General features: G+C 43.6%; 5 protein-coding genes and 3 long non-coding RNA genes across 10 annotated transcripts in view; 7 read left to right on the top strand and 1 right to left on the bottom strand.

Annotated features, from left to right (window-relative positions):
• The window catches only part of LOC130370999 (poly [ADP-ribose] polymerase tankyrase-2-like), a 23,776-nt gene extending 12,935 nt beyond the window's left edge, over positions 1-10,841 (top strand). Inside the window, exons 18-29 of the mRNA XM_056576589.1 lie at positions 1-220; positions 385-494; positions 2,473-2,661; positions 2,919-3,342; positions 4,981-5,051; positions 5,329-5,449; positions 5,563-5,660; positions 6,057-6,131; positions 6,307-6,412; positions 6,804-6,990; positions 7,100-7,256; positions 8,701-10,841. Coding sequence (XP_056432564.1) covers positions 1-220; positions 385-494; positions 2,473-2,661; positions 2,919-3,342; positions 4,981-5,051; positions 5,329-5,449; positions 5,563-5,660; positions 6,057-6,131; positions 6,307-6,412; positions 6,804-6,990; positions 7,100-7,256; positions 8,701-8,763 — 1,821 coding nt within the window. The 3' untranslated portion in view covers positions 8,764-10,841. The remainder of the gene's footprint in view (positions 221-384; positions 495-2,472; positions 2,662-2,918; positions 3,343-4,980; positions 5,052-5,328; positions 5,450-5,562; positions 5,661-6,056; positions 6,132-6,306; positions 6,413-6,803; positions 6,991-7,099; positions 7,257-8,700) is intronic.
• A 3,326-nt stretch (positions 10,842-14,167) lies between these two features.
• LOC130371948 (uncharacterized) lies at positions 14,168-15,431 on the top strand. The gene is made up of 4 exons (XR_008893251.1): positions 14,168-14,276; positions 14,369-14,430; positions 14,624-15,115; positions 15,186-15,431. It is a non-coding gene; the product is annotated as an uncharacterized LOC130371948 (long non-coding RNA).
• Positions 15,432-16,319: 888 nt separating this feature from the next.
• Positions 16,320-17,523, top strand: LOC130371947 (uncharacterized). Its single transcript, XR_008893250.1, has 4 exons — positions 16,320-16,513; positions 16,606-16,667; positions 16,861-17,343; positions 17,414-17,523. It is a non-coding gene; the product is annotated as an uncharacterized LOC130371947 (long non-coding RNA).
• A 1,098-nt stretch (positions 17,524-18,621) lies between these two features.
• LOC130371946 (uncharacterized) lies at positions 18,622-19,733 on the top strand. Its single transcript, XR_008893249.1, has 4 exons — positions 18,622-18,733; positions 18,826-18,887; positions 19,081-19,572; positions 19,643-19,733. It is a non-coding gene; the product is annotated as an uncharacterized LOC130371946 (long non-coding RNA).
• Positions 19,734-21,275: 1,542 nt separating this feature from the next.
• LOC130371509 (uncharacterized) lies at positions 21,276-23,316 on the top strand. 2 transcript variants are annotated; one of them, XM_056577307.1, is made up of 5 exons: positions 21,283-21,389; positions 21,486-21,547; positions 21,663-21,768; positions 21,875-23,136; positions 23,207-23,316. In XM_056577307.1, exon 4 carries the CDS (start codon positions 22,009-22,011, stop codon positions 23,125-23,127), a length of 1,119 nt encoding a protein of 372 aa, XP_056433282.1. In that variant the 5' UTR covers positions 21,283-21,389; positions 21,486-21,547; positions 21,663-21,768; positions 21,875-22,008; the 3' UTR covers positions 23,128-23,136; positions 23,207-23,316. The 2 variants fall into 2 exon arrangements, with proteins under 2 accessions (XP_056433281.1, XP_056433282.1); XM_056577306.1 differs by lacking the exon at positions 21,663-21,768 and having other exon boundaries at positions 21,276-21,389.
• A 4,922-nt stretch (positions 23,317-28,238) lies between these two features.
• On the bottom strand, positions 28,239-29,552 carry drd6b (dopamine receptor D6b). Its single transcript, XM_056577483.1, has one exon. The coding sequence runs from the start codon at positions 29,346-29,348 to the stop codon at positions 28,239-28,241; it is 1,110 nt and encodes a 369-aa protein (XP_056433458.1). The 5' UTR covers positions 29,349-29,552.
• Positions 29,553-30,583: 1,031 nt separating this feature from the next.
• Positions 30,584-47,030, top strand: tbc1d12b (TBC1 domain family, member 12b). 2 transcript variants are annotated; one of them, XM_056576824.1, is made up of 15 exons: positions 30,584-32,318; positions 34,531-34,645; positions 37,226-37,282; positions 38,713-38,843; positions 39,528-39,610; positions 40,008-40,125; positions 40,512-40,618; positions 40,790-40,870; positions 41,148-41,239; positions 41,502-41,573; positions 41,843-41,971; positions 42,181-42,290; positions 42,899-43,056; positions 43,381-43,484; positions 44,791-47,030. In XM_056576824.1, the coding sequence occupies exons 1-15, from the start codon at positions 30,859-30,861 to the stop codon at positions 44,857-44,859; spliced, it is 2,886 nt and encodes a 961-aa protein (XP_056432799.1). In that variant the 5' UTR covers positions 30,584-30,858; the 3' UTR covers positions 44,860-47,030. The 2 variants fall into 2 exon arrangements, with proteins under 2 accessions (XP_056432799.1, XP_056432800.1); XM_056576825.1 differs by lacking the exon at positions 37,226-37,282.
• A 29-nt stretch (positions 47,031-47,059) lies between these two features.
• Positions 47,060-55,267, top strand: noc3l (NOC3-like DNA replication regulator). The gene is made up of 21 exons (XM_056576826.1): positions 47,060-47,247; positions 47,539-47,743; positions 47,839-47,971; positions 48,262-48,419; positions 48,859-48,918; positions 49,116-49,246; positions 49,425-49,586; positions 49,730-49,823; positions 50,171-50,346; positions 50,561-50,689; positions 51,324-51,455; positions 51,598-51,678; positions 52,163-52,263; positions 52,425-52,497; positions 52,591-52,654; positions 52,942-53,013; positions 53,131-53,312; positions 53,719-53,847; positions 54,085-54,182; positions 54,441-54,525; positions 54,879-55,267. The coding sequence occupies exons 1-21, from the start codon at positions 47,239-47,241 to the stop codon at positions 55,011-55,013; spliced, it is 2,409 nt and encodes an 802-aa protein (XP_056432801.1). The 5' UTR covers positions 47,060-47,238; the 3' UTR covers positions 55,014-55,267.
• The last annotated feature ends 15,024 nt before the right edge of the window (positions 55,268-70,291 follow it).

Genomic DNA, 70,291 nt, shown 5'->3' with positions numbered 1-70,291 from the left:
CACGGAGCGGACCCCAGCAGGAAGAACCGCGACGGGAACAGCCCCCTGGACCTGGTGCGGGAGGGGGACACGGACATCCAGGACCTGCTGCGGGGGGACGCAGCGCTGCTGGACGCCGCCAAGAAGGGCTGTCTTGGGAGGGTCCGCCGGATCTGCAGCCCCGCCAACGTCAACTGTAGGGACGCCCAGGGGAGGCACTCCACCCCGCTGCACCTCGCTGGTAGGACACACACACACACACACACACACACACACACACACACACACACACACACACACACACACACACACACACACACACACACACACACACACACACACACACACACACACTGTTCGAAGGGACAAATGCAGTAGTCTATAAACATTGTGTGTTTGTTCCAGCTGGCTACAACAACATGGAGGTGGCGGAGTTTCTGCTGCAGCAGGGGGCAGAGGTGAACGCTCAGGACCGAGGGGGGCTCATCCCCCTGCACAACGCTGCCTCCTATGGGGTGGGTACCCTCTGCTGCTCGCTCACTCGTCCATTCACTAACTCATCCCCCTCACAAAGTGGGTCCTCGACTAAGAATTTGAATGGTAGAATCTGATTCGTCTGGCCCGACCTGACCTCGACTGGCTGTTGAATCATATAATCACTCATTATTTATTGTTTATTTCTACCACTTATTTGTTACGTTTCTTCCGGATATTCTGTTGCGGTCGAGGTGCTCTACATATATATATATTTTTTAAAGATTGCATACTGCCTCTTCCATAAGAAAAAGTGGTTATCAAACAAGCAATAAGGACATTTATTTTGAAGCAAAACATAACGCAGCAATTTGCACTCAGAGGACTGAGTCAACCCCCCTCGACCACACAAAGACAACATTGTATAAGGTTGTGGTGTCCTTCGGTATCACTCGTTTGCCAACCCATACCCCCAATGGTGTGACACACACAACACTGCAAGGCCATTTAACTATTAAAGACCACGCCGACTAAATGTCTTTCTATCGAACATTCAAATCGTCTAGGATTCAATGTAAACCAGGATGTAACCATAATTATAATTGTAGCCTATATTAGCAATTCTATATTGGTATTATTATCATCATATCTTATTAAATTATTATTATGTTGTTATTTCTATTGCATGTTTATATCATTTATAATACTATACTTTTATTGTGTTTATTTAGCCTATTTTAACAGATTCAACAAAGAATATGTGTAATAATAATGCACATATAACACATATTGACACACGCACTCAGACTCCCATTGTGATTTGCATGCAAATGGATGTCCCTCAAAACTTTTGACCAATTCCTGTTATTACTTGCTGAAGGGGATCTGATGGCCGTACACACACACACACACACACACACACACACACACACACACACACACACACACACACACACACACACACACACACACACACACACACACACACACACACACACACGTGCTAGAGGAGTTGATTGAGGAGAACTGAAGGGTGTATTATGCTGTATCGGTCTTCGCTTGAAGACACACACAGTAAGAGGAGGAAAAAACACACACACACACTATACCTCACACACATATTATCTACACAGGAAAAAACCCAACTATAAGCATTCAGTGTGTATTTGTGAGGGTGTGTGTGTGCGTGTGTTCATTTGTGAGTGTCTGTTTGATAATGATGAGGTCCACTCTTCAGGACTCAAGTCCTGACCGTTTACAGATGGAAGGTACTGACGAGGACCCTCTGTAATCATCTGCCTTCTTCTCCCTCTTCCGTGTCTCTCTCTCTATCTGTCGGTCTGTCTGTTGGTCTGTCTGTCTGTTTGTCTGTCTGTCTCTCTCACTCACTCGCTCTCTTTCACTTTCACACCTCTATATGTGTCTCATCTCTCTGCAGAACAAATCTTTTGTCCTCTCCCTCTCCATCCATGGCTTCTTAATGCTCACTTTTTGTTCCACGTTCTATCGCCTCTCTTTTTCTCCCATTTGCTTTATATCCATCCATCTTCTCCCCTCTAATTGCTCCTTTTATGGGTCAAACAGCGCAGCGAGACAGAAAGGTGGCTTATGAAAGAGGGAGGGAACGACCCTTTGACATTGTACTATCAGACCAGAGGAGTGAACCCTGTAGCCTGGTACTATCAGACCAGAGGGGTGAACCCTGTAGCCTGGTACTATCAGACTAGAGGAGTGAACCCTGTAGCCTGGTACTATCAGGCCAGAGGATTGAACCCTGTAGCCTGGTACTATCAGGCCAGAGGGGTGAACCCTGTAACCTGGTAATATCAGACCAGAGGGGTGAACCCTGTAGCCTGGTACTATCAGACCAGAGGGAGGGTGAACCCCGGTGTGCTAAGGCGCGACCGTGAACCGTGAACCCACGACCTACCCGGTCGGCGTGCTAGCAGTTTGAGGCCCAGTTGTCGAGCGTTTCTTTAACGTGTCTTTTGGCCCCCCTGTCATTCCCCCCCCCTCCAGCACGTGGACGTGGCGGCGCTGCTGATCAAGTACGACGCCTGCGTCAACGCCACGGACAGGTGGTGCTTCACGCCGCTGCACGAGGCTGCCCAGAAGGGGCGCACGCAGCTCTGCGCCCTCCTATTGGTCCACGGCGCAGACCCCGCCCTCCGCAACCAGGAAGGTCACTCCCCGTTGGACCTCGTCCAGGTAGCCAGAGGGACTATGTCGTTTTGTTTTTGTTTTAACCAGTTCTTAGATTGAGTGGTTTTGAGCTTGTGAGATGTTTGAGTGAGATTGTTATTAGAATCTGAGTTTTGACACGTCTTGAGATTTCCTCACTCCCATCTACGTCCCTTTCTCCTTCTCTCTCTCTGTCTCTGTCTCTGTCTCTGTCTCTGTCTCTGTCTCTGTCTCTGTCTCTGTCTCTGTCTCTGTCTCTCGCTCTCGCTCTCGCTCTCTCTCAGGTGGATGATGTGCGGGCTCTGCTCACTGCAGCCATGCCCCCCTCCTCGGCCCCGGGGGGCTTCAAACACGAGCTCATCAGCCTCCCCGCCCCCATGCCTTCCCCAACCGCCACCCCCGCCCCGGTTGGACCTCCTGTCGCCGTGGTTCCCTCTCTCCCCTCCTCCATCACCACCACCATCACCACCCCCGGCATCGCCTCCGCCTCCATCTCCTGCCCCACTCCTCTGCTTCCCCTACCGTCCACCTCCTCCTCCGACACCCCAGGGGGCGCACACGGGCCAGATGCTCCCATGGCCGCCAGCGTTGTCACGGCAACGGCCTCGCCGGCGGCCGGGTCAGTGGCCTCCTCGTTCCCAGAGATGACGTCGCTGCTGCTGGGGGAGGAGGGGGGCGCGCTGGGCCCTGAGAAGAGAGAGGCAGGAGGTAGCGCTTCTTTATTTCTACAAGGTATCAGTAGGTTGGTTCTTAGGTTGGGGGTGCTCCTCGCTCACACTATATCTGAAGTCATTTCCTTTTCTCTGTGACCTAAGAGTCAAATTTGATTTCTAAACGAATTAAATAAATCAAAGGGGCACCATGTTTGGCACCTGACACACCTGCACTTCGAAACTCGATAAACCTGTTATTAACACCAGATACACCTGTTATTAACACCAGATACACCTGTTATTAACACCAGATACACCTGTTATTAACACCAGATACATCTGTTATTAACACCAGATACACCTGTTATTAACACCAGATACACCTGTTATTAACACCAGATACACCTGTTATTAACACCAGATACACCTGTTATTAACACCAGATACACCTGTTATTAACACCAGATACACCTGTTATTAACACCAGATACACCTGTTATTAACACCAGATACACCTGTTATTAACACCAGATACACCTGTTATTAACAGACACCTGCTAGTAACACACACACACACACACACACACACACACACACACACACACACACACACACACACACACACACACACACACAGTGTAGCAGTGCTGTATGACAGTCTTCAGGGGTATCTGAGGAGGGTTGATAATAGACAGGTTTTAATGTTGGCGGACGGTAAGTTCATCAGCAGTAACAGGTTGACTCAAGCGGAGCGGCCTCTATGGGATCCTGTGACAGAGAAAGGTGGGCGCAGGCTGATAACAAAAGGAAATGGAGATAAAAAAGGAATTAGGTCTGAATTTAATTAGACACTTCATGCAATCATACATTAAACACCTTTTCAGGCTTAGAGATAAGAGTGATTGAAAAGGTTTTCTGGATAACGGAGAAAGACAGAAAGGAGCAGATGAAGCAATTTTAATTGTCTTCTTCTATTAAAAGTCACTCTCAGCCTTGCTAGAAAGTGCTGCGTTGAAATCAAAAACGTTTATTTTCCTTTTATTAGCGCAGGCGATGGCACAGTTTCTGGAGCCTTTGTTAATATGGATGATTGGATCGACTTTTGGTTCAAGGCAATCAATTATTATTTAATGAATAAGGGGGGGGGTTGTGTAAGTCATCCTTTATCACATCAACACTTTATCACACTAAATGTAACTATCTGTTCACTCACTCAGTACTTTAAAAGGGAGTGCAAAGCAGCTTTCACTTTTACACTTTTATTTTTTAAGTCTCCACATAAACAAACACCAGATGTGAACGGTAATGAAATATTTTGATCCGGTTAATTGAAAGATTTGATCCCATTAAAGTTGTTTTATGATTCGATTATGCGACCGTTTGATGCGTGTCACGAAGCAGCATGTGGCTGACACATTACCGGGGGGTAAGCGGGAAGGGATCACACACATACACGATACATTCACCGCTGATGAGGTTTCAATTGATTGGTGAGGCGGATGATGAGTGAGTACTTTTCATCTGTGATCTGGTGATTTAGGGGTGGATGAAAGGCAGTATTTTAGTTGTTTTATAATTAATCTGTGTGTGTGTGTGTGTGTGTGTGTGTGTGTGTGTGTGTGTGTGTGTGTGTGTGTGTGTGTGTGTGTGTGTGTGTGTGTGTGTGTGTGTGTGTGTGTGTGTGTGTGTGTAGACATCAGTATCGGTCAGTTCCTCCACAACCTTGGTCTGGAGCACTTGCTGGACATCTTTGACAGAGAGCAGGTAAGAAGATTTTTGCATTTGGTGCATTGACATACAGAATCAAAATGAAGTTAAATATCAAAACAGCCTTCCAAAATGTTCGTCTAAAATTCTTGGCTTCACACAAGAGGCGTGGGTATGAAGTCAATAATATTACTTCAAATTGATAATTGAAAAACTAAACACTAGAATTGAAAAGCTTTTTGGATTTGAGAAAGAGGAGCCTTTGATCAAATGTGCGTTTGCGTTGAAAGAAGCAATCTTGCCACTGTTTGTGTATGTTTGTGTGTGTGTGCAGATCAGCGTGGACGTGCTGGTGGAGATGGGTCACAGGGAGCTGAAAGAGATCGGGATCAACGCCTACGGACACAGACACAAGATCATCAAAGGAGTGGAGAGGATCGTGAGCGGCCCACAGAGTGAGCACATTCACACGCACACACCAGATACACACGCATACCCACATACGAAAAACCATGCAAATTGACATGCATTCATACTGTGTGTGTGTGTGTGTGTGTGTGTGCGGCAGGTCTTAACCCCTACCTGACGCTGAACACGGCCAACAGCGGGACAGTCCTGATCGATCTGGCATCAGATGACGAGGAGTTCCAGTCTGTGGAGGCGGAGGTAGCTGCCCGCCCACTGCACCGCTCTCATTCTGATTGGCTTTCTGTGATACAGTGTTCATGCTATAGGACAGGATATATGGCAATTCTTGTCATTGGCTTAGCCTTAATTCACAATGTTTTAATGAGCCTTCCCAGTAAGTAGCAACTGGGAGTCAACTGTGAATTTTTTTATTTATTTGTAGATTATTAAAGTTATTGGACGGTATTTGATTGATGACATTATTAAAATAACTATCGATCAGCTTTGACTACAGATGTCCAGTTTAAGAGCTTGTTGAATTGTAAATAATGTTAATGATGCATAATTAATTAAACACGTTGTTCTCCTCTGCGTGTGTGTGTGTGTGTGTGTGTGTGTGTGTGTGTGTGTGTGTGTGTGTGTGTGTGTGTGTAGATGCAGAGCACAGTCAGGGAGCACAGAGACGGAGGACATGCTGGAGGGCTCTTCCAGAGATACACCATCGTCAAAGTAAATGTTAATTATTCTACAGTATTCTGGAGATATAACATCGGCAAAGTAAACGCTTATTCCTCTGCGGTATTTTAAAGATATAACATGGTTTAAAGGTAAAAATCTATCCTGATCAGTGGAACTACAATGCTACATTTTTATTGATGAAATGTTAACAAACGCACGTTTTTAGATCCAGAAGGTTTGCAACAAGAAGCTGTGGGAGCGATTCACCCACCGCAGGAAGGAGGTGTCGGAGGAAAACCACAACCACTCCAACGAACGCATGCTCTTCCACGGTCAGTAGGCCAACCACCCTTCAGTCTACTGGAGACGCTAACATAGATGCTACTGTAGATGCTACTGTAAATGCTACTGAAGACGCTACCTTAGATGCTACCATACATGCTATTGTTTACGCTAAGGAAACGGTGCCATGCCTTTGGTGCACTTATGTTAATTTGTTTACAATGTTGCACTCAAGTGTATATGATTTTACTTAAAGGTACATTAAGTAACAAATGTACTGTACTAAATCATTAAATGAGCGTGATATTACACCATGGTGATGGAAACATGCAAAGTCCAAAGACTGGCTTCTCCGACAACCATACTGCAGCCAGGATGGTGTCCTTGGAAATGACCTCCCCGGGTCGGACTCATAACCCCTTGCGGTTCCCCGATCCACAGGTTCTCCGTTTGTCAACGCCATCATCCACAAGGGCTTTGACGAGCGCCACGCCTACATCGGGGGCATGTTCGGCGCCGGGATCTACTTCGCAGAGAACTCGTCCAAGAGCAACCAGTATGTGTACGGTATTGGAGGCGGAACGGGCTGCCCCCTGCATAAAGACAGGTCCTGCTACATCTGCCAAAGGTGACTAAAATCCCCCTGTGTGTCTCTTGCTCTTGGTGCGTTCTCGGTCATCCACTTACAAAAGTGTGCCTGACGCAAGTTATTTTCTTCTTGTTCCTGTGGCTCCCAGGCATCTGTTGTTCTGCAGGGTGACTCTGGGAAAGTCCTTCCTCCAGTTCAGTGCCATGAAAATGGCCCACTCTCCGCCAGGACATCATTCTGTTACGGGGCGTCCCAGCGTAAACGGCCTGGCTTTGGCGGAGTACGTCATCTACAGAGGCGAGCAGGTAATCAATGTAGTTTGTAATCTAATTATAGGCACGGGACGGGGAGCTGGAGGAAGGTGGCCTCATGGCTGAATTATATTTCCACCCTTAGAAAATATCAACGGGACTTAGCATTGAGCCCTGAGGAATGCCGGTCTTTATTTTGTCTATTATTTTTTGAGTCGGTAGAAACTGCAAATTCTATATGTTGGATATTTCAGCGGATCTGATACATGGAGGGATGGGTATTTTAAAACCACTTGAAATAAGTGGTTTCAATTATGAAAAAATGATTCATATTAATAATAAATGAGTAGCTTACTCTATTACAAACAAATTAAGCTCTGGGATTTCAGTTTTTGGGTAGTTTTCCTGGACTTTATTTAAGGAATTGAGCATATTTACACATGATGTTTTTCTTGATTGTTGAGCATCACAAAAGTCTTCCATTCCCCCCTACATGAGCTATTTAAACCTTGAAGGTAGAAAATGTTGTGAAATGAACTAAACAGAATATACAATAATGCATTATCACACTTCCTTTGTAAACCGTTGTTTATTGTTTTTTCCCGTAACACCTGATCCCTGTCAGAGAATAATGGCATGTCTTCTCATCCGTTTCAAGCCCTAGTCATGCACCCGGGTTGTTCATGCGGTACATAAACACCTGTCATCACTCACTGAAGGCTGATTGTAATGACTCCGAATGATGATTTTAACATCATATTTTCTCCTCGGGCAAGGCTGAATAATTCCTGCAGAGATAATCTCTCAATGTATGTTGCGTCCTAAAAAACAGAACTAAACCCACTGAAAAAATAATTTGTCACTCGATGTGATGGCTGATGAACAACCCTGCGTTTCGCAGAACGGATAATGTCTTGAGTCCCACGCCAAGCCCTTGAGAGCGCTCGGACGAGTGGATGTCCACTCCAGTAATCAATGGCGTTGCCATGGTGCGGTCCACCGTGCCGGCTTGGCGCGGCCTAGTCTCCTCTCCGTCTGCTTCAGGGTTGATTGCCGAGGGCGGCCGGCCAAAGCATCACCCTGAGACCCTTTTAAACCCACGGCTCGCGGAGACACCAGCAGCGTGCTGCGTGGTTCATTACCGTCTGACACAAATCAGACTTGCCTTTCAGAAGCAAGCAAGATTTCTGACACGCCACGTGTAGCTTGGCGTCGGAATATATGTTTGGTGTAAATGGGATACAGATTAAACAGACAGCAAAACCGGTTTCACATTGATTGACCTTAATGGCAATCAGGTTAGATGTGCGTTCATTCCATTTTTATTTGTTTTATTGTTTATAAGTGACACTGATACAGTCGCTTATAAACAACAGGCTACACTGAGGGTGTAGCGTTCTCGTGTGCATATCTCTCAATTAATACTATACTAAGTAACGAAGGCTGTAATGCTTTAAAGTATCTCCTCCCTCCCTCCCTCCCTCCCTCCCTCCCGCAGGCCTACCCCGAGTACCTGATCACATATCAGATCACGAAACCCGACACACCTGCAGACGGATGACGGACGAGACCAAACAGGAAGTAGGAAGAGAACGGGAGGCGGGAGGACAGGAAAGGGAAGTAAAGAAGAACAACGCGGAACCGCGGCTTCACTAACTGCATGCGTACAAACATGAAACCTTTATTTATACAATGTATAAAACATTTGAGGTTTGTTACCAATGGGCGATGTGAAATCCGTATCTTTATAATGTCTACTTGTTTCTATCTACTTATTTATATTTATATTTATTTATCGCGTGAGTGGCTAATGGGTGTTTAATGGATGCTCACAGCAGGCTGGGTTATTTTCAGCAGCTCCACGGGTTGACTTGTGCTGAGACACAAAAAGGGCTGTGTTGTGAAAGCACTGTGCTACTGCTGTCCTGTGTGGTTTACTTAATCAAGTGTACATAGTTATTGTACGTAACTCGTGAACGCAAGACATTCCAACGACGTGTTTTGATTTGACGTTATCGCGTTGTTTCTGTTGTGGTTTCTATCACGTGTATTTTTTTTTATAACGATAAATACTTGGGGGGGGAAAAAGGACAAATTCTCTTTAAGAGGACTAGTTGCTCAGTTTGACCAACGATTGCATAAAAATAATGGTTTCTAGAGAATTCTCGGCTTTTGTTCCTTATTTATTGAACTATCCTTTCTTTGTACTTGCATGGTGCTCTCTCAGTATTTGTAAGGAGAATGTGTCCATCAGATAATTGTTTTTGTACAACGTTGGTGACTTGGTAAAGCCGATGGCTGTTTACATGATTTGCCTGAGCAAGACATTATTAGTAATAGGATGCCGCTCCGATAGCCTCTTGACGTAGCAGGATAGCCTACGCCTATTAATATAATTGATAAGCGTATTACTTATATGCTCTGCCTCCAGCCTCAGTTTGCTCTCTGCCCAACATTAAGGTCCAATTAAAATCCTTGCTGGTGAAGCACCCATATTTATTTGCCGGTAAGATGTTTTTAAATGAGTGCTGTATGTATCTATCTATCTACATGTATATAGATATACAATGCAAAATGAAAAGGAATGTAGCATCATTAAACTACTCTGATTGGGTTTGAGACGGGTCTGGTGCTGTGGTGTGTCGGTTGAAATGACTACTCCAATGCATGGTACAGTGTGTGTTTGGTTTGCAGTGCATTGTGGTATATTGTGTTGTTTCAGTGGCGCCTAAAGGGGCCTGGAAGGGTCTAAAGGTGGTCTAACTTTGTTTTGATATGATCAATACGGTGTCAAAGACGGGGTTGCCAGATCTAACAAGAAAGCTATGCCACACCTCAAAATATGCTCAAACTACAGGTCATGTGTGTGCCTTATTCTGTGTCCTGATTTAAATGTTCGAGAATAAGCAGTTTCTGTAAACGTAACTAATTCAAACTAAATGAAGTCTAATATGAGTTAATGGGAAAGGACCATACTGTCAGGTTCTAAGATCGAGCACTAACCCTTAAGGATAATGCTTGATTTTGTTTTTCGAGAGATGTGTATTCTGTTTCTTGTCAAATCTGGCAACACTACCTTTAGTGAAGGCAAACTACGAATCAGAATATGGCTGGAGTCCAACCCTTGTTGAACCTCTGCTGTGCAGATCAGCAGGAAACTCTTGGTTGGATTAACTTGAGGTATATTCAATGTTAATAATTTAACTATGTTACAAAACGGAAAGTTACATGGAAGGGATTGTATTTATGTGTAATTGAATAAGATCAACATATTTGAGATATTTTCTTTTATTATTTCATATTTCATAACCTATTCCCTCAGACTTCAGGTCAGAAGACAATCCCAGGACTACGAAGGTAGCCCATGTGTAATTTAAAGCAGAGTGTATGCACATGTACCACTTCTATTCAGCTAACAACATACCCATTATATTTGGTGATGCACCAGAGTTTAAAGGACCAAATCTATGAATGAATATAAATGCAATGTACCTGAATTGTACAGGGCTGTTGTCATTTGAAATAAACACATGTCTCTGTATCTCCTACAGATGGTTGTTTTCCGACTCTTGTTCTTGCGTTTTCCGAGTCTGCTCGGATAACGATGGTTATCGATGCTGGTTATACTTCAGCATCCACATGTCCAACATGTCATCCCCTCCATCCTGCATACACCGCTGGCCATTTTGGGGAAAGAAAATTAATAAGCATTCGTTTATTTGACCTTAAATCAATACGGCAACATCAGGAACTGACCTTGTATAATGGTAATGAAGTTGTGGTCATTCATTCAGCGGTTTGCATTCATACCAAAAATATTGTATTTGGTCAACTGCTCCAAACCATGTAGGAAAAAGGGGAGATAGTATGGCGATTATTTAACCCATTAATAAAAAACAATGATGACACCTTTATATATGGGAGCGGGCATAAGGTAGCTGGGTCCTGGGTTTCATCACCAATGTCCAACCCTACCTGCTAATTAATAAAAATAATATGAATTCACTGAAGTCTCTTTGAATAGAAGCATCTGCCAAATAAGTAAATTATATTAAAGCTACAATGTGTGAAATTTCAACTATCTCATAGCTTAAATGTGCCTTGACATAGCTGTGGTCAATGCTGCTCCATAGTGAATTCAATAAAGCTATCAATAAAATCACATCCTAGGACATGATATGATATGATATATTATAAAAATAAGAAATGCCGACCAGCCCGCATCTCTCTCTTTGTTAACAGCTACGCTAGCTACGCTTCTCACAGTTGCACAGCCAGTTAGAGGTGACTGAAAACAGTTTTTGAGATTTCTCTCTGAAAGTCCAGTTTACTTATTTGGAGGGGCTCAATCTTACAAAATGCAACTTCAGTTCACAGATTATGAAAGGGTGCAATGGATGTTATTTAAAGATATTTTAGCGTAGAGATAAATGCTAAATGGACTGCATTTCTATAGCACTTTTCTAACCACTTTTCTAGCCACTCAAAGCGCTTTAAAATATTGCCTTACATTCAACTATTCATGTATTCACACACCGACAGCGGTGTCAGCCATGCAAGGCGACAGCCAGCTCTTTGGGAGCAGTTAGGGTAAGGTTTCTTGCTCAGGGACACCTTGACACTGCCAACCCGCTCTACTCCTGAGCTACATGCCGAGATCAACATCCAGGCCTTTTCTTCATGCATACGTTTTTTTGAGACCAGAAGGATGGCAAAATGTTGTTACCATTCCTCTCAAAAGAAAAGGAGCTTGAACCTACATGGTGTTTTCTACTGCATCACATCGCGTCTGTCAATATAAGGGTTGAGAAGGTTTTTTTCTTTTTTTTCCACGTCTAAACCTTTTAAATAAGCCACGGTGTGGGTTGAATCTGCGTCTGATATGCTTGACTGTTCTACCGGGAGGCACTATGGTGGGATTGGTTTTGTGCTAAACCACTTCATGCTCAAACCTTTTTGTGTCTTGAGTGGATGCAATTATGGAGCAATTAGACCTCTTTACCAGGGAACGGTCAGAAATCGCTCCGTGTATGACCCCTCTAAATCGAAGCCTCGTTTTTAACATAATTGACATACAGGTTAAACCAGTTAACCCATATCTTTTACATTTTATGATTAAGGTTTAGTCAATGACAGCACATAGGTGCCTACATAACTTCATTCACATACGTTTATAGATGTTCAAGTGTGCTCGGCCCATTGAGGATAAAAGGAAGGGAATGTTGTCAAGGGAATCAGAAAATCGTTTGCATGACAAGGGCCCCACAAAGCTTTTAGCTGCAGTGAGTGTGTCTCTTTTTCCTCTCTGCCCTCTCCTCTTTTTTCTATCCCCTCCCATTGTCTCTCAGTATTCTCTTCCTATAGGCCACTTTCCATTTTTCTGGAAACCCTTTCAAAATGCTCATTATGTTTCACTCGTCCCCCTTTAACCCTTTAAGATATTTTTGGTAACGTTTTTGGGTCTGCTTTGTGATCCACCATTCCATTCCCTTCTCTAGTCCTCCTACCTTGTCTATCCTGGCCACCCAATCACCCATTATCTCTCCCTCTGCTGTTACTTGTACACATAGGGAATGCTGTAAAATGCTGCAAAAATATTACTAGATTATATAATAATCAGGCTACTTAAAATGACTCCAGTGCAGGCTTATATATTCAACTTCATAGTCGCACTCTGTATCGTGAGACCGTCTGCTCTGCGAGGTTGGTTCCTCCAGAGGCAGGCAGCAGGTAAGCGCCGTCAGCAGGTAGACTTCAGGAAGTGCTTGTGGTATACAAGTCTGGTACCAGACCATCAAGTCTCTCCCCACTGAGACCAGCTTTGCCTCTGGTTTCTGAGCAGGGACATGAAGGATTGTCAGAGGGCCCCTCCCCTCGCCAGGGGTCCATCAGGCTTTTAAAAGGAGAAACACTGAATCTGCGTTACACTGTCAAAAGAGACTGTCGTATGTAGGCTTAAGCTTTGCATATGTATTGCATAGGCCTATATAGGTCATTTGGTATGTGGTAGGGTTACTGTTGATTTTGCAGTTAACATTGGCCCACTTTTGTACCACTTTCTTTCTTTCTTTCTCCGATTTTAGATTTTAATGTTTGTGCAACATGCTGAGGCTGAGACAAACACTGAGAGTCTCACAAACACACAGATGAAGAGGAAGAGAGGGCGTTTGCGTCTCTATGAGTGACTATAAGCGAGAGAAAGGGGAAGATAGACGAGAGAAGCTAATGGAAATAGGTGGGACAGAATATTCACTAAAAGGTTATCTGTGTCATTATAACCACGTCTGAAGTCTCAACTTCCTGACTACTGCCGGAAAGGAGAGAAATGCAAACGAGTAAATCACATTGTCGTATCAATTCCCACAGCTACTGCTCTCGTTTGATTTGTGCTACTGGGGTTTACCTGCTTTTTCAACATTGTCCCCATTACGATCATAACCATCAAACAAACAACCAAACAATGCATCCCTCGGTTGAGGCAGTGTCATCCGATCACAGTAGGGCTCCCGTGGCTGGGTTGTGAATGGCTTCTAAGGACCTTGACGGGCAAGGGATCACAAAGTGTCACATGGCTGTAGATCCATAAGAAACAGATGATCAATACTGATGGGATAGAAAAAAAAAGATAGGAAAAGATAGTGAAGTGGTCAGGGAACTGGGTTCGATCCCCAACATCCGCAGCATAACCTCTTGGTGCTCTTGAGAATGTTGAAATGTATCTGATTTCAATGATTCAAGTTGCTTGAATTTGAAAGATAACCTATTTATCAAACTTTATAATGAATATCTTTAAAATGACAGCTGATGTCGATATTTTTTCAGTGTCTACATATTTAAATGCAAAACATCTTGGGAATTCCTGTCAAGCCCTCATTGGTGGAAGGTGTTTTTTGATTGTGCAGATACCAGCTGTCCTCCATAAGCATTAATGAGGTGTTTTTCCAATATAAAGACAATCTAGCAAAGCAAGCATAGTACCAGGTCTCTCCTGTCTGTAAGCTGGTCGGGCATAGTTACATCTTGTGTTAAGCTGTTGTAAATATCGTCTACCATGGCAGTTGTCTCCTCTTTAAGGTATGTTTAAGCATAGTTGATAATTGGTATGATATTAGGAAGTGTCTTTTTGTTTTTGAAAAGTTTTGACAAAAACCCTGTGTCTGTTACAGTGTTTACTTGATTAGCATCTTCTTGATTAGCAGTGGGATGGGGGTTCCACTTGCAAGATATGGTATGTATTTCACTGAACCTTTTTTTAAAACCCCGGAACCCGGTAGCGGCTACATTTTCTTTTTATGGTACTAGGTGATGAGTAGTTTGATTCTTGTACGGGTACCTGGATGACTCAAACTTGCATGGTTTATGCTACTGAGAACTCAAAATTGCCTCTTTCCACAAGTCCCAACAGTCTCTTGGCTCCACAGGCTATCCATCATCTGGTGACGATGCTCTGGACCAATACTGGTCCAACCTTGGATACCTCATTGAGCCAAGGGCAAACAAGATGTCTGCTCTCGCCCAAGCTTCCTACTCGGCCTCCCTGTCCCAACAGGGATCCAGTGAGGCAGATGCACCACAAGGAAAGGGAGTATCTAAAGTTGGAGATTGGTCTTTTGCTTCAAGCGGAGGAAACACTCAATCTCAGGACCAGACCGGCTGGAACATGGGAGGAGAGTCTGAGATGGCAGCTGTTTACCAGCAGGCTGACGGGTCTGAAGGCTCTGACATGCGACTTCCACAAGAAGTTAGTGAGCCTTATTCACCAAGTTTCATTGTCCAGACCAGCAGTGGATACAAACGGTCCAGACTGAGTGGCACCGCAGACGAATACTCCCTCATCAAAGGTTTTCAGGAATATGGTATTAATCCTAAACACTTCTAGATGTCAAGCTCTACCAAGGATCAGATTTTGAAATGTAAGTTGTACGATCCAAAGATTCAACTTTTTGACCCTTCATTGCTTAATCATTTCTCAATCTCTTCTAGGTGGGCGGAAAACCTTTCCCTATGCAACATCCTGCAAAAATGTCTTGCCTGTTTTCAATATTATTCAACACATAAAGTGAGATGTAACTCATCCATGAAGTACTCATTATTGTGCACTTGCAGTCACTACACCCTTCTATCAACCTTAAGGAATACCTGTAGTCATCTTATGTTCTGATTGCTACTGTTAACTCTGACAATCATCTTGCATGAGTGACATCATTTAATAATCGTAGGATATTTAAGCCTGTATTGGTGCCTCAATTTGTAGTACGAACACCAGTTCTGACAGGTTATGCTTAAAAAGAGTGGACAAGACGACGCCATATAAAGTTGTATGCTTCTGAGATATATTGGACCCTAAAGGCGTGGCATCATCACGCTGCAGACTCAAGGACGTGGGTGATTCGGACCCTTCAATCGTGGCTAATTTACAATTCTGCCCAGATGGTTTAATTTGACTTGGCTTCAAGGTATGCTGCTTGAACCACCTCCATGCCAATTTTTTTTTTTTTGATCATGATGACTTGCTTAGAATTCTAGGATGGAGACTCTGCAGTTAATCCATGTAGGCCGAAATCCTCAAAGGTTTTCTGAACCCCATTTCCTTTTCATTTGTTTGCTACATTCTCAAGAGCCGTTAATGCTGTGTAGTCTTTTGAATTGTGTTGAGGTCCAATACTTAGCTGGTAAAAGTCATCTGTCCTGGAAAAAAGTACTTTCTCGGTTGAGGCAGTGTCATCCGATCACCATAGGGCTCCCGTGGCTGGGTTGTGAATGGCTTCTAAGGACCTTGACGGGCAAGGGATCACAAAGTGTCACATGGCTGTAGATCCATAAGAAACAGATGATCAATACTGATGGGATAGAAAAAAAATAGGAAAAGATAGTGAAGTGGTCAGGGAACTGGGTTCGATCCCCAACATCCGCAGCATAACCTCTTGGTGCTCTTGAGAATGTTAATGTATCTGATTTCAATGATTCAAGTTGCTTGAATTTGAAAGATAACCTATTTATCAAGCTTTATAATGAATATCTTTAAAATGACAGCTGATGTCGATATTTTTTCAGTGTCTACATATTTAAATGCAAAACATCTTGGGACTTCCTGTCAAGCCCTCATTGGTGGAAGGTGTTTTTTGATTGTGCAGATACCAGCTGTCCTCCATAAGCATTAATGAGGTGTTTTTCAAAACCAATATAAAGACAATCTAGCAAAGCAAGCATAGTACCAGGTCTCTCCTGTCTGTAAGCTGGTCGGTCATAGTTACAGCTTGTGTTAAGCTGTTGTAAATATCGTCTACCATGGCAGTTGTCTCCTCTTTAAGGTATGTTTAAGAATAGTTGATAATTGGTATGATAATAGGAAGTGTCTTTTTGTTTTTGAAAAGTTTTGACAAAAACCCTGTGTCTGTTACAGTGTTTACTTGATTAGCATCTTCTTGATTAGCAGTGGGATGGGGGTTCCACTTGCAAGATATGGTATGTATTTCACTGAACCTTTTTTTAAAACCCCGGAACCCGGAAGCGGCTACATTTTCTTTTTATGGTACTAGGTGATGAGTAGTTTGATTCTTGTACGGGTACCTGGATGACTCAAACTTGCATGGTTTATGCTACTGAGAACTCAAAATTGCCTCTTTCCACAAGTCCCAACAGTCTCTTGGCTCCACAGGCTATCCATCATCTGGTGACGATGCTCTGGACCAATACTGGTCCAACCTTGGATACCTCATTGAGCCAAGGGCAAACAAGATGTCTGCTCTCGCCCAAGCTTCCTCCTCGGCCTCCATGTCCCAACAGGGATCCAGTGAGGCAGATGCACCACAAGGAAAGGGAGTATCTAAAGTTGGAGATTGGTCTTTTGCTTCAAGCGGAGGAAACACTCAATCTCAGGACCAGACCGGCTGGAACATGGGAGGAGAGTCTGAGATGGCAGCTGTTTACCAGCAGGCTGAAGGCTCTGACATGCGACTTCCACAAGAAGTTAGTGAGCCTTATTCACCAAGTTTCATTGTCCAGACCAGCAGTGGATACAAACGGTCCAGACTGAGTGGCACCGCAGACGAATACTCCCTCATCAAAGGTTTTCAGGAATATGGTATTAATCCTGAACACTTCTAGATGTCAAGCTCTACCAAGGATCAGATTTTGAAATGTAAGTTGTACGATCCAAAGATTCAACTTTTTGACCCTTCATTGCTTAATCATTTCTCAATCTCTTCTAGGTGGGCGGAAAACCTTTCCCTATGCAACGTCCTGCAAAAATGTCTTGCCTGTTTTCAATATTGTTCAACACATAAAGTGAGATGTAACTCATCCATGAAGTACTCATTATTGTGCACTTGCAGTCACTACACCCTTCTATCAACCTTAAGGAATACCTGTAGTCATCTTATGTTCTGATTGCTACTGTTAACTCTGACACTCATCTTTCATGAGTGACATTTAATAATCGTAGGATATTTAAGCCTTTATTGGTGCCTCAATTTGTAGTACGAACACCGGTTCTGACAGGTTATGCTTAAAAAGAGTGGACAAGACGACGCCATATAAAGTTGTATGCTTCTGAGATATATTGGACCCTAAAGGCGTGGCATCATCACGCTGCAGACTCAAGGACGTGGGTGATTCGGACCCTTCAATCGTGGCTAATTTACAATTCTGCCCAGATGGTTTAATTTGACTTGGCTTCAAGGTATGCTGCTTGAACCACCTCCATGCCAATTTTTTTTTTTTGATCATGATGACTTGCTTAGAATTCTAGGATGGAGACTCTGCAGTTAATCCATGTAGGCCGAAATCCTCAAAGGTTTTCTGAACCCCATTTCCTTTTCATTTGTTTGCTACATTCTCAAGAGCCGTTAATTCTGTAGTCTTTTGAATTGTGTTGAGGTCCAATACTTGGCTGGTAAAAGTCATCTGTCCTGGAAAAAAGTACTTTCTCGGTTGAGGCAGTGTCATCTGATCACAGTAGGGCTCCCGTGGCTGGGTTGTGAATGGCTTCTAAGGACCTTGACGGGCAAGGGATCACAAAGTGTCACATGGCTGTAGATCCATAAGAAACATGATCAATACTGATGGGATAGAAAAAAAATAGGAAAAGATAGTGAAGTGGTCAGGGAACTGGGTTCGATCCCCAACATCCGCAGCATAACCTCTTGGTGCTCTTGAGAATGTTAATGTATCTGATTTCAATGATTCAAGTTGCTTGAATTTAAAAGATAACCTATTTATCAAGCTTTATAATGAATATCTTTAAAATGACAGCTGATGTCGATATTTTTTCAGTGTCTACATATTTAAATGCAAAACATCTTGGGACTTCCTGTCAAGCCCTCATTGGTGGAAGGTGTTTTTTGATTGTGCAGATACCAGCTGTCCGCCATAAGCATTAATGAGGTGTTTTTCAAAACCAATATAAAGACAATCTAGCAAAGCAAGCATAGTACCAGGTCTCTCCTGTCTGTAAGCTGGTCGGTCATAGTTACAGCTTGTGTTAAGCTGTTGTAAATATCGTCTACCATGGCAGTTGTCTCCTCTTTAAGGTATGTTTAAGAATAGTTGATAATTGGTATGATAATAGGAAGTGTCTTTTTGTTTTTGGAAAGTTTTGACAAAAACCCTGTGTCTGTTACAGTGTTTACTTGATTAGCATCTTCTTGATTAGCAGTGGGATGGGGGTTCCACTTGCAAGATATGGTATGTATTTCACTGAACCTTTTTTTAAAACCCCGGAACCCGGTAGAGGCTACATTTTCTTTTTATGGTACTAGGTGATGAGTAGTTTGATTCTTGTACGGGTACCTGGATGACTCAAACTTGCATGGTTTATGCTACTGAGAACACAAAATTGCCTCTTTCTACAAGTCCCAACAGTCTCTTGGCTCCACAGGCTATCCATCATCTGGTGACGATGCTCTGGACCAATACTGGTCCAACCTTGGATACCTCATTGAGCCAAGGGCAAACAAGATGTCTGCTCTCGCCCAAGCTTCCTCCTCGGCCTCCATGTCCCAACAGTCATCCAGTGAGGCAGATGCACCACAAGGAAAGGGAGTATCTAAAGTTGGAGATTGGTCTTTTGCTTCAAGCGGAGGAAACACTCAATCTCAGGACCAGACCGGCTGGAACATGGGAGGAGAGTCTGAGATGGCAGCTGTTTACCAGCAGGCTGACGGGTCTGAAGGCTCTGACATGCGACTTCCACAAGAAGTTAGTGAGCCTTATTCACCAAGTTTCATTGTCCAGACCAGCAGTGAATACAAACGGTCCAGACTGAGTGGCACCGCAGACGAATACTCCCTCATCAAAGGTTTTCAGGAATATGGTATTAATCCTGAACACTTCTAGATGTCAAGCTCTACCGAGGATCAGATTTTGAAATGTAAGTTGTACAATCCAAAGATTCAACTTTTTGACCCTTCATTGCTTAATAATTTCTCAATCTCTTCTAGGTGGGCGGAAAACCTTTCCCTCTGCAACGTGCTGCAAAAATGTCTTGCCCGTTTTCAATATTGTTCAACACATAAAGTGAGATGTAACTCATCCATGCAGTACTCATTATTGTGCACTTGCAGTCACTACACCCTTCTATCAACCTTAAGGAATACCTGTAGTCATCTTATGTTCTGATTGCTACTGTTAACTCTGACACTCATCTTTCATGAGTGACATTTAATAATCGTAGGATATTTAAGCCTTTATTGGTGCCTCAATTTGTAGTACGAACACCGGTTCTGACAGGTTATGCTTAAAAAGAGTGGACAAGACGACGCCATATAAAGTTGTATGCTTCTGAGATATATTGGACCCTAAAGGCGTGGCATCACGCTGCAGACTCAAGGATGTGGGTGATTCGGACCCTTCAATCGTGGCTAATTTACAATTCTGCCCAGATGGTTTAATTTGACTTGGCTTCAAGGAATGCTGCTTGAACCACCTCCATGCCAATTAAGACTTGCTTAGAATTCTAGGATGGAGACTCTGCAGTTAATCCATGTAGGCTGAAATCCTCAAAGGTTTTCTGAACCCCATTTCCTTTTCATTTGTTTGCTACATTCTCAAGAGCTGTTAATGTGTAGTCTTTTGAATTGTGTCCAATACTTAGCTGGTAAAAGTCATCTGACCTGGAAAAAAGTAAAGCCCATTTGAGCCTACATGATCATGGCAAAAACTAAAGGATGGTGCTTTCAGCCCCATTCAGCAATGCAGGTACACTTCATCAGTAGGGGTTTATGAAGATGAAATAACAAATGTATATATTTTTGCAGAGCTTCAATGTTTTTTCCAAGCTAATTTTCTAGGCTGACTGCCTGGCGTAGCAACCCCATAGTGACATATAGCTATCTTTCATTTAGCTACATCATAATTGATATCCCTATTCACAAACCGGCCCCGCTCAGAGTTCACTGTTCGTAATTGTTTTTGTAATTTGATATATTTTTAGGGTTGTGGTTCAGCAACTCAGACAGAGTACTTGATTTTCATCCATTCGGTCATCTTGCTCTGTCACATACAGCTGATATCTCATTGTGTGCAAAAATAGTTACATTTGGAATAATTTGAATTTTGGGCGCAAAAGAAGCTCTGTGCTAGCATACATCTCTGCCAATTTTGCATGGTGCACTACGCCAAAGGTAGTGCACCGCATAGTTGGCCAAGAGCTCTGCCCAAAAGAAAACAATGGACGCGCTAACGCAGAGCCTTCCTTGCCCCATTCATGTAAATGAGGCTCAACAATGGCCACCTAGTCTGCTCTTCTGGGCTCCTCCATCATGATTAAGTTTTAAACCACTTTATTGTAGAATTCGTAGGACAATGCTACATGACACTGGTGTGCCATGCAGGGGATCACCCTTGCGGCCAGGTGAGGCTGCCTAAACCAGCCATCATCCAACCACAACCGGCATAACCTAATTTGGCATCTTAAAATTAAATCTTAGATAAATTTCAGTGTCTGCCTATTTGGATGCAAAACATATATTGAGTTCATGTAAGACTCTAATTCGAGGGAGGGCCCTTTCTGGTTGTTCATATACCAGCTGTCCTCAATAAGCATTAACGAGGTGTTTTTTTTAAAAACAATATAAGGACAATCTAGAGTAGGACTAGCACTCCACTGTCTAGCTGGGGGTTTGTATTTAGTACTTGTGTTATTCTGCTGCAATCTTTTTTTGCCATGGCCCTTGTCAGCCTTTTAAGGTGTGTCTAATCCCTGTTTATGCTGTCAATGAGATTTTTAAATGTTGTTAGTATCTGTTGAAGCCATAACTGGATATGTTTGAATTTCTGTTTCAGGGTTTTTTGGATTTGCCTTTTCCTGTTTAGCAGTGGGACTTCTGCTCCATTAACTATAATTGGTATGGAATTCACTGTTGAATCTGTGTTGAAACATGTGGGTGGTTCTTGACCCAAGATCTGTTTAATGCAGCATCAAATTGCACTTAGTTTTTACTAAATGTTTTGTCTTGGCAGGTTCAATTCTTGGACAATGACAGCTATTTCTCCTCCTGCGACACCCATTACGCTGCCATTGAACTGTTTCTATTAAGATCAAACATTTCATTTTCTAATTAAAATGGCTAGTAGGAACAATAGTTTTTTTCCAAGTTTTTATTTATGGTAGCATTTCAGTTACAACTTCAAAGTCATCTTAACAAATTCGCACCTGTCCCTCGGATTCACAGGCTCATCATCCAGGGAAGATGAACTGAACCAAGACTCGTCTAGCCTTGACTATCTGGAAGAGCCCAGGGCGCCGGGAGCATCAAGCAGGAAATCTGGTTCTCTTGACCAAGCTTTGTCCCTTTGGGCCTCTGGCATGTACAAGCAGGGCTCCATACCTTCATATTATCTTACGCTCCAGGACCCTGATAAACCCCTTGAATATTTCACCAAACCTCAGGAACTGTCCATGACCGGGTTGGTGGACCAGAGAGCTTCTTCTGGTGGTCCCAGCGAAGATGTGCCAGAAAACGAGGGACATCTCATTGAGCCCAGGGCCCTCAAGACGTCTCCCGCCAAAGCCTCCCCCTCGGTCTCGATGTCCAAAGAAGGCTCCATACTGCCATTAAATCCCTTGCAACAGGGCTCCGGTGGAGCAGGTGCGCCCAACCAAGAGGCACCACAGGGAAAGGGAGTGTCTGCAGTTGTAGCCGGTGCTCATCAACTGAGCTCAGGGACCTCTCAAGAACTCTCCGACTGGACCAGACAAGCCTATTCACCGAGCAATGAAGTTGACTCTGAGGTGTCCGCCTTCTACCAGCAGGGTGACGGCTTTGAAGCTCTTCTGCCTCAGTTTGAAGTCTCTGACCTGCAGGAGCCTCAACAAGGCGTCAGTGAGCCCAGGGAACAGAAGAGGTGCCATGCTCTTAGCCAAGCTTCCTCCTCTTCCTCCATGTCCAAACAGGGCTCTGGTGGAGCAGGTGTTTGGGAGGTTCCTGAGCTTGAGGCAAAAGACCAATCGAACTACCTGACCGCCTGGAACATGGAAGGCTATTCACCGAGCAATGAATATGACTCTGCGATGGCAGCCTTCTACCAGCAGGGTGACGGGTCTGAAGTCTCTGACATGCAGGAGCTTCAACAAGGAGTCATTGAGCCTTTGGGTGATGGTTCTGAAGTCTTTGACATGCAGGAGCTTCAACAAGGAGTCATTGAGCCTTTGGCTGACGGTTCTGAAGGCTCTGACATGCAGGAGCTTCAACAAGGAGTCATTGAGCCTTTGGGGGACGGTTCTGAACACTCTGACATGCAGGAGCTTCCATCAGGCGTCAGTGAGCCTTATTCACCCAGCTTCATTATCCAGATCGGGAGTGGCTACCAACGGTCCAGACTGAGTGCCACCTCAGACCAATACTCCCTCAACCAAGGTCCTGAGCCATATGGGGTTTATCCTGAAGACTGGGACAACTACCAGATGCCAAGCTCTATCAAGTGATCATGTAATGTAAGTAGTTCAATCAAAAGATTCAACATGTTGACCCTTCAATGCTTAAACTTTTCTTCATCGCTTCTAGGTGAACTCTGAACATTTCCCTTGGAAACGTCCTACAAACATTTCTTGCCGGGTTTTCAATAAAGTCATTCAACACAAAGTTTGAGGTCGTAACTCTACCATGCAGGACTCGTCATTGTGCCCTTATGGTCACTAGTATATACTTTGTAGTTCCCTGCTATATCTCGGTATATGTGATATATACCGTATATCACAGGTATTCCTTTAAGGAATACCTGTGGTAATCTTTTGTTCTGTTTGCTACTGTTCGAGGACCCCCCGCCCCCCATGTGGTTCACCATGGTTTTACGTTCGCTGATGGTCAATGTATGACAAAGTGTTGCTAGCAAATATCGGTTGGAAAGTAGGGAGGGTTCCACAAATTTAGTTGTCTGGGCACATTACCCTATGGCTATCATTGACCTTTTATGAAATTCTGCCTCTTTTTCAAGACTGGCATTAATGTAGTGTTCCAGTAGTTTGGGTTGAGGTCTAAAACGTTTTGTTGGTTGAGCTGTACCTATCAAACTATAATTAAAATGTTAATTGATGCACGCCACCTGTGGCTTTTCTGGGCACCTCCCTATACTAGATGTAAACTGGTTAATTGTATGATTACAATGAGCCGGAGTTGACTTGTATTTTTCATAGAATTTAAATTATGAAATAAGGTCTGGTTCCGAACATACTCTTGGGACCATAACTCTGTTCTCTGATCAAATGACCAGGAAGGTCGGTCAGGAGATCAGAAAGTGACACATGGCTGTGGATCCATAAATAGAGACGAGTTAAACGGATCATTCTATAGGGGGTAAAATGAATTTGTCAGGGAACTGCATTCGAGGTCTGCAGCATAACCTCTTGGCATTTTCAGAAAGACATTCGATTTCACTGAATCACGTTGGGTGAAAATCTAACCCTATAGGTGTGGCATCTTCACCATTCCGGCCATGCCAATAAAATACTTTTTACCTCAAGAGATTCTTCCTAATCTACCTCCAGTTGTCACAACGTTTTTTATGATTGCTGATGGTCTACATTTGTGAAGACTGTCTAATAAATATAGGCTGGAAGATATTGATCAATATAATCCATGGAGGTATTGAATTCAATTTGGCTGGTTTAAAACTAGACCGTATGGCTACAACAGTCTATTTCGTCAATCTCAAGACTCGGTAATGTCATATTGCAGTCTTTGAGTTGTATTGAGGTCCAAAACTTGACTAGGAAAAGATGGCATATGTTAACAATGGTCACTGCTAAACCTCACCCGTCTTTTCTGGGCTCCTCTATGACTTGGACACAGGATGTTGGGAACCGCTTTACAAGCGTTTCTTATACATGTTACAGGTTTGCCATGCAGGAGATCTCCTTGAGGGCTAGGCGATACTGCCTATACCAGCCATCTTCGAACCCACAGTAAGCCTAACCTAATTAGGCATCTTGAATTCAATAGATTTCAGTCTCTGCCTAATTGGATGCAAAACATAGTTAATGTGAGTTTCCAGCAGAACTGGGCTGGGGGGAAATCCCAACCATTATCTAATATGTGGCAGATTTTAAATAATGATTGCAGAGAGGAGTGTCCTTTGGGAGTGCTGTTGAGGCATTTTATCATAGTATTGCAATATTTATTCAGTGATCACTACATTGCACACCTGAGTGAATATATATATTCATATTTTGGTTTGGATGAAGTATTGATTCTGGATCTGATGGTTACATTGCTAAGCTTAGGGAATGTGTATTGGTATTGATGAAGTATTGATTCTGGATCCAACCTCTCCATTGCCAAGCTAAATGATTAGAATTCTTTTTTTGGTAGAGATAAGGTATTGATCTGAATATGGGGAGTGGGTGTAAAGATAAAGCATGCTTATGTGACATTACATGTCTAGTCTCGTAAGTTACTTATTCTACTCTACTACAGTGCGACAACCCCTTTGTCGCACTGTATACTCCTGGACCAGTTTATCATAGATTAAATAAATGGGGTACATCTTTGTGCGTACTCATGACCTATATGCATTGTTTAATTCACCTCAATTCACATCCGTGGGCTACTGGTGAAGGAGATGAACTGGTAACCGGAGGGTGGCCAGTTCGAATGACCGTTACACTAAATTGTCGATGTAGGGTAGTAGTTGTGCACTACGTCTTTGTCCGTGGATGTAGTGTCCTCCAGAAAAGGCACCTGTAACCCCCTCCTGCTCCCCGGGCGCTGCACTGCAGCTGCCCACTGTGAGTGCAGGACCAAATGGTCTCGAAGTGATGATGAATTAGGCCCTACACTTTGGATCTTGATATGATTTCCTTGTCAGTAGAATGCTTTCAAAGTGGAGGTCCTACGTAGATTAACTAGACTGCCCACTAGCTTTCAACACCTATGATGGGTAGCTTTGGCACCCCATTGAACGTTATATTTGCTGCACAATATTTGCTGCACATTTGGTGTTGGTGGCTGAATCCACTAATAGTAATGTGCAGCAAACATTGAACAGTTTCTTTGCCACACATTACTGTTGTTGATGGATTCAGAGCCCTTGGCTCGGTCTGGATGACTAAGACTAGAAGCTGAAGCAACACAAATACTATCAATAATTCAATAATTATCATGAATACAGAAAGGTGTATGTGTGTGCGCATGTGTGTGTGTCAATATCTGAAGCTACACAAGCCACGTCTACCTATCTCTATTGACGCAACTCTGTCTTTCTATGGCTTATTTCTGACCTCCATGCCATACTGCCGCCAGGAAACCTTCCTCAGTGTTCAAACAACAGGCGGAGGCTACTGATATGCTCAGCTGGCCCCTTAACAGCCAGCATGTATGACTGCAGCCTATTGTCTGCTCCAGCACTGCTTGGTAACCTGGGTCGGTATCAAAGCAAGTAAAAAAGAGCAGGTCTCACAGCTGCTTGGCCATGCCTGATGTAGCTACTGCAAGTGCACATGTGTGACTTTCACAGTATTATGGATTCATGTTCAGTGAGTGAAGAGCTGTGTTTGTTTGCTTGCCACACACACACACACACACACACGCACGCACGCACGCACGCACGACGTACACACACACACACACACACACACACACACATACACACACACACACACACACACACACACACACACACACACACACACACACACACACACACACACACACACACACTTGTTTATGTGAAAGTAAATGTCTTTCCGTATGCATGATCTTGCCTGCTTGTGGGGTGGCTGTGTGAATAAACCCGTTGACAATGAAAGAATAGAGGATACGCAACACTTTTTACTACAGCAGTCATCGGCCGGCGTGTTCTGACGCAGCTGGCATTTGACAAAGGGCTCAACCTCAAGAAGAAGGAGCTGAATTATGTGTGGCCGAGGGGTGGCAGATGGTTTCATTAGGAATGGTGTCAGTCCTTCAACCTTGATGTGCATGCTAAAGTGTGCGCATAAGCGCTATGAGAGATGAGGGCTATCACCTCCCGCTCTGTTAAATCCAACTGATGAGTCTGTATCCGGAGGCCAGATTAACCGTTTCTGTTCCCTTTCCTTTCTTTCTTTCATTGTGTCTTCTGGTTTGTTTTCGTCCTTTTGCTTCAGCACCAATATCTCCGGCATTGTGGGGCGGGTCCTGAGCCTGTCTCGGTGGGCCGGTTGTCTGGCAACCGGTTGCATTTCAAAGGGTGCCTCTGCTCTCCGGGGGGACCCCCACCACCTGGACCCTGGTCAATGAACCGGACCCTGGGCGGCGGTGTCTGCCGGTGGAGGGGTAGGGGGAGTCGTCGCCGGTGGCAGTGGGGCCATTTCATGTGGCTGACACACTCACTTGCTCACACGCAGTCGCGCACGCACACACTCGCTCATGCACGCACGCATGCACACACTCGCTCGCACACACTCGCTCACTCACACACACACACACGCTCTCACACATTCGCTCACACACACACGCTCGCGCACACGCTAACACACGCTCACACACACTCGCTCAAACACACACGCTCACACGCTCAAACACACTCGCTCAAACACACACGCTCACACACGCACAGACACTGTGTGTGGCTGCAGACTCCTGTACAGCAGAGCTTCAACACTGGCAACTGCTCAAGCCACAGAAAAAATACATCAAAGATAATTATTTTCCTACATTAGCCCGGGCTAATGTACAAAATAAATACAACATTTATATAATATTGAACAATCGTCTTGATATTAAGGATGTATTTATTAAATGTTACGGATTGACAAATCACTTTTGAGGATTTCTTTTTTTGCCAAAAATGTAATTGCGACGTGTCAGATCTTGAATGCTTCGCCCAAAAATGTCTCTTCTCTTGTTTGTGTATCTCGCCCTCTCCGGCAATCAGTATGCGAGGCATGTGTCCCTGCTCAATACTACCTAACTTAATGCAATAGGCTGAACCAAAGTGCTATCACAGTCCTTGCGTTTTAATAAACTGGAGCTCTAGGCAATTTTTAAAAGCTTTCTTTACTTTCCACTACTTCCTACATTTGGTGGAGAAATATTTGTATGTTTGACATCGTCCATTGCTGACAAGAAATATTCACGAAGGGAAGCGCACACCATGAGGCGCGACCTTCCCAAGAGAATATAGGAAGAATGTATTCACCTATATGACCCTGTGGTGGAATTCGTGTTGGTGCAATAGTTGAAAAAATAAGAATTTTCGTTCTGTTGACTGTGCACGAATATTGCTATGGAATTCGATGATTCAACAAGTCAGATTTAGTTGTAGGCCTAATTAACTATTAAAGTTCCAAGAAATTACCTAATAATAATAATAATAATAATAATAATAATAATGATTGTTATTATCATTATTATGATATTAACAAAAAAATGTTTTCCATTTTATGTTCTGCTATACTCGAACATTATAATAAAAAAACTCAAAATGTATCTCACCCTCATCAATCTACAGGATCTCCCTCGCGCTCCCAATAAAACCCCGCATTAAAGAGTCAAGTGCAGCCGGCCACTAAAGTCCTCGATTAGACCCGAGACTGGTTGATCCTGGCGTCCTGCGGGACTAGTCCTGGGTTTGACCCGGTAGGGCATAACATTCCACGTGTCCAGAGGAATTGAACGGCATCAGGTGCAACGAAATCTCCGCTTCGCACTCAAACTGCAGGATGGCCGGCAGCAGCATACGTCCCCGGTTCCGTGAGGGGTCCGATACCTTATCGAAGCACTCCTCCAAGTCCTCCGCGTCATGCGCGCCAATGCACGGGAGCCTCTGCGCGCCGCCGCCTCCTCCACCGCCACCGCCGCCGGGCAGGGTGGCCTCCTTCTGGAGGGTGGTGTCGTGGTGATAGGACACCAGCTCGTTGCTGAAATCCACCGCCTCCACCGTGGAGCTCGAGCAGTATTTGTTGCAGCCCAGGATGGTGGAGAAGGCCTTCCTGAAGTCGGCGTTGAACGCGTAGATAACGGGGTTGAGCGAAGAGTTGGCCCAGCCGAACCACACGAAGATGTTGAAGGTGGTGTCACTGACGCACAGCGGGTCGCCCAGGGTGTTGAGGTCGCAGAAGGGCACCACGCAGTTGAGCACGAAAAAGGGCAGCCAGCAGAACACAAACACGCCCATGATGATGGAGAGGGTCTTCAAAACTTTGGTCTCCTTCTTGAACGACGTCTTGAGGGAACTCTCCACGTGGTTGTTGTTTTGCGCGCTGTGGCCCGCCGCTCTCTCCAACGACGATATCCTCCGGATCTGGGTCTGGGCGATCCGGAAAATGCGCGTGTAGGTCCCCACCATGATCACCACCGGGATGTAGAAGCTAATCAACGAGGAGGAGATGGCGTAAGTGCGGTTGAGGCTCGCGTTGCAGTCCTCCGCGTTGTTGTCCTCCGCGGTCTCGTTGTCCACCGCCGCCTTGTGCCAGTTGAGCTGCACGGGGATGAAGGAGATGAGTACGGAGAGGGTCCACGCCACGCCGATCATCACGAAGGCGAACCTCTGGGTCATCTTGCGCTCGTAGCGGAACGGGCTGGAGATGGCCCAGTAGCGGTCCATGCTGATGATGCACAGGTTGAGGATGGACGCCGTGGAGCACATGATGTCAAAGGCGATCCAGGTGTCGCAGAAGCGGCCGAAGGTCCAGCAGCCGGCCACCTCGGAGACCGCCTTCCAGGGCATCACCAGCACGGCCACGAACAGGTCCGACACGGCCAGGGAGATCACGAAGAAGTTGGTGACTTTGGAGCGGAGGTGACGGAACTTGATGACGGCGGCGCACACAAGCGTGTTGCCCAGCAGCGTGGACACGATCAGGACGAACAGGACGCAGCCGGTGAGCGCGCGGACGCTGCCGACCCCCCCGCCGCCCGCCGCTCCGTCCCGGTCTGCCTCGGGGTCGGTTTCTGTGGTGACGACTTGGTGATGGTGTTGGTGCTGGTGCTGATGGTGGTCTTGGCTGTCGTTGTGAAAACTCTCCATTGACCGTCTCCCAATTGCGTGCATTCACTAAGTTTAGTCTTTGTGGAAGTGCACGTGTCCTTGTAACATCCAAGCCAAACGCAACTCTATAAAAACCAAAGCCAGCGGTCTGTATCCAGTTCTTAGAGGCCGGCGGATCAGTTGAACGCGTCCGAGCAGCCGCGACGCGTCAGTGGTCTCGTGTCTGTGGAGGATTGGTAGCGCTCTGCGCGCCCATCGCCTCGCGCTCATAATTCGAAGCATAGCGACGCACAACCTGCTGTTACACCGTCAACTGCACACCCTGCGTTTGGTTTGAATTATAAGTTTCAGTCTCACAATTCAATGTAGAACTTCATAAAAGCATTAAGGTTATTTTCTCTTTAGCGGATGTGTTGCACTTCTGCGCGCTGTCCGAGGTGCTGAAGAGAGTTCTGCACAGCCTGCCCTATACGCGAAGTGGGGGAGTTGAAATCCTACCTAAAAGTTCCAATAAAAATAAGAGATACTTTTTATTAATTGTCAGCCCCAAAAACTCATCAATAACATATTGACTCGACTCTTTGGTTAAGGCTCAAGCGATGTGTCGCATCGATGCGTTCAAATCTCACCGCTACAGCCTACTTTACTTTTTTTTTTTAAATCCTTGCCTTCCTGAAAGCAGTTGATCAGATCCAAGGGTCCGAACGTACAGTGGGCGTTACGGCCGGCTCCTCACTCGCTTCCCAACCAATCAGAGCTACTGTTCATCGTCATTTTAGCTCTACGATTGGTAAGTGACGGAGCTGGGCACCGCCTACTGTACGATTGGAAGCTTCGATCTACCAATGACCATGGATGAACCCGCAGCCCGCAGTTGCAGCCATGACGCCTGCAGAGGGCGCTTGGTCCCAGACTCTCTAACACCCTCCTGCAGACTATCCCCGCTTTCCCGGCTACGTCACTGGAATGTCAAAATGGCCACTCTCCACTGACAGAGGAGAGAACGCCTGTCAAGAATGATAATATTATACCAAGACCGAGATAACGTTTCGGTCTCTGGTCAGCAGATTTGTGAATGATAAACGGACCGCGACACAATGTGTCACTGAGTGATCTCGTGATGCTTTCGTAGAACGGTAGTTTTCCAAGATGACGCGGAGCCTTCGGATGTTGCTCGAGCCGGAGCGGCGTTTCGCGTTGGGTCTCCTGTGATCGGATGTAAAGGATGTGAGATCTGGGGGTAACTGACATGGACACGACCGGGGACGGCTCTTCTCAACCAGAGATTACAAACGACAAAGAGGGATCGTGCTGCAGCTGCCGGCCGCCTACAGGTAACAACGAGCCGTCTGCTGTGCTCTCCGGTCATTACTGTGACAACCACCGCTTAGCAGACGAGATCTCCCAGAATCGAACCGGCGACCGGAATCCTCACGGGTCAACCCTTTCTGGTGACCCCGTGGATGTACAGCACGGGGCGTGCCCGTCTGGATGCAATGCTGTAATTCAATGTGTTTGCACCGGGGCAACAATGCTGGATTTAGCCACAGGGGCAGAAATGTCCCCCGCATGCACTTATAACCGTAAGACCGGCTCTGAGGTCGTCTTGAGCGATTGCCGTGGGCAAGGGAGCTGCATCGCACCCCACTCCCACCCCGGGGTGATGGCGGGCACGTGTATGGATGGGCACACATCCTCCTGTTCTGATGCTGCTGCTGCTGCTGACACAAGCAGACACGCCGATAGCCCGGGTAAAACGCCTCACACAATTCACAATTCCTCCCATTCGTCCCATGAAGACGTTAGGGAGACTCAAACTAATCTGGCAGATAAGACAGATGGAGATTCCTGCACGGAGAATCTGAATGTATTGAACTTTCAAGGTATGCCTGCAAACGCAAAGGAGTTAGAGTTCAAGTGTTGCATAAGCACGAGCCATGGCGAAGGGTCCCACATGGAGCAGGGCTCGTTGTCAAACGGTAGCTGCCAACCTGCAGACCTTACTCTAACGGAGGACGGAGGTGAAGTTGTTGCGGAGACGGATGCTGAGCTCCCAAACGGTGCATTGGCGACAGTTGACGGTTGCTATATGGGGGGAGTCGATGGGGATTCGAACCTAGCTTTTCATTCGGGAGAGAAGTCTACCTCCTTATTTCCTACGGTAATTGTAGTTGAGAGCCCTCTCCCCTCTCAGACAAACTCACAGGATAACTTTTCTGGAACCTCTCTGGCCTCTACTGTAAGAACACTGCCGCCTAGCTCCACCCAAGACACTCCCATAGGGCCCTCAGGGGCTGCTGTGCCCCTGGGTACCCCTAGCCCACAACAGTCCAAGGAAGAGAGGGAGGACCTTGTAGAAGCAGAGGCATTGGAGGCCTCCTCGGGCCTGCGACTTTCCTACTGCGGCTCCCCAGCCCCGGACTTCCTCTCCTGTAGTACGAGCTGTGAGTCTGCCCCCGTCAGCCCCGGGTCCAGACCGGAGGCAGACCCCGACGAGGCTGAGCCTGAAGACACCTTCGACTACGAATCGGAGGAGAACGAGCGTCCGGGGCCCGGCGTCACCCTGGGGCCCCGGAACACTTACGCCTCCAGCCGGAGACAAAGCGCCCCGGGGGAGCTGGCCAAGAGCGAGGAGCCCGGGGCGGGGGAGACAAACACGGACGCCACCCTCCAGTCCAGGAGGCCCGGGCTGGCCGACTACTTTGGCAGGTAAAAACTGTTATTTTCGGAGTGTGATCAAAGTGACGAGAGAGTTTCCGTTGACGACTTCACCTGATAAGGTGGGATAGGTTCCGTGGTTTGTCATTTTGTTTATATTTCGAACACAAACACAGTAAAGAGCTCACATCCAATTGCGATTCCACTTTGCCAAGGGCTTGCAAATATATCTTATATCATTTATTTAGGGTTCGGGACACATGGTACATCTTGAAGTTGATGGTTTGTTTACTTCTTTTTATCAATCAGAAGTAGGGCTAAGGTCAGATCCGCCGTCCAATTTCTCTGCCATCCTTAGCCCAAAATATGCCCATGCTAAGCCCTTAAACCAAGGCAAGATGGAAAAACATACTGTAGAGAAAGTGACACAAGAATGTTGAACTTGACACACAAAGAGAGAGTATTCCAATTACTGCCTGACAGGCAGATGTATCTGACAAGGACACATGATATAATAACTGGGAAATGCCTATGAGGATGTGATTCACTCCAAGATTACACGGCATGGATTAATGTGACGGTCTGTACTCACTGTGTGGAGACATTGTGAATACACAGAAGGCTATTGTTGGTGCAGGCAGGCAGGCGCACACACACCTACACTCTCACAAACGCACGCACGCACGCACGCACGCACGCACGCACGCACACACGCACGCACGCACGCACGCACGCACGCACGCACGCACGCACGCACGCACGCACACACGCACGCACACACAGGGAGAGAGAGAGAGTAAATGATAACACTGAGCAAGATTTACTGGAAGAACAGAGTGAATGAGAAACTGATGACAACAATAGATAAACAGTGGAGCACTTTTCATTGAGCTGCTACAAATCATGGAGCTGTGACACAGTAATATACAGAATCACTTCGACCGGGGTTGTTGGGATTGGATTTGGCTCATTGGGTGAAAAATCGCAGCGTTTTGGATTGATCATCCACCAAGAGCCAAAGTACCTTCAAACACATACTATGCTGCTTACCATCATGAGCTAGCTTCCTGCAGCCTCCTCATTGCAGCGGCCTGGGGTGTGTGTGTGTGTGTGTGTGTGTGTGTGTGTGTGTGTGCGTGTGGGTGGGTGGGTAAGCGGTGAGGAAGGGTTCTCTGTAGTCCTTCAGGCTGGGTCTAGGTATCTGAGAGGTGGGGGGGGGGGGGGGGGGGGGGGGGGGGGGGTGTAACACCAGCCTTGCTGGGCAGCAGTCTGGGGTGCAAGGCTGAAGGCTGGCCCTCATTCAACATTTAGCGCACTGGGCCCGGGCAGCAGAACACAAAGCCCTGGGTTAAACCAGAAACCCTTCCCTGTTACGGTAACCGTGGCGATGGAGAACTCACTCATGTACACACACACACACACACACACACACACACACACACACACACACGCACACACACACACACACGTATGCACTATGCAGATACCCACGCACGCACGCATGCACATATGCAGATACACACATACACATAAGCATGAACACACACACACACACACACACACACACACACACACACACACACACACACACACACACAAATACGCACATGCACAATCATATGCACACGCACACTTACAAATATGCACACACACTAGTATTCACCACAAACGTATACCTGCATAGAAAACGTTCACCCAGACATGCAAGTATATGCATTGTACACATGCATTCGCACACACATGCATATCAGACACACACACACTTATGCATGCAGAAAGACATGCATGCACACACAAGGCAAATATGTGCAGACAGACAGACAGACACACAAAGTTCCTGCCAACGTGCAGTATATTGGTCCTCATTGGTCCTTTGGATCACAAAGACATGACTCACAAACATGCAGACGTCCTTCATTGCCCAATAAACCCACTCATCACTTTATAATGCTGATGGAAGCACACACACGCACACGTTAACATAGTTTGTGCAGACTGATTCGTCATCGTGTCACGTTTTTTCCTCACCAACTAATAATAAACCACAAGCTAATCCTGTTGAAGACGATGGAATGTCATTAGAAGCATATTTCACTTCTGTAGTGCGACGAAAGTCCAAGTCACATTAGTCACATTAGTCACAAGAATACTGGCACGGGACAAAACCAGGGGATGTATCAAAGATAACAGAAGACGGTCTCATTATAGAAACCCACCATGTCTTTCAAATTCAACATTGTTTGTTTCCATGTCTGGCCCCCAGGGGCCTCTTCTCCAGGAAGCAGCGGCCCTCCAGCCAGAGTGCCCCGGGCTGGAAGCTGTTTGGTAAAGTCCCCCTCAAGGAGAGCCCCACCAAGAACGCCCGGACCATCCAGCAGGTACGTCATCTCGGAGCGCCGCCGTCACCTGACCTTCACACTTAGGTTTCACACACGCAACCCCGAACAGCTCCGGCTCAGGTTCTCCGGAACCCCACACAAGATTCTTGATCGTGGGGGGGGGGGGCTCTTAGAGAGTCTTGTGGTTGAAGAGAGGAGTCGTTCACATACTAAAGTGATGACGCCTTTGTGTTAGTGAATCAGAGTGATGAATGGATTATGCTCAGCGAGGGACACACAAAATGACAGCCCCCCCCCCCCTTGATTTGCATTAATTCTGCCTGGTGCCTGGCTATAAGAACTGTCATTTAATGTGAAATAGTGGAAGTGTTGATAGTGGATAGGTGATGCGTAATGACTTAATGAATAGAGATATGATCTGTCATAACAATGCACTGTTAAATTCCCTGATGATTATTATAATGATACATTACAATTTGTTAATGGACCAAGGCTTACATACGTGCCTCAACGCTTGAATGAATTATCCCTGGTTATATGTTGTATTCCTGCTTCTATTTCAGTATCAGATCGCTGCTTCAGTGAATGTTAGGCAAACATTCAGCCTACGTCCACCACAGTGTTTACATTACTGGCATATCGCTAGTTTAACTAGCTTGCAAACTGTTCCAAATTCTTAGCATTTCAAAGAGATGAACAGAGAGCAGGTGTTTAAACTCTATCTCTTTCGGTCTCTCTGACTGCTAGGCCATGCTACCCTTATCCCTGTGCGACCTGGTTGGCTAGCATTGGACAGGCTTTAGGTACATAACGGAGTTATTCATTGTTGGAGAGCTATGCTATTATTAACTGGTCTTCCAGCTCAACTCGCTTACCGTTACACTGTAACAGTCAGGTGTGCGCAGTTGTTGGACATGCTTTGTGTTGCTATCGCACTCTCCATTTGTCTTTAGGATTCAGTGGCATTGGTAATGTTGGAAATGTTGGTAATGTAGGAAAAATCTTCTTTGCGTATGTTTACCTTTTTACTTTCATATTTAACATGGGAAATTCCTCTCCAGAGTTATACTGTTTGGGTCGAAGGCTTCGAACTCAAATTCCCATTAGGTTTGCACGACAAATCAATGATCAATACACCTCATATACACTCAGGGTAGCCAAATCAATGATCAATACACCTCATATACACTTAAGGTAACTATTACCCTCTAAATACGCATTTTTGTACCTTTTTAAGCCTGATTTAGTCAGCATGCGTGATCTACGCCAGCCTACTGTGATTTGTACCGTGCCAAAGATATGCCATCACAAGTATCCGATGTATGATGATCATAATAACCGGTTCCAGTCATCCAGTGTTTCCTATGGGTATGAGCGATGTCACTGGGCAGGAGCCACTAGCCGTCAGAGGGTTGAATCAGCCCACCAGATTCTCTCTGCATCATTAAACGTGCAGAGCACATTGAGAGGATGGGATCCTACTTGTGATGTTTGGGCAGGGAGTGTTTTTTAGCACCTTGACGATAAAAGGGCATTCCGGAAGGCAGCTCCAGTTGGACCTCCTGGATGATAGTGTCTGAATTACACAGTGATTCGTATTCAGGACTTCACCTAAAGCGAGACAGGAAGCAGTGGGAGGGAGATCCAAGGAGAGAGGAAAATGGAGAGATAATACAAGAAGGAGGGAGAGGGGAGGAGAGGTGAGGAGGAGGAGGGACAAAGGAAGAGGGAGGGGGAGTGAAGGAGAGAGATGAGTTGAGAGATGATAGAAGAGGGGTAAACGACAAAGGAAAAGGGAGTGAGAGACTGACGGGGGAAGAAGGAGAGAGGGAGAGGGAGTGAGACGGATTTACAACCACGTCAGCCAGGTTTTGGCAGCACAAACTTTGGCCTGTCTGCTCCAGCATCTGTTCAGACACTCTGGTCCAGATGGTAACTGGATGCGAGCCCACAGAGCCCTGTTGGCTGTTCTCTGACCCAGAGACAGATTTCGTCAATGACTTGGACCGGATCCTAGATTGAAATCTGGTCTGAGATCCAGAGTCGAAGCCAACGTTTCTGACTATATAGGCCTACATTTGTTGTTGTTCTTACGTTCTTTGTTTCTTTCGTCCTTTCTTTCCTTTGTTCCTCCGTTCTTCCGTGCTTTTGCCCTTCTCTTCTTATGTTGTTTCTTTCCATGGAGATGAAGCCACATATGTGCTTTCTGAAAGGAAACAGTTATTTTATCTCTTTATTATTATTTCTTTGGAAATTATTCCCAGGATTACTTGAGCATGTGTTAACATTGGCAGTTTGTGTCTCACAAAGGGGACTTTTTGGTGAGGGTTCAAATGTTTCTATTGTATTATAATGTGTTAATCTTAAAACCCATACAAAGTATTTTTGTGTGTTTCTATGTTTCATATTACAAGCTGCAGAGCCTCTAAGCTCAAGGTTTAACTCACCATTCTGAATGTGTTGATCTGTTGCATCAGCTTTCTGTTCTATTATCATTGAAAGGGGAAGAACAATCGGATTGTGTTTCGCTGGCACTCCAATCTTGTGCCCTACTTTCCCATTCCTATACTTGTATTGAAATATAAATCTGTAGTTCCAATCTGTCGTTTGTTCCTCCAGGAAAGCCACCCAGGGGGCATGACCTCTGTGTCCACTCCTGACCTCTTAACCTCCGGGGTACGGCTCTTTCCTTCTCTCCTTCTCATTCCAACCACCATTCTTCCTCCCTATTCCTCCCCATTCCTCCGATCTTTCGTTCCTCACTGTCCTCCTCATCGCTTGGATGTTCTTTCTCCTAAGCCTTGTCTCGTCAATGAGCTCTTTTGGACTTTTGAATTGTATTTCTTTGTATTTCTTTGTGGTTTCACTGTTTGTTCAGCCCACCTTCATTCCTCCATCATTCATCACGCTGCAGCTGTAAATCCCAGTGAGGTTTCAGAGCTGTTTCATACCTGATGTTCAAATGGTTCCGTGTTATCGTCACAAGTCAATGATGATCAGTAAAATACATCAAAATAAAAAGTCGGTTTTTCAACCACTATTCTAAATGCTGAAACAAAACACAGTTAGAATCTGATAGAGGAAAAGATCTACTACAGACCAGGAAGGTCAACTGAGCCTCCATGGCCACTATGAGACCAAACCAAATTATCCTGTTATTCTGGACTAACGTTACGTCTCACAGCCTAAATCATCGCACTTCCTCCCTGTACTTCCCGAAACCACTTCTATGCATCTCACTCTCCTCGTCAAAAGGAAAGTACTCCAAAACATCCCCACCAAAAAAACAACAGAGGCTGATGGGAAATGTAGTCTCTATCCAAAATAATGGGTTGGGAACCTTGTTTGTTTGGTTTTTAGTTTGGATTTTTACAATGTTTAATACCGAAAGATGGTATTACTTTACTATTTAATATACAGCAGATCTAAATACTTTGTTTCGGAAGCTGTTTAGGTCAGCACCTCCCTTTTGAATTCCTTCCAAATAGAAACATTGATTGTATATAGTGGGTGAGGTTTTCTGAAATGACTCAGAACAACTAGGAAGTCTTGCACTGACATCATTGTGGCTATTGCAGCAGCAGCAGCACCGCCATCATTTCCCTCCACATCATGACCATCACCGCCACCCTCCCTATCACCATCTCACACAGCCAAACCACTTGGAGGTGGTCTCTGTGGGGTCTTACTGAGAGTCATCCCTCCATCCACCGTGACTCCACCCCTAGATCCTCTGGTTCCTTGTGACTGCCTGAAGGACCTCATATGATCACTCCTTTGACACACACACACACACACACACACTCACGCGCAAGTCATAGCCTCAAGACGTGCATGCATATCTAATCTGGCAAACACATGCTCAAATATAAAAACACACACACACACACACACACACACACACACACACACACACACACACACACACACACACACACACACACACACACACACACACACACACACACACACACACACACACACACACACACACACACACACTTATTCCAAATCCATCATTCTCACGCGGTGTTCTCTGCGTGTGTGTGTGTTGGCAGTGTTTTCCGGTGTTACCGTGGTGATTCAGCTGTGTGACGTTGTTGCAGGAATATGAAGTGCGGCAAGGCAGGGCGTCGGCAGGCTCCTCCCCTACCCAGCATGCCATGGGGCGCAGTAGGAAGAACCTGGAGTTTGAGCCTCTGTCCACCACTGCCTTGATCCTGGAGGACCGACCCGCGTGAGTTAAGACCCACGCTGGGTTCACTCACATCTGCATGTTGATTACTCATGTCGTATAGCTTCCCACACTTCATTCAAACTGCTGCTCTTTCTCTGCTTCTTCAACACTTATATCCTTCCTTCTCGTAGATGATTCGATGAATTCATGCTAACTTTGAGAAAGATAGAATATTTGACATCTGTGAAATTTCAATTGTATTGAGAAAGGACGACGTTAAAGTGTTTTTCATAATCATTGCTGGACCCTGCACAAGTCAACATCTTTTATTCATCCAAGGCTGTGAATGGCCATTGAAACTCACGATACTATAGGCTCCCACCAACTATGAAACATACATTAAAGACCAGAAAACAAACCACTATCAATGTTAAAACAAAATAAAGTATCTAAAATAGAATATAACACAGAAAAAGCAGCAATACCATCAACAATATCATCACTGTGTAGGAGTTCAACTGCCAAAACTTCGCCTTCACCTTTCACGTTGGTTTTCAGTAAGAGCCCTGGGATATCTCCCACTGTTAACCCTGGATGTGCACACGGTCGCCAAAGCAAACCCACCGGCCCCTTCAGGCAGCGGCTCTGTGGCTGTATAGTGAGCACACCTCGCTGCCGCCATACTGGATCCCCGGTTGCCTTGTTTTGTATATACATGTGAGGAAACTGGGCCTTCCTGTGCAGGAACCTGCCGGCCAAGTCCCTGGAGGAGGCCCAGAGACACCGGCAGCAGTACAACGAGATTGTGGCCGAGGCCAAGAAGAGAGGTAAGGAGAGGCGCCCCCCCCCCAGAGGGTCAACTGATCTCCTGGATGTCATGGGTCTGACGTGATGCCACCGCCTCCAGCGCCTCCAGGGCCTCCAGCGCCGCCAGCGCCTTATCTCCTCTCTGTACCCTTTGTACAGAGGCAGTTTTTAATAATTAATACTTTATTCCATTTTTTTTATTTTTTTCCCTATCTTATAAAAGTTCAAAATCTAAAGACAGCATGAGGGTAGCTCTCGACAGTCAATGAGGATAGTCTAGGATACACATCATACAGAATGCCAATGTTATACTTTGAGAAGAGAGGAAAAACGCCCAAAGCGGGCTCCTGGCTACACACAACGGAGTAAAGGAAGAGGGGGGAGGTGGGTCACGCTCTGAGTGTTGTGTCTGTCCAGAGCTCAAGGAGGCCCAGAAGAGGCAGAAGCAGGTGAGGGAGAGGTTGAAGCAGGAGGAGAGCATCGCCAACGCCATGGTGGTCTGGAACAACGACATCCTGCCCCACTGGGACTCCATGTAGGCACCACGCTGTGTGTGTGTGTGTGTGTGTGTGTGTGTGTGTGTGTGTGTGTGTGTGTGTGTGTGTGTGTGTGTGTGTGTGTGTGTGTGTGTGTGTGTGTGTGTGTGTGTGTGTGTGTGTGTGTGTGTGTGGTTTTTATTGTATTTGTTCATGCTTGGGTGTGTGTAAGTGTTGGCCCACCCCTGTGTGCGTGTGTTTGTTTGTATATGAGTATTTTTGATGTCTATGATTAGGTGTATGAAAACAGCAATATGTCTATTGAGTGAGTGTTGTAACTGCAGTGTGTGTGCATTGAGTGTGTTTTGGAACCGTTGTTGAGTGTGTTTGTAACCGCAGTGTGTGTGTTGAGTGTATTTTGTAACTGTGTGTGTGTGTATTGCAGGAGGGCCAGCCGCAGGGCCAGGGACCTGTGGTGGCAGGGCCTCCCCCCAAACGTCAGGGGCCGAGTCTGGAGCCTGGCCATCGGCAACGAGCTCAACATCACCCCAGGTACACACAGGAAGACACAGACACACAGGAAGCAAACACACACACCCACACACACACACACACACACACACACAGGAAGCACACATGTACACTTTCTCCAATTCCTCTATTTTAACTCTCTAATGAACCCCCCTCCGACATCCTTTGTGTTTCCCCTCCTCCCCGCCTCAGAGCTGTATGAGATCTTCCTGTCCAGGGCGATGGAGAAGTGGAGGACCTTCGATGAGAGCCCTTCGGAGAGCGACGCAGACGGTATTCCAACCTGCCCGCCTTTATTTTTAATCAAAATAATCTAAAGATGAATGAAACTCTTTGAAGACAGACCTCCTTTACTTGAATACAATGGTGCATTGTTACGTTCAACACTTATTGTGATTTGATTCTCCAACCCGTGTCTGGAGAACATGCTCTCAGGCTAAAGTTCTTACTTTGTAAAATAAAGGGCTTGGTTCTTGTTTTTTGAAAGTGAAGGCGTTGACCTGGTTGTTGTTCTGTCAAATGAAAGCGTGTCCGTGTCTCTGGGGTGTAGACGGGGCGTCGCTGGCGGACCGAGAGTCCAGCCTGGAGCTCATCAAGCTGGACATCTCCAGGACCTTCCCTTCGCTCTACATCTTCCAGAAGGTATCACAGTGTGTGTGTGTGTGTGTGTGTGTGTGTGTGTGTGTGTGTGTGTGTGTGTGTGTGTGTGTGTGTGTGTGTGTGTGTGTGTGTGTGTGTGTGTGTGTGTGTGTGTGTGTGTGTGTGTGTGTGTGTGTGTGTGTGTGTCTCACTCACTCAAAGGTTACTAGTAATTGTTTTACTAGTAACCCTTACCCTATGTGGATCAACTCAGCCACTGGAGTAAATTGTCTTCAATGTCACGCCGTTCTGCTTTCCGACACAGGATGGGCCTTATCATAACCTGCTGCACAGCATTCTGGGAGCCTACACCTGTTACAGGCCCGACATCGGATACGTGAGTCTCACACTCACACAAACACACGCACCACACACACACACACAGACTGTATAAATTGAGTTTATTTAAGGTGTTTCGACTCATTCTAGTGTGATAACCCTCTGCTCCCTTCCTCTTTTCTCTTCCTGCTTCTTTTTGTTTCTCTTCTCTATATCTCGTACTCTTACTCTCTATGACTTTCTCTGTGTCTGGTCTCTGTGTGTGTGCATTCCCTCTATGTCGCTCTCTGTGTTCTCTATGCATTCTCTCTCTGTCTCTCTCACTAGGTCCAGGGCATGTCCTTCATAGCGGCAGTGCTCATACTGAACATGGAAGAGGCTGACGCATTCATCTCCTTCGCCAACCTCATCAACAAGCCGTGTCAGATGACCTTCTTCAGAGTGGATCACGAGCTGGTGGGCACACACACACAGAAGTAGCATACACACACAAGCACGAACACAAGCATACACATGCATTATAATGGACACAACAAATGACACAAAAAATAGTTGCCCTAAAAGGAAAATCGCACAAATCCCATTTCACCTCCCCTCCTCTTTCCATCTCATTTTTTTTGCCTCCGTCTTCTCCTTCTGTTCTCGTGTTTGAATCCCCCCGGCAGATGCTGAAGTACTTTGGGGCGTTTGAGGTGTTCTTTGAGGAGAACCTGCCTCGTCTTTTCAACCACTTCCTCTCCTCGAACCTGACCCCTGACCTCTACCTCATCGACTGGTGAGCGTTCAATAATCTTTGAGAAGGGAAAGAGAAAGTGAAAGCACAAGTACACTGTTCTCTAAATTATTATTCTATGTTCCGCTCCACTGTGTGGGGCAATCGGCAACGTGAGAAACTGTACGATAATTTGGAATAGATTCAGGATGTTTTTCTTTAAAGCATCTATGTGGATTTCTGCTATACGAGGATTGAGCTTTAACGAAGCTCTTCAACAGGGTTACATTAGATCCTTCACAATTAGAAATGGCTGTGTCCTCAATCACTTCTGCCTCCACCTCCTCCACCCATCTCCACCTCTTCCCCTCGCTCGTTTCATCCATACAATCATAGACTGTTTGAAGTAGCTTTCAATCAACCCAGCTTTATTCATCTAGCGCGTCTCGTGTTAAACTGTAATATAAAGTGTTAAACAAGGGAACCGACGTGTTTATTTTTAGAAGGACAACATAAAGATGACTAGAACCTGTGGAGAGCTTCATTTGGTTGACACACCAGGCCCGCTAGATGAGAAGAAAGCGAAGCTCAAAACGCTGTGATTTAATATTTTGTTAAAGAAATCCCCCATCCTCCCCTTCTCCATCTGCTCTCCCTCCGCCCCCCCCCAGGATCTTCTCCCTGTACACCAAGCCCTTCCCCCTAGACGTGGCTTGCCGGGTCTGGGACGTCTTCTGCCGGGACGGGGAGGAGTTCCTGTTCCGGGTGGGCCTGGGCATCCTCCGCCTCTACCAGGACATCCTGCTCCAGATGGACTTCATCCACATAGGTCTGCACTCAAGACTTCTCCCCCCTCTCCTTCAGTCTTTCTCTTGCGGTCTTGGCTGCTAACCTGCTCTTCAGCTAGCCCCCTGTGGGAATGACTTTGGATGGTATAGTGGCCAGGGGGTTGGATCACCAGGAATAATATGTGGGTTTGATCCTCACACCCTGCCTGAAGGCATACTTGAGCAAGTAGCTCAACCCTAACTGATCCCTAATATATCGGTATTCACTGTTACAAGCTTTGGGTAAAAGTGTCTGCTAAATGAATAGATAGCTCTGACTTCTACTTTGGTCTATACTGACCTTCTCTGTTATTCTTCCATTCCAGCTCAGTTCCTGGCCCGCCTCCCTGACGAAGACCTTCTCTCTGATAGGCTGTTCTCCTGCATCGCAGCGACGCCCATGCTGAGCGGCAACAGGAAGTGGAACCAGGTAAATTCCTGTGTCCGCTCAGTCTAAAATGGAACTCTCAAACCAGTCCACCGAGGGCCAAGAGCCTTTTGGAGTTGTTTTCTTTCTGGAAAGGTCATGTTTATTTAGCGGAGTGGTCTGCAACCTAACCTTCCAAGCTTCAAGCAGTCTTAAGCAAACACTGAGATTTGCTGGGCCGCCTACAACCACGTCTGCTGTAGTGACCCAGATTTCAGAGTCCAATTCCTGGATTATAGGCTAGGAAGCACATAGTTGGAGAGACGATATTTACATACAGTCTGTCTATAACCTAAACAGAGGACTACTTTCCTAACTACAGTGGTGCTCTGAACAGCACCACTGTTTTGTACATATTGTCTCATGGGACAATGTGTACTACACACACATGCAGCCAGCATTTCAAATATGGAGCATATGGTAGCTAGGAGACGGTAAAATAAGCCTTGAGGAAGTCATAAGCTGATTCCTAAGGGGCCATATCTCATTTCAACCAGCAGTTGTGACACAAGGAGTAGACGTCATATCATAAAGAATGAGACAATGTTTATTTAGAAAACACAGTGGCAGTTTGAAGTTTCCTTTCTCGTGATCTCTCTCTCTTGGCCTTTCCAATGTTTATTACCATCCAAACATGAGTTTAGATGAGAGTAAACCTCAGTAAACGCACATGGATTCATTCCCTGTACCCACAGCGCCCTCTGGTGTCTCATTCTGTGATTGCTGTTTTGTAGTCAAAACCCTCTGCTCTGCCTGTCACACAGACAAATGGCCTCCTGTGCGTGATTTGTTTGAGATTATATTATTAATTAGAAATGTATTTCTCTTTCTCAAGCCTTCATACATCATCATATCAGAAGGTTCTCAATAAAAATAAATAAGACATAAACTCATGCTAATTGTTGAAACATGTCCCTTTCTTTCTTTCTTTCTTTCTTTCTTTCTTTCTTTCTTTCTTTCTTTCTTTCTTTCTTTCTTTCTTTCTTTCTTTCTTTCTTTCTTTCTTTCTTTCTTTCTTTCTTTCTTTCTTTCTTTCTTTCTTTCTTTCTTTCTTTCTTTCTTTCTTTCTTTCTTTCTTTCTTTCTTTCTTTCTTTCTTTCTTTCTTTCTTTCTTTCTTTCTTTCTTTCTTTCTTTCTTTCTTTCTCTGTCTCTGTCTCTGTCTCTGTCTCTGTCTCTGTCTCTGTCTGTGTCTGTGTCTGTGTCTGTGTCTGTGTCTGTGTCTGTGTCTGTGTCTGTGTCTGTGTCTCTGTCTGTGTCTCTGTCTGTGTCTGTGTCTGTGTCTGTGTCTGTGTCTGGCTCTCCCCACAGGTGTTCACCTCATTGATGAAGGATCCTAAAGAGACCGAGAAGAGTGGGGGCATGATGCAGAGAAGCTGACCTCTGACCTCATTCACAATGAGACCTGCCTGATATCGATAACCCTTTTTAACGTCTTCCAGGTTTGGTTGAGGGAAGAGTCGGCCATCTTGATCGGAACTTCTTCGATTCTTTCAAGTTTGATAGTAGGAGGAGGGTAGAGTTTTGATGGTCATCCTCTGGTATGAGACGATAATGATGCTGGCATGAGTGGAGGCATAAGGGAGGAGATATTAAGTGAAATTACATTTAATTACAGACTTGAATGGAAAAAAAAATCATTATTACTAATGAAGTTTTAATAATATCATAGCTAGTAGAGACAGATCTAAATGGTTTGTGTGTCAATTATGTGTTGCCTAAATCATGTTTTCCACCAAGCAACATTTTGGACAATAAAATAACAAAATATAGAGAAGAAGAAACAAAGTGAACGGTTATAGTGGAAGATGTACACTAACAGTGACAGCTAAACCACATAACTGACATTGCAGTGGAAAAGCTGTGTATGGACTGAGCAATATTAATACAAGTGTTTAGGCATATCTTAATGAAAAGTCTAAACATGAAGTGCATTGTTTAAGATAGTATTGTTGAAGTTAAGGTAATTCTATCCCCATAGGATACCTAAATGATAGCTCTGTCACTTTGTTTGTGTTTATGTGTTTTTGTGGGTGTTTTAACATTCCTTAAGACCGGGGCAATATGGACAAAGTCTTTCAGTGATAGTATTGTTCAGTTGTTCGAAATGTGACATCAGTCCTATTTGTTGTTCAACATAATGTTTTTTATTTTGATATTTGAAATATGAAACCATCCAAGTCTGATCCATGTCACCTCCTCAACTGAACTCTTTGTGCAATGATAAGATCAATCCATGTTTCCACTCCAACTCCTATAAAAGCTGCAAAAGGGCTATACAATGGTTTTTTCCTGCTGGCTTGATCAAATCTAACCCAGAAGGATCAAATTATAATCCTTTGTCTTAATTGAATATCTAAAAAAATGTGTTTGGTAAGATACGACCTCAACACCATTTGACACTATGTGGGTAAAATGATCATATAGCATTGTTTTACGTTATCCAATAGATTGAAACCAAGTATGACTTCAATCAGCCAGCTGGACTTTGTTGCTTTACTCCACCTGTTTAAAGGGAACCTTGTGTGTCTGTTTCCAGTATGTCTGCCACAATTAGGTCACAGCTTTCTGGTTCCAATTTCATGGTGGTCATGTGATCGTTGTGTAGCACTTGAGAGGGGAATGTCGAGGCAGGATCACCTGCAGTTTAAACCTGTGAAATATTCCATCATAAATACAGTATAGGGTGTACTGTATTTGTGTGGAAGTGCACTCCAAAAATGGATTCTACACTTAAGTGTATCTTGGACCAAGAGTTATAATGCTCTTAAAATAGGGCCTTGAAATGTTTTAAAATGTCTAGGGTTTCTTAGGTAAAAGGTGTTTTGTTTTCATTATATATTTGTTTATATAAATTCTGAAATATGATTAAAGTTACATTAGTTATTAGAATTGAGGACAATTTCTCAACAACAAAAGTTATATGACCATATATATATATATGACTGATTTAACGGAAATTTAAGTGCAATGAAACAAGTCTTAGAGACCTGAGTATAAATATCTCTGCATATTTGAAATAATATTGTTAAATTTTCACATGCAACATTTTCACAATATGTACTGTTTTGAAAAACTTGTCAAAATGTGTTTATCTGTTACAGACCTTTTTAAGAATTTTCTAAATAATTTTGTAACATTTTCACATGGGACAATTTCATAACACCTATTCTAAATATCTGTAATACCTTTAAAACAAATATTTGTCCAAACATTTCGTTTTAATATGTTTATCGGGAAACACCATTGATCATGAATTTGCCATGCTAATATGCAAAATATTCCTCCGCAGCTAGTATAGTATCTTCATCTAGTGGATGAAATATGATGTTTATTGTATTATATTGTATGGCTGTAAAATGTATCTCCAGCTTCTCTTTTCCTATTCTTTGACTTCTGTATAGTTTTCACAAGAATAACTATTCGGGTACACGAAAAGTAGATGTACATACTTTGTAAATTGATTTACCCTTGTTACAATGTTCAACAACTGAAATTAAGAATCCTGTGAATAAATGAACAATAAGAGCATTTTACAACTGCCTTATAACTGTGATCTTGCACCTCACCGCCAGACCCCAAGGTGGCGCTATTTCGGGAGCATGGGCATGTTCTATTTACTTCCGGTTTGGTTTGCTTCAGGATTACACGTGTGTTGACAACCGGGTACTGTTCCTGGCTAGTGTATACATATACATTTCATTTAATTCCGTTTCCAAAACGATAGATTCATATCGGATATAGTATTCATCTTCCACCATGGGGCCGGTAAGTTATTGCCCATCTAACTCATGCGACAAAGTAACGGTTACTTTTTAAAATACGTTTTATGATTCTATAATTTAGAGTACGTACTGTTGATAATCTTTCTATATACGATCTGAACATGCTTTGTCCGTACGAACATCGCATTCCTTGAAACTATTCTAAATACTAGCGCATTGTGCTTACGTCTAAAGTTAAACTACTTAAGGTTATTGCCCGTTCGGGTCATTAGTTAGATCTCTATCAAGCATCACGGCAACGTTTTGTGTCTGTGTTTCTCGTTCGCTCCCCAAGCCGAAGTCAAAGAAAAGGAAGCCGACCTTTCGGCGTCTTCTGAAGACCAGCAGTGTGAAAATCGAAAACAAGACGAAGAACCGTCGGTTCAAAGCTGAAAACGCCGACAAGAAACACCGCAAAGAGCAGAGGAAGTTGAGGAATGCGCTCAAGGATTCCGCCTCACGGGCTCCACGGCCGCTGGAGGTCTACAAGAAGAGGCCGGGTGAGCGAGGGATGGAGGGTGAATGTGTTGACAGGTTCACATACAAACTCACAGTTGAAGTATATAATAACAAATGTGTCAATGTGTGACGACAGAGGAAGAGTTGGAAGATGAAGATGAGGAGTTTCTGGAGAGCCTTCCTACAGACATGATGGAGGATGAAGACCTGGAGCAGATTAAAGCCATGGCCCGAAAGGCATCCTTTGTTACCAGGGACCTGTCATCAAGGTAACGCTTGACAACCCCCTCACCCCTCTTCTTATTTTATCAGTGCATCTAATGGTGGGAATGAGCTTCTGGGTACAAATTTTATAGATAAATGAATCAGTTGGAAGGCATTTGACTGTGCTGTCTGGGACCGAATAGGGAAAATATCATGGCCTTCTGCAGAACCTGTACATGGTCTACTTCAGTTTCTCCTCCCCACATTACATTTCCTCTTTGGACTTTTCAGCGTTGTGCTGACTATTGGGTTGTTGCCCGGCGATGGTTTAACCTGTTGTTGTTTGGTGTGGCAGCGAGCCGATCCACAGCAAGAAGAGGAAGGGGGAACAGAGTGCGGAGAGCTACGAGAAACATCCCAGGAAGATGAGGAAGGAGGAGCAGAAGGAGGTCATCCACCTGCTGCCCATCAAAGACAAGAGCAGGATCATACCGCAGAGCATGGAGAAGCCAGGTGAGAGGAGGTCCAGCGCTGGTCGGGATACCGGCAGGGGTTGGTCGTTAGTATTCGCTCGGTGTCTTCTCTGTGAAATATGTTGATCCCAGTGTTGCTCAGATTTGTTAGTGTCGTGTCATTGCGCTGGTAGACCTACATATACATTGTACAGATGCATGCAATTACTGATCGTAAAGAGAACACTTAGTCATACTAACTACAGCAAAGCCAAGTAATACTGGTACTACCTTGGCTTCATGAATATGAAACTGCGCTCCACATTCTCCTTTTTTTAAGTATATGAAAAGCAAATTACCGGATAATATTAAATGACACAATTTGTTGACGATAACCCTCCTTTACCCTAAACCGTTGTATTTTATGGTGTGTGTTGAAGTGTTGTGGCATGTGTTGATTGGGCGAGAAATTTCCCCTTCTTGTCTTTTTGTTTCTTTAGTTGAACAAAAAGTGGAAGACGATGAAGAGGATTATGAGGACGCTGAACTATCAGCAAACGGTATGGACTCCTAGTGGACTTAGTTTGTGTTAAGCGCACTCCGAAACACAAACATGGGAACAATGCACTCGTACAATGCTCTATAATGTATTAGCCAATACTGCCAAAGTGTGTGCATGAAAACATTGTACTCCTGTATCACTGGGGTGGCCCCTGGTGATCATTATTAATAGCTGCAATGTGTCCCGCTCCACCAGAGGAGGAGCTAGAAGTGGCCATACCACTGACAGCAGAGGAGCGGGAGACTCTCAGAGCCAAGAAACTGACGGAGAAGAAGCTTTGTATCGCTATGCTGGGGTCGGCCATCATCTCAGACCCTAACAACAATGTAAAGTTGACCTTTTCTGCGGCTCTGTGCTCACAACAGAAATGTATCCAGTTGTTTTTCCCAGAGTAACCATCCCCCATATTTGTCAAATTATAACACATTCAATAAAGCACAATGAACTTGAGTCCGTAGCCCCTAACATTGGCTGTACCGATGGCGTCGCTCCGTCCGTGTTCAGATCAAGAAGTTGAAAGAGCTGCGTGGCATGCTGATGGAGACGGACTCCTTGGTGGCGGTGACGGTGCGTAAGCTGGTGATGGTGTCGCTCATGGAGATCTTCAAGGACATCGTTCCCGCCTTCCGGATCAGACCCCTCACCGAGGAGGAGAAGAACGCCAAGGTAACGCCCACCGCTACATTCACTCAATTATGAATTACTTTGTGTTTGCATTTAAACAAGTTGTTTTCCATCCCCGATAAGCTTAAACGAGTAGGAACTCTGTATTGCATCATGTGATCCTATGTGTGTGTTCTGGTTTCCAGGTGAAAAGGGATACCCAGCAGTTGAGGGAGTTTGAAGAGGGTCTGGTCAGTCAGTACAAGTTCTACCTGGAGAACCTGGAGCAAACCATCAAAGGTGTGTACCTGGTTGACTTCAAGCTACCTTCCGTATCTTACCTCAGACATAGAGGCTCTGACCGACTGCACTCCGATTGTCCCCCGTCTCATTCTGTTTCTGTCTCTCTCTCTCGCTCCCTCTTCCCTCTTTTCTCTTCCTTTCTCTCTTGCTCTTTCCCTTTCTGACTCTGTCTCCTCTCCCACTCTCTACTCCCTCACCCCCCTCTCTGACGTGGTCTCCCCGTCTCTCTGTCTCTGCTCTCTCTCCCCCTGTCCCTCCCTCTCTCACTCTGTCTCCTCTCTCTGTCCCTACTCTCTCATCCCCCTTTTCCCCTCTCTGTCCCTTCCCATCCCGTCCCGCTCCAGACTGGAAGCAGAAGAAGCTGAAGCGCTCCCAGGCGGTGGCCCTGCAGGCGTACCGCGGCCTGGCCGAGGTGGCCATCCGCTGCGTGTGTGAGCTGCTGGTGGCGCTGCCGCACTTCAACTTCCACAACAACATCATCGTCATGCTGGTGCCGCTGATGAACGACTCGTCAAGAAAGGTAACGTGTGTGTCTGTGTGTGTCTCCGGCTGCATCGTTATATTTAATAATTTAGAAGGTGATGTTCGTTTTATAGGATATAATATTGTCTTTTAATTTTGTGCCATGTTAAAATATTCCATGTTTTGTTATTGATACCTTGGTTATCACTCAATAAAAAGTGTTAACTTTTCGTTGTGGTTCTTGTGTGATTGACGATGTGTGTACGGCCCAGGTGTCGGACATGTGCTGCGAGGCCATGAAGACGCTCTTCAGGGAGGACCGGCTGGGCTACGCCTCTCTGGGGGCCGTCAAGGTCCTCTCCGGGATGATCAAGGGCCGTCACTTCAACGTCAGGCCAGAGGTGAGCAGGGAGAGCACCCACACCTTTAGCCAATGAGGGTCCATGTGGTTCAACAGGGTCCAGGACTAGAAAGGACTAGAACGAGATTAAAGAGTTGAAAAACTCTCAAACCAAAACTGTTTTTTATTTCTTTCTTTTTGGGAGGATGAATCAAGTGCATCCACCCACTGAGTCGAGGGACTTTATGAGTCTCGATAGTTGCTTAGATTATTGAAATCTATTGATCAGCATTGACTACAGTATATATGTCTAGGTAATGGTAAGCTATGAGCAAGATAAAATGATGCACATTGCGACTTTAAATCCTTTACCAAGATTCTGATCAAACTAATTTAATTTCAAGGGGCATTATTCTATAACCTGGGGCGTCTGCTGGTTTATTACAAAAAGCCATCTGGAACGTTGTCTTTAAACTGTTAGGAAGCACTTTCAAAACATACTTGTCATGTTAGTGGTTGGACCATATGTCCATCCCATTGGTCACGTAGTTCCTCCCAGGACGCTTGTAGGTCCGAACCACTGTGGCTCAGCCACAAGCTCAAAACTTGAAGACGGGTCAGATGGGTTCTCGTTTGATCCTACATTCTTCATGGTTTGTCCTCAACCTCTCCACGTCTCTTCCCCCCCCCCCCAGCTGCTGAAGACCCTGATGTGGCTGAGGATCAGGGAGGTGGACCTGAAGAGAGACACGGACGAAACCGCGCCCAAGAAGAGGTTCATGAACAACAAGGAGAAAAGAAAGAGCCTCTCCAGGATGCAGAGAAAGGTGTGTGTTTGTTGTGTGTTTGTGTGTGTGAGGTACATGATCTTTAAGCATCGTTTGTGTATATTTATCACTATGAATGTATGTTTGCATATTTCGGGAATTCTTTTGACAGAATGTGTGTGTGTTTGTTTTCTTACCCCAGTGGAAGAAAGCCGAGGAGAAGTTGGAGAAGGAGCTGCTGGAGGCTGAGGCTTCAGACAACAAAGACAAGAAGATCAAACTGGTAGGATGTACAGCCTATTGCTAACACGCCATTATACCACAGTTGGCTTTTCTTGCCTATTTCCACAAAAACTGAATCGATTTAAGGGAGAGTAAATCAAATAACGGTTTCATTTATATTTTTTGACGTTATTTTAAGCAGAATGTTGGGTCAAATATGTTCAAAGAAATGCATCAAATACATATTTTAGATGTCTTCAGTTCCTGTTTTACTGCTGCTCATCTGACTCCATACAGATGTTTGGCTATGCTAACGGGATAGAGCGACAGTCCATCCGATTCTAAGGGACGTAGAGGCCTCTATTCCACTACCTCCATATGAAACGATGGCACACGACTAGTTAAAAAATGTCTAACAATAAGAACATGTATTCTGTTTCCCTATTGGCTAACCGGTTGGTATTTTTCCTATTCCTCAAAACCCCTTGATGCACATGTATATAATGTTTTACTGACTCCATTTATTTATTTTTTCTCTACACCAGCACACAGAGACTCTCGACATCGTTTTCCTGATCTACTTCAGGATCCTCAAGAAGGCCCAGAAGTCTGTGCTGCTGCCCGCAGTTCTGGAGGGACTGGCCAAGTAAGACACACTCTCTCTCTCTCTCTCTCTCTCTCTCTCTCTCTCTCTCTCTCTCTCTCGCTCTCGCTCTCTCTTTCTCTCAGACAGCTAACCTCCTTGAGGTTGGATCACTCTATCGCGATCGCTTTGCATCCATTTAATGAGGCTGCATTTGTCTTTAGATTTGCTCATCTAATCAATTTGGAGTTCTTTGACGACCTGCTGAACGTTCTGCAGAACCTCATCCGATCAGGGGTGAGTGTATCCCAGCACTGTATTCCCCACACAGTATCCATGGCGTCATTCAGCTCCTTAACCGTTTTGGCTGATGTGATTGTCCCTCTGTAGGATCTGACCAATCGAGAGAGCCTCCACTGCATACAGACCGCCTTCAACATCCTCTCTGGACAAGGTTAGTGTCCGACGTTTAACAGGATTCCAAATAATAACCTCATGATTTGATTGGATCATGCAAAATGTATGACTATTGCGAGCTTTGAGGCGATATTGTACAAATGTGTTTTTGTTACAAAGGGTTGAAATGCTAAAGATTCTGCCGCCAACGAAGATGAATGTATGGTTTTCTACCAAGCAGAAGTGAGACATTGTCACCATGTTCTCCTGTTTGTCGTCTCTCTTCCTATGAAACGCTATTCCAACAACGGTAATCAATTATTCTTTTTTACATTTCTTTCTTAGGAGACGTCCTTAACATCGACCCGCTGAAGTTCTACACTCATCTGTACAAGACCCTCCTCTGTCTCCACGCAGGTGACTTACCGTCAGACCATTTAAAACGGAAGCATGAACTGTATTATGTATCTGTATTCCGATACTTAACTCTCTCTCTCTCTCTCTCTCTCTCTCTCTCTCTCTCTCTCTCCTCAGGGGCGCCGAATGATGACATCATCATCGTGCTGCAGTGCCTGGACGTGATGCTGACCAAGCGCAGGAAGCAGGTGACCCTGCAGAGGGCGATGGCGTTCGTCAAGCGGCTGTGCACGCTCAGTATGCACGTGCTTCCCAACGCCAGCATAGGCATCATGGCCGCCAGCCGCGCCGTCTTTCACGTGAGTACTAGAACTTCACGGGGAACTTCTCCCTCTTTTGATTTGTCAGACGTGTTCTGGAACGTTTGGGGTTTAGCTGCCTTTTTCTTCTCCGCAGTGAAACACGCACTAGGTATGTTTTTCACTGCAGTCTTGGCTTTTTTCTACCAACCACTTTCTTCACAGACAGAATTAGTGTGGGAGTAAACATCTCATGGTGGATTGAACTGTGGGTTGGTTTAATTGTTTAGACATTCGTGACTTCCAATCCTCTCAAGGGTTATGGCTGTAGTGAAAAAGCACGACAGCAGGTTCAGCGGTTTTGAATAGAAAACACCCTGATCTGTTTTCAAGCAATCATAGACTGTAAGATAAAGTGTTCCTTTCAACCCAAAATGATGGAAGATTTTATGGGAAATCTGTGCAGGCCTTCCCGAAGTGTGACCTGCTCCTGGATAACGACGGCCAGGGCAGCGGGGTGTACCTCCCCGAGCTGGACGAACCAGAGTATTGCAACCCCCAGAACACAAGCCTGTGGGAACTACCCACACTAATGGTAGGTCATCACACACACACACTGATGCATGGCCACAAACAATCTGTAATGGTGAGATGAGAAATGTCTACCGACCTTTATATTTCCTTAAAATGTATTTTGATGGAAATATGAGATGATGTTTAACCGTATATATTTGCACGTTTCAAAATAATGCGATAAGACAATGTTGACAAAGTATGTGTTGGATTTGTGTGTTTTTGTCTCTTGATGATGGGTGTGTTTTATGTGTTCCAGCGTCATTACCAGCCCATTGTGAGGAAGTTTGCAGCCCATCTCAGCCATGGGGCCCCCAGCGACGGTTCCGGAGCCCTCGGTGTGAACCTCAGCAGGAGGTACTCACTCACTCACTCGGAACCAAAACATTACGTGACCTGCTAATTATAACAACATTGGCACAACAACCATTTACCACTGTCGTGGTTAAGGGTTTACGACTCCCACTGGAAGGAACTCTGGAGTCATCCCCCATGTCCACAGTCTACCTGTAGGCATCCATGAGCAATATGCCCCAACCCGTACCTGCTGCTTAAATGCCATGCATACGTCTTCACTGTGAGTTGCTTTGGCTAAATGCTGCGTTTCCTTCGCAGATCACCTGTTCAGCTGTTCGCAGACTACAGTTTCAGAGACATGACCTTTAACCCTCCCGTCGGCGCGCCCACCACCAAGAAAAGGGTAAGATGCAAATTTCCACTTAGTTTCTCATTCATTTAAAAGATACTCATATGTCCCTCACATCGTGCTGTCTTTTTCTCTCGCTAAAAACAAATATCGGTCTTGTGTTTTTTCGTCTCTAAACCGTAGTTGTATGTGATGACCTGTGGCACTGTTTATGGGCACAACTTTCCATATCTTTAATTTATAATATGAATTAAACATAACATAAAGGGACCCCGTCCTGGATGTATTCAGACTTTGTTTTCGTATGGTCACGCTCTATGGGCCTGGCCAACTACTGCGCCCTCTAGTGGCTGAGTGTCAAGCAGTGCTACTTGAGACTGATTCTTATGAGGTTTTTTGCGCCACAGGATCACTTCACAATAGGACATTGCTTGTTGGACCAAGAGCTGAAGAAACAGGTGGACAAGGTTCTGTCTGTTCCCGACGAAGACGACGACACCTCACTGGACTTCTCTCAGGCCTTGACACAGACCTCGACGTAACGAGGCCGTACACACACGCCCACAAATCTGCGGATACACGCATACGTCGACTAATCCACAGCAGTATGGCCTGAGAAGATGCGCATGGCAAAGACTGATTACCATAGTGTTTGGATGTCTTCAGCTCAACTACCCAAGAAAGAACTCCAGAAATGTCTGTTTTTTATGAATCCTAATCCTGTAAACAAATATAGTTATCAAATAAAAGAGTTTTCCTATGAACTGAATTTTTATTGTCTCAAATTGTGTTTTAAAATGAGTTGTCACCATATGTTTAACCTCAAATAAAAATTTGTTTATTTGAGGTTGTAGTGCATCAGTTATTACAATCTAAATCGTTTAAGCGATGGAGACCTATGGTACCTAGGTTTAGAATTGGTAAAAAACAAAAAATCTGGCAGTATAGGGAATGGTTTTAGTGATCCTATGTCAACATTTGTTTATATCATAGATCTGCACGCTGCACGCTGCATTTAATGTCAACCCGATGCTGCACAGGTGAATGTCACTGCCATGTTGGAGAGGCATGTAAACACATACAAGTAAACAGTGGAACTGTTTTGGGGATGAAAAGCACTATAGCTTTTTCATTTGTCAATTGATTCCAATGAGTCATTTTGTCTGATAATTGTCACCCTTCTAGTGCTATTTACACAGAACAGTGGTAGCTCCCCCGTTTTCTTGTATTTGTTTACAGGCCAGTCTGCCTCTCTAATATGGCTGCCACGTTGACGCACGATCCAAAAGTCAAAGCCAAGTCTGCGTCTTTGTACACATGTCTAATGGGCCAGACCAGGCTGTACCACCAGCGACCGTTCATTTTCTACTTGAGTAGGAGGCAGCTGGCCGACATCTGAAACAGCTGTCATCATCACTGAGATGCACCATACATCACTTGTTAACCACACTAATGGGCATTAGGTTAATGAACACCCTGTGTTGATGCCAAATTCAGTCTGAGGCCAAGGGTTTCTTCCCAAAGTACACCACCGCACACCAGAGTTGGGCTCTCTGAAACGCCGAGTAACAAGGCTGAATATTCATTCGCCCGGCAGACTAAACAAGGCAAACATGTAGCTATTTGTTTGTCTTAGCGTGGAAAGAGTTCAATGGAAAGAAAATACATGCTGACAGGCTCACACCCACATCTCGGTCCGCCAACCTGGCCTTCATGGCGACGCCAACAAGCCGGTAAGTCGTCATCTTCATGTCATTAGACTGTGTAGGAAAACAAACCTACAGCCGCAGAGGTTTTTATACAGGCCATATATTTACGTGCCAAGATATGTGTTCACCAGAAGAGTTAGGCAAACACACACACAGAGTCGACATGCGCTACTCTTGTACAATCTGACCCTCAATGGTAGCCCCCCCCCCCCAACATGCATAAACACACGTCTCTGTGGAGCAAGCACACTAATACCTGGTTGTTTACATCCATGAGTTGGCCGCACTCTGGGTGTATTGGTTAAAGGACAATTTCAGTGTGTGTGATCAAACAATCATAATTGTCTCTCCTGGCCTCACTTTAACATCTGTTACCAATATAACTTTGCAAATTGACTTCCCTGTGCCAATTGGGAACCAAGCCCATTGTTTGATCCCGCTGACCTTTTCTGTCCTTTGACCACCATGAGAGCGGCTGTCTTTTGGGGACTGCCCTCAAACCCCACAAGGCGACACAAGATGTGGATTCAAATTTTGGTTGTACAGCGTATCAACAAAGTCGATATGTTTTTCATGAGGACCCATGGGTGTGTACAGCGGATACCTTGTGTGACCTGTGTTCACAACATTTATGTGGAGTGCAGGAAGCCCACATTGGGCCTCTCCGGATGGCTGCTCGCTCATTATTATTATTATTATTTAATACATTTAGCTTAAAAATATGTAACCATCAGGTACCCTGTTCTCTCCACTGAATGTGTTGGAGGAGGTTTCAGACTTCAATGTGAAAGATGGAATCAAAATGCAAATCGAAGAATTGATTTCGACCTACCGTCCAAGCTGTAGGTTGTCTACTTCGAAGCCCAGCAGAACTTGGCTCCGTTCCTACATTCTCCGAGATAATATTAGTCAAACTCACAAGTTGAACCTCACCATACTGGACATACACGTCCACTCTGAAAGATGTTATGCATCCTACTTACAGTTGTTAAATGGTAATCATAGTGGGAGATTTATTTTAATGATCCTATTTAGAATGACATGCACAATTAAAATGATCAATCAGGATTATTAAATATGAATGTGCCCCAGCACAGCTGTATTGCTTCAGGAAGTCCAACTGCTATGAGCTCAATGATTCAATAAAATGAATGGAATAATCATAGTCTTAATGAGCCTTTGCCTGCAATAATCAGTGAAATAGAGATTTGAATACATAGTCTGACCCCCGTGCCCCTCCTCTTCCCTCTGTGTCCATCTCTGTGGCGACAGGGTAAACAGGAAGACAGATAAGAAGGAAAGAGAGAGAGCGAGCGAGAGACAGAGAGAATGAGAGTCCTTCAGACAGCTGAAAGACGGGGGAGATAGAGACACATCGTCACGTCGTCATCGCCCCCACATCAAAGCCTCCGGCGCCGAATGCGACGAGACCAGCCGTAAAAATGCGGATGAGATTGACTTTATCCAAACGCCCTCCCCAAGGCGTTGTCTAGACCCTAGGGAGGCCTTTGTCCCGGGCTAATGGGACATTATGGGTTCGCCAGCAGAGGGTGGGGGGGTGCCCTCGCGTATCAAAGTGAGCACCTGGAGTCCTGCTGGGGTCCATGCTGGGGTCCATTCAGTCTTGTTAAATACCTACACCACCTAAGAAAAATAACCAACACCCCTCACCACCATCACCAGGTCGGCCCCTTCTTTTTTTATCAGGGGCCACAAGGCCCCTCATAGGGAGTTCAGGCACAGCTGAGCAAATCCATCGCCTTCAAAGCTGAGTTGTCTGAGGTTTAAGGTAAGCAGATGAGGGGACATGAGCGAGTGGGGGAAAATGCTGCAAATACACAGGTAACAATAATCACTTTAAAAAAACACCTTTATAAGGCTCTAATTCTGCCTCTGTTCATCTTCAATTATTTATCTCGCCTTGTGTCTTATTTCTCTTTTGGTTCCTCCCGCGCTGTGTTTCTCTCTGTCTGTATCCAGCCCGCACTTTGTCTGTTTGGCAGGTTGAACACTTAAGTGTATGTAAGGTCTCTCCTTCCTCTGTCTTTGATGTTTTGGTAATGTATACCCTCCTAGCCTTTAAGTTCCCACACAGGCTCACAACTATACAACCCTCCACCGTACACACACACAAAACATAGCCTGCACACACATATACAAACACACACACTCCCTCACACATGCACACACACACGCACACACACACACACACACACACACACACACACACGCATATAATAATAATAATAATACATTTAATTTAGAGGTGCCTTTCAAGACACCCAAGGTCACCTTACATAGCATATAGTCATCATACATTTTTTAAAAAACAAGACATTGTGGAAAAAATAAATAAAAAAATAAAAAAATAAAAAAATAAAACAAAAACAAGACAAAACAAAACAAAGAAAAAAAATAAAAATAAAAACAGTGATCAGTTAGACGTTGTGTGCGAGTTTGAACAGGTGAGTTTTGAGTTGTGAGGACACACACACACACACACACACACACACACACACACACACACACACACACACACACACACACACACACACACACACACACACACACACACACACACACACACACACACACACACACACACACACATATACACACACAACCAGAGATGATTTGTGCCAGAGAAAATTGAGTGACAGTGAACTACAGTGCATTTTAGTTTTCTGGCTGACCAGTAGTACAAACATAGAGATTTAAATTCCACTTTTAGGTTTGAGTCTTTATTTTTCTATTATCCTGAGTTGTTCTCGTTCCATTGCTGTCTATTCCGGTCCATCACCTCGCTCCTTTCCCGGTTTGCTCTCGTCCCATCGTGTTTACATTCTACCTGTCGGTTGATTGATGGTTGCTATGGCAACCTGGCCATCAGTCACACCTGGCCGACTCCAGAGCGGGTATCGGGTTCTGTGTTTCCGAGTGGTCTGTCTTTGTGTCGCGCTATCTGTGTAAATACGGACCCGAGGCTGAGGGGTCTCACTCAGTCACCTGAGTACTGAGCTCTTTAATTACGCTGTTTATGCGGCAGACGATCGCTGGCACTACGGAGGAAAAGAGGCTCAGAAACCCAACTGAAATGTACACTTCAGACTTCCTAAGTTTGGCTTTACATAAGGCATGTTATTGAATGTAGATTTAGAACTGTGCGCATCCATCAATATATAAATCCATTCACCTATCCGGCCCCCTATTCTTTTCATCCATCCACCTGTCATCCATCCATCATCCATCTGTCTATCGACTCAACAAACCACCAATCCAACCACTCACCTTTCCATACATCAACCAATTTGATCCATTATCCCACCCATCATTTCATCCTTTCATCCATCCATCCCTCCTTCCAACCCCCCGTCATCCGTCCATCCATTCACCCACATGTTCGGGTGTCTGACGTGTGTCGAAGGCATCACTGCCTTCCCGGTAGTCAGAGCGCTACGATGCCAGAGAGAGCTCTACGCCTTCATGTTCCCCCCCGAGAGAATCATTTCTGATTGTGCAGAAAGACCTGCAGTGTGGCTTCAAAACCCAATCTCCCACCGCAGAGTTAAATGGCAGCCCAGTGTTGAGAGGGTAATTGGCGAATTGTGTCAAAGTGTACCCAATAATTGCAGCGTCGTAACCATAAGTAGGCATATGAGGCTGAATGACGGCGGACAGACCACACCGCTCATCCCGTTGGCTCCCCCTGGGTTCCTCAAGAGACTAACCTTTTGTTTTCCTGGTTATACGTTGCAGGAATAGCCACGCATAGTGAAGAAAAGGGTGCTAAAGTTGTGCTGCCTCAGCAGAAATGCGGTTGAGCACATAGGGGGGGGGGGGGGGGGAGAGATTTATGTCTGCTGACTGTTTAAGTGTTAAAGCAGACCAAAGTATGGGACCCAAAAGCATTTTTCTGTGCCAAAACGTTTTATTTTCATGGCTATTTAAATAACTTTCTCCACCCAAATTATTTTTGGACCAATTTTCGGTCTTTCCCGTATTAGCCAGAACTTCTGCCTGGTAATTTTTTTAAAGATGGCCAGCCCTGTTCAAGTATTTTTTGCTAATGTTCAGACTATTCATGCAGTGACACACTAATGTTCACTGCTGTCAAAGATTTGATCTCAGCCACCATAAAGTATTCTTACATATTTTACTTTAACAGCTACAGGGAGAGACATTGACAAGACTTCAACAAAATGGTTGAAATATCTTATTCTATATCTCACTTTTGAGCCCATGCAGACAGGTGTTCATATTCTGAGCACACAACCACCAGGGTTGAGGTGTGGTCAAGATAAACCATAACGGTATCCATGTAGTAGCCGCCTGAATGCATCCTGATCTAAAGTTCATATTCTCTTTTATTCCTGCAGATCGATCTGGCCTCGGTCCAATTGAAAGCATTTTCTAAATTATTGGAAATGCTAGAATTATTCAAAGCTCTCTTCTATCCGAATAGGACCTCGGTAGGACCTAAAAAGCAGAAACCTGGGCATACGTAAGGATCTGGACCAAGGATCCAGATGTAATTTTGGAGTAAGGATTCAGATGTAATTGTGGTGTAAGCTTCCAGATGTAATTCTGGGTGTGACGACCAAGGAAAAACAACAGTGACCCCCTATGTTTCATTTGATAAATATCGACAGTGTTACCCCTTATATTTATTTCATGACTGACGATAAACAACGACAGAGTTACTTCATGTTTTTTCCATGTTGACCAATAAATAACGACAGTGGTACCCCTGTCAAACAACTTTGCGGGGTTCCGAACATGAGCTGTTTTGAGTGTTAACCTCCAAACTTAACAAGGCACCATCAAGTCACCGGAGAAGGTCATCACAAAGGTTATACTTGATTTTATAATTCGCATGAAATAGAGTCTCTGTTGGAAGATAAGAGTCTTCCAACAGAAGACATCAACCGGCCTTGAACCCCAGTATCCAGTGGGTTAGCTCAGCTCTCTCCACATCCCACTGAGATTTGTAGGAAAATGACAAAGACAACAGTGTTCCCCTTTATGTTTTTTTTCATGACGACCAACAAAAAACAAAAGTGTTACCCCTTATGTTTTTTTTCATGACGACCAATAAAAAACAACAGTGTTACCCCTTATGTTTATTTCATGACGACCAATAGAAAATAACAGTGTTATCCCTTATGTTTTTTTTCATGACTACCAATAAAAAACAACTGTTTTACCCCTTGTGTTTTTTTTCATGACGAACAACAAAAAACAACAGTGTTACCCCTTATGTTTTTTTTCATGACGACCAATAAAAAACAACAGTGTTACCCCTTATGTTTTTTTTCATGACGACCAATAAAAAACAACAGTGTTACCCTATATGTTTTTTTTGATAAATATCGACAGTGTTACCCCTCATGTGTATTTCATGACGACCAATAGAAAATAACTGTTTTACCCCTTATGTTTTTTTTCATGACGACCAATAAAAAACAACAGTGTTACCCCTTATGTTTTATTTCATGAAGTATCGACAGTGTTACCCCTTATGTTTATTTCATGACGGCCGATAAAAAACGACAGTTACCCCTCATGTTTTTTCCATGTTGACCAATAAAAAACAACAGTGTTACCCCTTATATTTTATTTGACAAAGACAACAGTGTTACCCTTTATGTTTTTTTTCATGACGACCAATAAAAAAAAACAGTGTTACCCCTTATGTTTTTTTTCATGACGACCAATAAAAAACAACAGTTTTACCCTTTAATTATTTTTTGATAAATATCGACAGTGTTACCCCTTATGTTTTTTTTCATGACGGCCAATAAAAAACAACAGTGTTACCCCTTATGTTTTTTTTCATGATGACCAATAAAAAACAACAGTGTTACCCCTTATGTTTTTTTTCATGACGACCAATAAAAAACAACAGTGTTACCCTATATGTTTTTTTTGATAAATATCGACAGTGTTACCCCTTATGTGTATTTCATTACGACCAATAGAAAATAACTGTTTTACCCCTTATGTTTTTTTTCTGGACGACCAATAAAAAACAACAGTGTTACCCCTTATGTTTTTTTTCATGACGACCAATAAAAAACAACAGTGTTACCCCTTATGTTTTTTTTCATGACGACCAATAAAAAAAAACAGTGTTACCCTTTATGTTTTTTTTGATAAATATCGACAGTGTTACCCCTTATGTTTATTTCATGACGACCAATAGAAAATAACTGTTTTACCCCTTATGTTTTTTTTCATGACGACCAATAAAAAACAACAGTGTTACCCCTTATGTTTTTTTTCATGCCGACCAATAAAAAATAACAGTTCCCTTATGTTTTTTTTCATGACGACCAATAAAAAACAACAGTGTTACCCCTTATGTTTTTTTTCATAACGACCAATAAATAACAACAGTGTTACCCCTTATGTTTTTTTGATGACGGCCGATAAAAAACGACAGTGTTACCCCTTATGTTTTTTTTGATGACGGCCGATAAAAAACGACAGTGTTACCCCTTATGTTTTATTTGATGACGGCCGATAAAAAACTACAGTGTTACCCCTTTTGTTTTTTTTGATGATGGCCGATAAAAAACGACAGAGGTACCCCTTATGTTTTATTTGATAAAAAACGACGGTGTTACCCCTTATGTTTTTTTTGATGACGGCCGATAAAAAACGACAATGTTACCCCTTATGTTTTATTTGATAAAAAACGACAGTGTTACCCCTTATGTTTTTTTTCATGACGACCAATAAAAAAACAACAGTGTTACCCCTTATGTTTTTTTTCATGACGACCAATAAAAAAAAACAGTGTTACCCTTTATGTTTTTTTTTATAAATATCGACAGTGTTACCCCTTATGTTTATTTCATGACGACCAATAGAAAATAACTGTTTTACCCCTTATGTTTTTTTTCATGACGACCAATAAAAAACAACAGTGTTACCCCTTATGTTTTTTTTCATGCCGACCAATAAAAAATAACAGTTCCCTGATGGTTTTTTTCATGACGACCAATAAAAAACAACAGTGTTACCCCTTATGTTTTTTTTCATGACGACCAATAAATAACAACAGTGTTACCCCTTATGTTTTTTTGATGACGGCCGATAAAAAACGACAGTGTTACCCCTTATGTTTTTTTTGATGACGGCCGATAAAAAACGACAGTGTTACCCCTTATGTTTTATTTGATGACGGCCGATAAAAATCGACAGTGTTACCCCTTTTGTTTTTTTTGATGATGGCCGATAAAAAACGACAGAGGTACCCCTTATGTTTTATTTGATAAAAAACGACGGTGTTACCCCTTATGTTTTTTTTGATGACGGCCGATAAAAAACGACAATGTTACCCCTTATGTTTTATTTGATAAAAAACGACAGTGCTACCCCTTATGTTTTTTTTGATGACGGCCGATAAAAAACAACAGTGTTACCCCTTATGTTTTATTTGATAAAAAACGACAGTGTTACCCCTTATGTTTTATTTGATAAAAAACGACAGTGTTACCCCTTATGTTTTTTTTGATGAGGGCCGATAAAAAACGACAGTGTTACCCATTATGTTTTTTTTGATGACGGCCGATAAAAAACGACAGTGTTACCCCTTATGTTTTATTTGATAAAAAACGACAGTGTTACCCCTTATGTTTTTTTTGATGACGGCCGATAAAAAACGACAGTGTTGCCCCTTATGTTTTATTTGATAAAAAACGACAGTGTTACCCCTTATGTTTTTTTTGATGACGGCCAATAAAAAACAACAGTGTTACCCCTTATGTTTTATTTGATAAAAAACGACAGTGTTACCCCTTATGTTTTTTTTGATGACGGCCGATAAAAAACGACAATGTTGCCCCTTATGTTTTATTTGATAAAAAACGACAGTGTTACCCCTTATGTTTTATTTTTGTACTATACTTAGGCAGTTAGGAGGAGCTGGGGATCGAACAACCAACCTTTCAGTTACAAGACAACTGCCCTACCTCCTGACCTAAGCCGCCCCATCATTGAAAAATCACGACAGTGGTACTACTTATTTTTGTATTGATGACGGCCGATAAAAAACGACAGTGTTACCCCTTATGTTTTTTTTGATGACGGCCGATAAAAAACGACAGTGTTACCCCTTATGTTTTATTTGATGACGGCCGGTAAAAAACGACAGTGTTACCCCTTATGTTTTTTTTGATAATGGCCGATAAAAAACGACAATGTTACCCCTTATGTTTTATTTGATAAAAAACGACAGTGTTACCCCATATGTTTTTTTTGATGACGGCCGATAAAAAACAACAGTGTTACCCCTTATGTTTTATTTGATAAAAAACGACAGTGTTACCCCTTATGTTTTATTTGATAAAAAACGACAGTGTTACCCCTTATGTTTTTTTTGATGAGGGCCGATAAAAAACAACAGTGTTACCCATTATGTTTTTTTTGATGACGGCCGATAAAAAACGACAGTGTTACCCCTTATGTTTTATTTGATAAAAAACGACAGTGTTACCCCTTATGTTTTTTTTGATGATGGCCGATAAAAAACGACAGTGTTACCCCTTATGTTTTTTTTTTTTACTATACTTGGGCAGTTAGGAGGAGCGGGGGATCGAACAACCAACCTTTCAGTTACAAGACAACTGCCCTACCTCCTGACCTAAGCCGCCCCATTTTTGAAAAACCAAGACAGTGTTACTACTTATTTTTGTATTGATGACGGCCGATAAAAAACGACAGTGTTACCCCTTATGTTTTTTTTGATGACGGCCGATAAAAAACGACAGTGTTACCCCTTATGTTTTTTTTGATGACGGCCGATAAAAAACGACAGTGTTACCCCTTATGTTTTATTTGATGACGGCCGATAAAAATCGACAGTGTTACCCCTTTTGTTTTTTTTGATGATGGCCGATAAAAAACGACAGAGGTACCCCTTATGTTTTATTTGATAAAAAACGACAGTGTTACCCCTTATGTTTTTTTTGATGAGGGCCGATAAAAAACGACAGTGTTACCCATTATGTTTTTTTTGATGACGGCCGATAAAAAACGACAGTGTTACCCCTTATGTTTTATTTGATAAAAAACGACAGTGTTACCCCTTATGTTTTTTTTGATGACGGCCGATAAAAAACGACAGTGTTGCCCCTTATGTTTTATTTGATAAAAAACGACAGTGTTACCCTTTATGTTTTATTTTTGTACTATACTTGGGCAGTTAGGAGGAGCTGGGGATCGAACAACCAACCTTTCAGTTACAAGAGAACTGCCCTACCTCCTGACCTAAGCCGCCCCATAATTGAAAAACCACGACAGTGGTACTACTTATTTTTGTATTGATGACGGCCGATAAAAAACGACAGTGTTACCCCTTATGTTTTTTTTGATGACGGCCGATAAAAAACGACAGTGTTACCCCTTATGTTTTATTTGATGACGGCCGGTAAAAAACGACAGTGTTACCCCTTATGTTTTTTTTGATAATGGCCGATAAAAAACGACAATGTAACCCCTTATGTTTTATTTGATAAAAAACGACAGTGTTACCCCATATGTTTTTTTTGATGACGGCCGATAAAAAACAACAGTGTTACCCCTTATGTTTTATTTGATAAAAAACGACAGTGTTACCCCTTATGTTTTATTTGATAAAAAACGACAGTGTTACCCCTTATGTTTTTTTTGATGAGGGCCGATAAAAAACGACAGTGTTACCCATTATGTTTTTTTTGATGACGGCCGATAAAAAACGACAGTGTTACCCCTTATGTTTTATTTGATAAAAAACGACAGTGTTACCCCTTATGTTTTTTTTGATGACGGCCGATAAAAAACGACAGTGTTGCCCCTTATGTTTTATTTGATAAAAAACGACAGTGTTACCCTATATGTTTTATTTTTGTACTATACTTGGGCAGTTAAGAGGAGCTGGGGATCGAACAACCAACCTTTCAGTTACAAGACAACTGCCCTACCTCCTGACCTAAGCCGCCCCATTATTGAAAAAACACGACAGTGGTACTACTTATGTTTGTATTGATGACGACCGATAAAAAACGACAGTGTTACCCCTTATGTTTTTTTTGGTGACGGCCGATAAAAAACGACAGTGTTACCCCTTATGTTTTTTTTGGTGACGGCCGATAAAAAACGACAGTGTTACCTCTTATGTTTTATTTGATAAAAAACGACAGTGTTACCCCTTACGTTTTTTTTGATGACGACCAATAAAAAAACAACAGTGTTACCCCTTATGTTTTTTTTCATGACGACCAATAAAAAACAACAGTGTTACCCCTTATGTTTTTTTCATGACGACCAATAAAAAACAACAGTGTTACCCCTTATGTTTTTTTTCATGACGACCAATAAAAAACAACAGTGTTACCCTTTATGTTTTTTTTGATAAAAAACGACAGTGTTACCCCTTATGTTTTTTTTGATTACGGCAGATAAAAAACGAAAGTGTTACCCCTTATGTTTTATTTGATAAATAACGACAGTGTTACCCCTTATGTTTTTTTTGATGACGGCCGATAAAAAACGACAGTGTTTCCCCTTATGTTTTATTTGATAAAAAACAACAGTGTTACCCCTTATGTTTTTTTTGATGACGGCCGATAAAAAACGACAGTGTTACCCCTTATGTTTTATTTGATAAAAAACGACAGTGTTACCCCTTATGTTTTTTTTGATGACGGCCGATAAAAAACGACAGTGTTACCCCTTATGTTTTATTTGATAAAAAACGACAGTGTTACCCCTTATGTTTTTTTGATGACGGCCGATAAAAAACGACAGTGTTACCCTTTATGTTTTATTTGATAAAAAACGACAGTGTTACCCCTTATGTTTTTTTTGATGACGGCGAATAAAAAACGACAGTGTTACCCCTTATGTTTTATTTGATAAAAAACGACAGTGTTACCCCTTATGTTTTTTTTGATGACGGCCGATAAAAAACGACAGTGTTACCCCTTATGTTTTATTTGGTAAAAAACGACAGTGTTACCCCTTATGTTTTTTTTGATGACGGCCGATAAAAAACGACAGTGTTGCCCCTTATGTTTTATTTGATAAAAAACGACAGTGTTACCCCTTATGTTTTATTTTTGTACTATACTTGGGCAGTTAGGAGGAGCTGGGGATCAAACAACTAACCTTTCAGTTACAAGACAACTGCCCTACCTCCTGACCTAAGCCGCCCCATTATTGAAAAACCACGACAGTGGTACTACTTATGTTTGTATTGATGATGGCCGATAAAAAACGACAGTGTTACCCCTTATGTTTTTTTTGATGACGGCCGATAAAAAACGACAGTGTTACCCCTTATGTTTTATTTGATGACGGCCGATCAAAAACAACAGTGTTACCCCTTATGTTTTTTTTGATGATGGCCGATAAAAAACGACAATGTTACCCCTTATGTTTTATTTGATAAAAAACGACAGTGTTACCCCATATGTTTTTTTTGATGACGACCGATAAAAAACAACAGTGTTACCCCTTATGTTTTTTTTGATGACGGCAGATAAAAAACAAAAGTTTTACCCCTCATGTTTTATTTGATAAAAAACGACAGTGTTACCCCTTATGTTTTTTTGATGACGGCCGATAAAAAACGACAGTGTTACCCCTTAAGTTTTTTTTGATGACGGCCGAGAAAAAACGACAGTGTTACCCCTTATGTTTTTGATGACGGCCGAGAAAAAACGACAGTGTTACCCCTTATGTTTTATTTGGTCAAAAACGACAGTGTTACCCCTTATGTTTTATTTGATAAAAAACGACACTGTTACCCCTTATGTTTTATTTGATAAAAAACGACAGTGTTACCCCTTATGTTTTTTTTGATGACGGCCGATAAAAAACGACAGTGTTACCCCTTATGTTTTATTTGATGACGGCCGATAAAAAACGACAGTGTTACCCCTTATGTTTTTTTTGATGACGGCCGATAAATAACGACAGTGTTACCCCTTATGTTTTTTTTGGTGACGGCCGAAAAAAAACGACACTGTTACCCCTTATATTTTATTTGATAAAAAACGACAGTGTTACCCCTTATGTTTTTTTTGATGACGGCCGATAAAAAACGACAGTGTTACCCCTTATGTTTGTATTGATGACGGCCGATAAAAAACGACAATGTTACCCCTTATGTTTTATTTGATAAAAAACGACAGTGTTACCCCTTATGTTTTTTTTGATGACGGCCGATAAAAAACAACAGTGTTACCCCTTATGTTTTATTTGATAAAAAACGACAGTGTTACCCCTTATGTTTTATTTGATAAAAAACGACAGTGTTACCCCTTATGTTTTATTAGATAAAAAACGACAGTGTTACCCCTTATGTTTTTTTTGATGACGGCCGATAAAAAACAACAGTGTTACCCCTTATGTTTTTTTCATGACGACCAATAAAAAACAACAGTGTTACCCCTTATGTTTTTTTTCATGACGACCAATAAAAAACAACAGTGTTACCCTTTATGTTTTTTTTGATAAAAAACGACAGTGTTACCCCTTATGTTTTTTTTGATGACGGCAGATAAAAAACGAAAGTGTTACCCCTTATGTTTTATTTGATAAATAACGACAGTGTTACCCCTTATGTTTTTTTTGATGACGGCCGATAAAAAACGACAGTGTTTCCCCTTATGTTTTATTTCATAAAAAACGACAGTGTTACCCCTTATGTTTTTTTTGATGACGGCCGATAAAAAACGACAGTGTTACCCCTTATGTTTTATTAGATAAAAAACGACAGTGTTACCCCTTATGTTTTTTTTGATGACGGCCGATAAAAAACGACAGTGTTACCCCTTATGTTTTATTTGATGACGGTCGATAAAAAACGACAGTGTTACCTCTTATGTTTTTTTTGGTGACGGCCGATAAAAAACAACAGTGTTACCTCTTATGTTTTATTTGATAAAAAACGACAGTGTTACCCCTTACGTTTTTTTTGATGACGACCAATAAAAAAACAACAGTGTTACCCCTTATGTTTTTTTTCATGACGACCAATAAAAAACAACAGTGTTACCCCTTATGTTTTTTTTCATGACGACCAATAAAAAACAACAGTGTTACCCCTTATGTTTTTTTTCATGACGACCAATAAAAAACAACAGTGTTACCCTTTATGTTTTTTTTGATAAATATCGACAGTGTTACCCCTTATGTTTATTTCATGACGACCAATAAAAAATAACTGCTTTACCCCTTATGGTTTTTTTCATGACGACCAATAAAAAACAACAGTGTTACCCCTTCTTTTTTTTTTCATGACGACCAATAAAAAACCACAGTGTTACCCCTTATGATTTTTTCATGACGACCAATAAAAAACAACAGTGTTACCCCTTATGGTTTTTTTCATGACGACCAACAAAAAACAACAGTGCTACCCTTTATGTTTTTTTTCATGACGACCAATAAAAAACAACAGTGTTACCCCTTATGTTTTTTTTCATGACGACCAATAAAAAACAACAGTGTTACCCCTTATGGTTTTTTTCATGACGAACAATAAAAAACAACAGTGTTACCCCTTATGATTTTTTCATGACGACCAATAAAAAACAACAGTGTTACCCCCTATGGTTTTCATTCATGACGACCAATAAAAAACAACAGTGTTACCCCTTATGGTTTTTTTTCATGACGACCAAAGAAAAATGACAGTGTCATCCCTCATGTTTCAATTGATAAAAACGACAGTGTTACCCAGTGTTTTATTTGAAAAATACATTTCAAATAAAATAAAATTCTATTCTATGACATTGTTACCCCTTTAGTTTTTTTCATGACGACCAATAAAAAACAACAGTGTTACCCAGGGACGCGGGATGTGGGGGTGCTTAGGGTTCTGCAGCACCCCCAAGTGAGAAAGTTTTCGGAACAAATCAATACTTTTTTTTTTTGTATAATTTTATCATACAACATGATTTTTCATAAAATTATTGACATCCACCCTTTTTAAGATATTTATCACATTATCATTTCATTTAATTAAGAACCTTGTCTGTGTAGGCTGACGTAGGCTATGACGCACAACTGTCCATAGCTGAATATGGTACTATGATGATTTTACATAAGCATGTTGTTGT

Source organism: Gadus chalcogrammus, chromosome 18 (assembly GCF_026213295.1).
Source record: "Gadus chalcogrammus isolate NIFS_2021 chromosome 18, NIFS_Gcha_1.0, whole genome shotgun sequence".
Taxonomy (NCBI): Eukaryota; Metazoa; Chordata; class Actinopteri; order Gadiformes; family Gadidae; genus Gadus; species Gadus chalcogrammus.
The sequence above is the reverse complement of the archived record's forward strand: the minus strand, read 5'-3'. Positions and strand labels throughout refer to the sequence as shown.

Coding starts and splice junctions, on each gene's coding strand:
- LOC130371509 (XM_056577306.1), top strand. CDS start 21,367: ATGGCCCTTGTCAGCCTTTTAAG. Junction 21,390..21,485: donor GCCCTTGTCAGCCTTTTAAG/GTGTGTCTAATC, acceptor TTTCTGTTTCAG/GGTTTTTTGGATTTGCCTTT. Junction 21,548..21,874: donor TGCTCCATTAACTATAATTG/GTATGGAATTCA, acceptor TCGGATTCACAG/GCTCATCATCCAGGGAAGAT.
- drd6b (XM_056577483.1), bottom strand. CDS start 29,348: ATGCCCTGGAAGGCGGTCTCCGAGGTGGCCGGCTGCTGGACCTTCGGC.
- tbc1d12b (XM_056576824.1), top strand. CDS start 30,859: ATGGACACGACCGGGGACGGCTCTTCTCAACCAGAGATTACAAACGAC. Junction 32,319..34,530: donor CTGGCCGACTACTTTGGCAG/GTAAAAACTGTT, acceptor TCTGGCCCCCAG/GGGCCTCTTCTCCAGGAAGC. Junction 43,057..43,380: donor GATGGACTTCATCCACATAG/GTCTGCACTCAA, acceptor CTTCCATTCCAG/CTCAGTTCCTGGCCCGCCTC.
- noc3l (XM_056576826.1), top strand. Junction 48,420..48,858: donor GCAGAGCATGGAGAAGCCAG/GTGAGAGGAGGT, acceptor TTGTTTCTTTAG/TTGAACAAAAAGTGGAAGAC. Junction 53,848..54,084: donor GGGAACTACCCACACTAATG/GTAGGTCATCAC, acceptor TATGTGTTCCAG/CGTCATTACCAGCCCATTGT.